General features: G+C 43.5%; 1 protein-coding gene across 4 annotated transcripts; it reads left to right on the top strand.

Annotated features, from left to right (window-relative positions):
- The first annotated feature begins 2,467 nt into the window (after positions 1-2,467).
- LOC124012516 (homeobox-containing protein 1-like) lies at positions 2,468-38,769 on the top strand. Of its 4 annotated transcripts, none has more exons than XM_046326225.1 (12): positions 2,469-2,680; positions 3,602-3,692; positions 4,073-4,514; positions 9,611-9,696; positions 16,430-16,540; positions 21,613-21,900; positions 23,177-23,333; positions 33,217-33,299; positions 33,510-33,605; positions 34,246-34,364; positions 34,893-36,853; positions 37,347-38,769. In XM_046326225.1, exons 2-11 carry the CDS (start codon positions 3,614-3,616, stop codon positions 35,037-35,039), a joined length of 1,608 nt encoding a protein of 535 aa, XP_046182181.1. In that variant the 5' UTR covers positions 2,469-2,680; positions 3,602-3,613; the 3' UTR covers positions 35,040-36,853; positions 37,347-38,769. The 4 variants fall into 4 exon arrangements, with proteins under 4 accessions (XP_046182183.1, XP_046182181.1, XP_046182184.1 ...); XM_046326226.1 differs by lacking the exon at positions 2,469-2,680 and adding an exon at positions 2,901-3,027; XM_046326227.1 differs by lacking the exon at positions 16,430-16,540 and having other exon boundaries at positions 2,468-2,680.
- The last annotated feature ends 23,450 nt before the right edge of the window (positions 38,770-62,219 follow it).

The following is a 62,219-nucleotide window of genomic DNA, read 5'->3' as shown; positions in this document are numbered from 1 at the left end:
TTATTTGCCTAGGGTGTGGCCCTTCTTTTAGCTTGCCCTATTCTTGCCATTCTGCTTCAACCTCTAATCAACAAGCTGCTGTCGCCCACAAGATTGCAGCTGACTGGATGTTTTTTGTTTGTCGCTTCATATTCGGGTGATTTCTGTATTTTGAAAGTTACATTTCTTGAAAACTTGATTGCTGACAAGCAAAACATTTTGGGACTATGTCAGTAATGGACAAATGAAACAAATACCAGAAGATCATTTTTGGGTGGACTTTTCCTTTAACCTTAACCTCTAGCCTAGCTAACCTTAGTGAGCTAGCTAACATTAGTTAGCCACCTAGCTAACCTTAGCCAGCTAGCTAACATTAGTTAGCCACCTAGCTAACATTAGAGTTAGCCACCTAACTAACAGAGTTAGCCAGCTAGCTAACATTCGAGTTAGCCACCTAGCTAGCCTTAGCCAGCTAGCCACCTAGCTAGCCTTAGCCAGCTAGCTAACATTAGAGTTAGCCACCTAGCTAACATTAGAGTTAGCCACCTAGCTAACGTTAGGCACAACAAATTGGAATTCGTAACATTTCACATTTTTCAGATTCATAACATATTGTACTTTTTTCAAAATCGTAATATATTGTATGTTTTGCTAAATTGTAACTAGTAACATATAATCTCTGCTGGCATTGTTTAGAGGTGTGACTAGACTGGTGTGCCAACCTGTTCTTATTACAGATCACTGCACCTGTACATAGCCCATCTATAATTTAGCCCAAACAACTACCTCTCCCCCTACTGTATTTATTTATTTTGCTCCTTTGCACCCCATTATTTCTATCTCTACTTTGCACTTTCTTCCACTGCAAATCTACCATTCCAGTGTTTTACTTGCTATATTGTATTTACTTCGCCACCATGGCCTTTTTTTTGCCTTTACCTCCCTTCTCACCTGATTTGCTCACATTGTATATAGACTTGTTTATACTGTATTATTGACTGTATGTTTGTTTTACTCCATGTGTAACTCTGTGTTGTTGTATCTGTTGAACTGCTTTGCTTTATTCTTGGCCAGGTCGCAATTGTAAATGAGAACTTGTTCTGTACTTGCCTACCTGGTTAAATAAAGGTGAAATAAAAACTAAAAGTCTTGTCAACCCAGAGAGCTGTCATCATCGATGGAAGTGGATGGCCCGGACACTTCCGGTTCTTCCTCTTCCCTGCTCGTATCAGCAAATGGGGGCTTGTCTTGTCTCTGTGCATGTATGTCCCTGGAGGCTTGTTTTTCTCCACACTGGCTGATGGACATTGCTGCACGCTGATATATTTCAGCAGACAATCACTTTGACTTAAAGATTTAGCCTCTTTTCTTATTAATTGAAGAAATATAAATATTCGCTTCCTGATTCTTCCAGTTTTTGTCTCTCAGACATGGTTGCAAATCTCTGTAGCTTCATTTTTAGCTTAAATGATTTCCACTTGTAGCTAGCTAACGTTAACAGGCTAGGTTAGGCCTTAATCATTTTCATCACACAAACATTAAAAACAACAACAATACAATCATTTAATTGGCAGATTACGTTGATTAATCCTGTGTGAAACCACACATCACCACAGATACCAAGGTTAGTGGGAGTGAATTTTGGGAGAAGCGAGAATGAGTTGGGAGGTGGGAACTGCAGCAATGGCTATGATCAGTAAGCTGATCAGTAAGCCAAATTCAAGGTTAGGTGACGGCCCCAAATTCAAGGTTAGGTGACGGCCCCAAATTCAAGGTTAGGTGACGGCCCCAAATTCAAGGTTAGGTGACGGCCCCAAATTCAAGGTTAGGTGACGGCCCCAAATTCAAGGTTAGGTGACGGCCCCAAATTCAAGGTTAGGCGACGGCCCCAAATTCAAGGTTAGGTGACGGCCCCAAATTCAAGGTTAGGTGACGGCCTAATCTTGTTTAATGGGAGGGCCAGCCCTGGCTGCTACTGGGGTGTGGGACAGCAGGGTAGCCTAGGCGTTAGAGACAGGTGGTTACTAGGCTACCTGCTCTAACCATTGGGCTACTAGTAACCTAAAGGTTGCAAGTTCAAATCCCTGAGCTGACAAGAAAACAAATCTGTCTTTCTGTCCCCGAACAAGGCAGTTAACCCACTGTTCCTAGGCCGTCATTGAAAATAAGAATTTGTTCTTAACTGACTTGCCTAGTTAAATGAAGGTAAAAAATAAATCTGTGATAATTTGGTTGCTCTAAATTATTTTGACCAGCAGGTGTCATCTGTTTTGGTCAAAGCCGAGAGTAGTGAACCTATTTTCGACACAATAGACTGGAAAACCTCAACGCCTGAGGAAGCTTTATTTCTCCACCACTAAATATGGAATAATACAAAATGCACCGAGACCAGGTTTACAATATACACTTTTTTTTCTCCAGCACTGAATGTTTTAATAATAAATTAGTAACATTTTTGATTTTACCTCCCAGATGAATAACTTCCGAGTTATATCATTCCGGGGCAGTGTGGTTGGGGTTAGAGGTCAGAAATTGAGACCGACTCCCTGTTTAGCGATTCGGTTTTTCTCCGCTGCAGCATCCCGGGACAATGTGACCCTGCACGGATCACCTTCATTAGCTCGTCGGAAACCATTACGAGGTTTGATCGGTCCACGACGTGCACGGTTGAGTGACCGTCAGCTTGCCACAGCAGCGGGAGGTAAGGAAGAGAGAGAAAGAGAGAGAAAGAGAGAGAGAGAGAGACAGAGAGAGAGAGAGACAGAGAGAGAGATGGGAGAGAGAGAAAGAGAGGGGAGAGAGAGAGACAGAGAGAGAGAAAGAGAGAGAGAGAGAGAGAGAGAGAGAGAGAGAGAGAGAGAGAGAGAGAGAGAGAGAGAGAGAGAGAGAGAGAGAGAGAGAGAGAGAGAGAGAGAGAGAGAGAGAGAGAGAGAGAGAGAGAGAGAGAGAGGGGGGAGGCTACGGGTTATAGCATTAACTAGCTACCGGTATCTGCATTAGTTAGAATGACATGATCTCACATCCTCAATCGATCATTTTTGGTGCAAGGTGCTCTGGTTTTTTAATGCCCTTACAGTAGATAGCTTGCTAGTTAGTCCGTGCTAGCTTCTGCTGCACGATGCATGTAATGAACTGGCTATTATCCAACGTAGCGAAAGTCAGCTAGTGGGAGCTACTTTTGGGTAGCTTGTTAATTAATGCATCCGTGTTATAGTATAGGTATTTGTAAGCTAGTGTCAACACATTTTAATAAAGCTAGAAAGCTAATCATTAGCTAGCACGGTAAGCTAACTAACTAGCCTGACTGCAGCACGCCAGTGGAAGTGATTTGACAAGTCTCATTTGGCAGATGGCTAACATATTTAGCAACAGGGCCATATTTACAGACGTATAGATGCCAGTATTCTCTCCCAACACCGTACCATGTAATCTCTCTCTCTCTCTCTCTACCTCTCTCTCTCTCTCTCTCTACCTCTCTCTACCTCTCTCTCTCTCTGTCTCTCTCTCTTTCTCTGTCTCTCTCTCTCTCTCTCTCTCTCTCTCTCTTCTCTCTTCTCTCTCTGTCTCTCTCTCTCTCTCTCTCTCTCTCTCTCTCTCTCTCTCTCTCTCTCTCCCCCGGCAGCTCCATCGAGCCATGCGACAGTGGTGCCTCCCGGCTGCGGTACCGCGACCCGAACCGATGCCCACAGGGCACCTCTCACCCCCGCTATCAGGTAGGCAAGGCAGGGCAGGCAGGCAAGGCAGGGCAGGCAGGCACTGTAAATGCCATGGGTCAATCACGCATTGTTTTGCAGCCAGTGCACAGATTCAATGCATGTACCCCCTATGTAAAATTATCTCGCTTCTCTCATTTTTGTTCCACCAGAGATTAATGTACAGTAGCCTACATATACCATTCAACATCATGGCATTAAATATATATATATATTTTAGCCCAAGTTACATTTGTTTTTCTCATGCACCAGACACGTTTTGTAAGTGAACTTAACAACCAAGTCCTGTGTATACAGTATTTCAATGTAATATTTTTATATATTAGAGACCTATGGGAAGTGTGTGTGTGGACAAGTCATGTCTGTTTTAACCCGTTTAGATGTGAGGATGGAGTGTTGTGAGGTGGAGCCACGCTATACCATCGAGCAGATCGACCTCCTTCAGCGTCTCCGTCTCTCAGGGATGACCAAGCCACAGATCATCCAGGCCTTGGAGTCCCTAGAGCGGCTAGATCCCGACCATCGGCCCCCGTACTGCAACGACACCCACGCCGCCAACCCCACAACCAACACTACCCCTACCACAGCCTCCGCCCCAGCCCCCTCCTCCTCTTCCTCCTCCTCTTCTTCCTCTCTCTCCTTGGCATCCGCCACAACGCAGACCCCTGGGCTAGACGGCGCCTCACTGTCGCCTAGCAACAGCTATGAGGCCTCTCCCCCACCACTGTACCCACATGGGGTTGGAGTTCAGAAGTCGTTTAGCTATGACATCATGGCAGAGGAGGACTGGGATCTGGAGGAGAAGGTGGAGGAGTACATGAGGTGAGGAGAGAGTGTGCGGGCTGGAAGGGACAGTAGACTGTGACGTTGAGGAGGACATGAGGGAGGGACAGTAGACTGACGTGGAGGAGTACATAAGGGAGGGACAGTAGACTGTGACGTGGAGGAGGACATGAGGAAGGGACAGTAGACTGTGATGTGGAGGAGTACATGAGGGAGGGACAGTAGACTGACGTGGAGAAGGTGGAGTACATGAGGGAGGGACAGTAGACTGTGACGTGGAGGAGGACATGAGGAAGGGACAGTAGACTGACGTGGAGGAGTACATAAGGGAGGGACAGTAGACTGTGACGTGGAGGAGTACATGAGGAAGGGACAGTAGACTGTGATGTGGAGGAGGACATGAGGAAGGGACAGTAAACTGTGACGTGGAGGAGGACATGAGGAAGGGACAGTAGACTGACTTGGAGAAGGTGTGGGAAGGGAGGTAGTAGTGAACCCTGAAGAGGATGAGGAGGGGTATTTGAGGTGAAGGTGAGGGAGGTAGTAGTGAACCCTGAAGAGGATGAGGAGGGGTATTTGAGGTGAAGGTGAGGGAGGTAGTAGTGAACCCTGTAGAGGATGAGGAGGGTTATTTGAGGTGAAGGTGAGGGGAGGTAGTAGTGAACCCTGTAGAGGATGAGGAGGGGTATTTGAGGTGAAGGTGAGGGGAGGTAGTAGTGAACCCTGAAGAGGATGAGGAGGGGTATTTGAGGTGAAGGTGAGGGGAGGTAGTAGTGAACCCTGTAGAGGATGAGGAGGGGTATTTGAGGTGAAAGTGAGGGGAGGTAGTAGTGAACCCTGTAGAGGATGAGGAGGGGTATTTGAGGTGAAGGTGAGGGGAGGTAGTAGTGAACCCTGAAGAGGATAAGGAGGGGTATTTGAGGTGAAGGTGAGGGGAGGTAGTAGAGAACCCTGAAGAGGATGAGGAGGGGTATTTGAGGTGAAGGTGAGGGGAGGTAGTAGTGAACCCTGAAGAGGATGAGGAGGGGTATTTGAGGTGAAAGTGAGGGGAGGTAGTAGTGAACCCTGAAGAGGATGAGGAGGGGTATTTGAGGTGAGGGGAGGTAGTAGTGAACCCTGAAGAGGATGAGGAGGGGTATTTGAGGTGAAGGTGAGGGGAGGTAGTAGTGAACCCTGAAGAGGATAAGGAGGGGTATTTAAGGTGAAGGTGAGGGGAGGTATTAGTGAACCCTGAAGAGGATAAGGAGGGGTATTTGAGGTGAAGGTGAGGGGAGGTAGTAGTGAACCCTGTAGAGGATGAGGAGGGGTATTTGAGGTGAAGGTGAGGGGAGGTAGTAGTGAACCCTGAAGAGGATAAGGAGGGGTATTTGAGGTGAAGGTGAGGGGAGGTAGTAGAGAACCCTGAAGAGGATGAGGAGGGGTATTTGAGGTGAAGGTGAGGGGAGGTAGTAGTGAACCCTGAAGAGGATGAGGAGGGGTATTTGAGGTGAAAGTGAGGGGAGGTAGTAGTGAACCCTGAAGAGGATGAGGAGGGGTATTTGAGGTGAGGGGAGGTAGTAGTGAACCCTGAAGAGGATGAGGAGGGGTATTTGAGGTGAAGGTGAGGGGAGGTAGTAGTGAACCCTGAAGAGGATGAGGAGGGGTATTTGAGGTGAAGGTGAGGGGAGGTAGTAGTGAACCCTGAAGAGGATAAGGAGGGGTATTTGAGGTGAAGGTGAGGGGAGGTAGTAGTGAACCCTGAAGAGGATAAGGAGGGGTATTTGAGGTGAAGGTGAGGGGAGGTAGTAGTGAACCCTGAAGAGGATGAGGAGGGGTATTTGAGGTGAAGGTAAGAAACGGCAGAGAATCTATCTGAGAGGAAACTCATCAGATAACAACAGCCAGTCTCTGGTGACGCTGGCATATTCTCCTACTGTTAGACTGACTCATTTGGGTCAGGTGTGTAGGGAGGGATGGATAAAAAGATGATTGCAGCCAGGCTTACATACAGGTCCTAAAGAAGGCAGTAGGCTTTATGACAGTCTCTGGCAGTATAGCTTCTTGTGCAAGTTTGTAGACTTTCCAGAAACCACAGTCGAATCAATGCAGAGAGAAATAAAATAGAGAATGAGTAGAGAAGTAGAACACGGAACACGTGATAATAGATGCACAATTGGCAATGATTACTTGGTTATATACAAGGGGAAGTGTCTATACAAGGGGTGCCGGCGGTGCCTGGTCTATATACAAGGGGTGCCGGCGGTGCCTGGTCTATATACAAGGGGTGCCGGCGGTGCCTGGTCTATATACAAGGGGTGCCGGCGGTGCCTGGTCTATATACAAGGGGTGCTGGCGGTGCCTGGTCTATATACAAGGGGTGCCGGCGGTGCCCAGTCTATATACAAGGGGTGCCTGGTCTAAATACAAGGGGTGCCGGGTTGTGTGTGTGTATAGGATACATTATGGATAACCAGTCAACTAATGGTGGGTCTGGAGTCATGTAAGCTCGGCCTATGGCTTCCTCTCCTCGTTTCTGGCTCTCCTTCATCAGCTTATCTGAAAACATAGGGGAGGCAGAAAACACATGGTGTAGAATGTACACTGTTTGGTTCCACATTACTGCAGATGGAGAATCTATTGAGTTGTACGGAAGTAGTGATGTCAGTTACTCTATCCACTGCTCACACCACAAACAGGAAGTGTGTTGTCTGTTCTTACTCTGTGATGTCTATTGTTGTTGTTGCAGGAAGGATGGTAACTGTTGTTGTTGTAGGGACAGGAAATGTGTTGTCTGTTCTTACTCTGTGGTGTCTATTGTTGTTGTTGCAGGAGGGACGGTAACTGTTGTTGTTGTAGGGACAGGAAGTGTGTTGTCTGTTCTTACTCTGTGGTGTCTATTGTTGTTGTTGCAGGAGGGACGGTAACTGTTGTTGTTGTAGGGACAGGAAGTGTGTTGTCTGTTCTTACTCTATGATGTCTATTGTTGGTGCAGGAAGGATGGTAACTGTTGTTGCTGTAGGGACAGGAAGTGTGTTGTCTGTTCTTACTCTATGGTGTCTATTGTTGTTGTTGCTGTAGGGACGGTAACTGTTATTGTTGTAGGGACAGGAAGTGTGTTGTCTGTTCTTACTCTATGGTGTCTATTGTTGTTGTTGCAGGAGGGACAGGAAGTGTGTTGTCTGTTCTTACACTATGGTGTCTATTGTTGTTGTTGCAGGAGGGACAGGAAGTGTGTTGTCTGTTCTTACTCTATGGTGTCTATTGTTGTTGTTGCAGGAAGGATGGTAACTGTTGTTGTTGTAGGGACAGGAAATGTGTTGTCTGTTCTTACTCTGTGATGTCTATTGTTGTTGTTGCAGGAAGGATGGTAACTGTTGTTGTTGTAGGGACAGGAAATGTGTTGTCTGTTCTTACTCTGTGGTGTCTATTGTTGTTGTTGCAGGAGGGACGGTAACTGTTGTTGTTGTAGGGACAGGAAGTGTGTTGTCTGTTCTTACTCTGTGATGTCTATTGTTGTTGTTGCAGGAAGGATGGTAACTGTTGTTGTTGTAGGGACAGGAAGTGTGTTGTCTGTTCTTACTCTATGGTGTCTATTGTTGTTGTTGCAGGAGGGACAGGAAGTGTGTTGTCTGTTCTTACTCTATGGTGTCTGTTGTTGTTGTTGCTGTAGGGACAGGAAGTGTGTTGTCTGTTCTTACTCTATGGTGTCTATTGTTGTTGTTGCTGTGGGGACGGTAACTGTTATTGTTGTAGGGACAGGAAGTGTGTTGTCTGTTCTTACTCTATGGTGTCTATTGTTGTTGTTGCAGGAGGGACAGGAAGTGTGTTGTCTGTTCTTACTCTATGGTGTCTATTGTTGTTGTTGCAGGAGGGACAGGAAGTGTGTTGTCTGTTCTTACTCTATGGTGTCTATTGTTGTTGTTGCAGGAAGGATGGTAACTGTTGTTGTTGTAGGGACAGGAAGTGTGTTGTCTGTTCTTACTCTATGGTGTCTATTGTTGTTGCAGGAGGGACAGGAAGTGTGTTGTCTGTTCTTACTCTATGGTGTCTGTTGTTGCAGGAGGGACAGGAAGTGTGTTGTCTGTTCTTACTCTATGGTGTCTGTTGTTGTTGCAGGAGGGACAGGAAGTGTGTTGTCTGTTCTTACTCTATGGTGTCTATTGTTGTTGTTGCAGGAGGGCCAGGAAGTGTGTTGTCTGTTCTTACTCTATGATGTCTATTGTTGTTGCAGGAAGGATGGTAACTGTTGTTGTTGTAGGGACAGGAAGTGTGTTGTCTGTTCTTACTCTATGGTGTCTGTTGTTGCAGGAGGGACAGGAAGTGTGTTGTCTGTTCTTACTCTATGGTGTCTGTTGTTGTTGCAGGAGGGACAGGAAGTGTGTTGTCTGTTCTTACTCTATGATGTCTATTGTTGTTGTTGCAGGAAGGATGGTAACTGTTGTTGTTGTAGGGACAGGAAGTGTGTTGTCTGTTCTTACTCTATGATGTCTATTGTTGTTGTTGCAGGAAGGATGGTAACTGTTGTTGTTGCAGGAGGGACAGGAAGTGTGTTGTCTGTTCTTACTCTATGATGTCTATTGTTGTTGTTGCAGGAGGGACGGTAACTGTTGTTGTTGTATTTGTAAGTCGCTCTGGATAAGAGCGTCTGCTAAATGACTTAAATGTAAATGTAAATGGACGGTAACTGTTGTTGTTGTAGGGACGGTAACTGTTGTTGTTGTAGGGACGGTAACTGTTGTTGTTGTAGGGACGGTAACTGTTGTTGTTGTAGGGACGGTAACTGTTGTTGTTGTAGGGACGGTAACTGTTGTTGTTGTAGGGACGGTAACTGTTGTTGTTGTAGGGACGGTAACTGTTGTTGTTGTAGGGACGGGAAGTGTGTTGTCTGTTCTTACTCTATGGTGTCTATTGTTGTTGTTGCAGGAGGGACAGGAAGTGTGTTGTCTGTTCTTACTCTATGGTGTCTGTTGTTGTTGTTGCAGGAGGGACAGGAAGTGTGTTGTCTGTTCTTACTCTATGGTGTCTTGTTGTTGTTGCAGGAGGGACAGGAAGTGTGTTGTCTGTTCTTACTCTATGGTGTCTATTGTTGTTGTTGCAGGAGGGACAGGAAGTGTGTTGTCTGTTCTTACTCTGTGGTGCCTGTTGTGTTCTTCTAGGAGGGACAGTAACCTGGTGAAGGAGGAGATTAAAACCTTCCTCAACAACCGCAGGATCTCCCAGGCCATCGTAGGACAGGTGACAGGTAAAGCAGTCATTTATTTATATATATATATATATGATCTATAGTGATCTTTCCTTCTAGGATATTTTTTTATAATGCTCTCATTTGGCTTGTAAGTAAGCATTTCACTGTAAGGTCTACTACACCTGTTGTATTCAGCATTTCACTGTAAGGTCTACTACACCTGTTGTATTCAGCATTTCACTGTAAGGTCTACTACACCTGTTGTATTCAGCATTTCACTGTAAGGTCTACTACACCTGTTGTATTCAGCATTTCACTGTAAGGTCTACTACACCTGTTGTATTCAGCATTTCACTGTAAGGTCTACTACACCTGTTGTATTCAGCATTTCACTGTAAGGTCTACTACACCTGTTGTATTCAGCATTTCACTGTAAGGTCTAACTACACCTGTTGCATTCAGCACATGTTACAAATAAGATTAGATTTGTTCCTACTCGTGCTCCTTCTCCATCTGTTTCTCCTCTCCTCCCATCATTTTCTCCCTCCCCTATCTCCTACCTTCCTCTGCTCATTATCTACCCTCCTCCTCCTCACTCCTCTCCCTAGGTATCACATTTTAGTGATCACATACACATATTTACAGATGTTATTGCAGGTGTGGTGAAATCAGTCCTTTCCTTCTCCTCACCCTAGGTATTAGAGTTAGAAGTATTCATACCCCTTGACTTATTCCACATTTTGTTGTGTTACAGCCTGAATTATTTTTAAATGATTACATGATTTTTTCATACCCATCTACACACACAATACCTCCAAAATTAAAAAGTGAAAACATGTTTTTTGACATTTTTGAAAATGTATTGTCAATTGAAATACAGTATTCAGTCCCCTGAGTCAATGCTTTGTAGAAGCACCTTTGGCAGTGATTACAGCTGTGAATGTTTTGGGGGTAAATCTCTTAAAAGCTTTCCACAACTGGATTGTGCCACATTTCCTGCTTTTATTATTTTCTAAATTCTTCTATCTCTGTCGAATTGGTTGTTGATCATAGATTTTCAATCAGATTTATGTCAAAACTGTTACTTGGCCATTCAGGAACATTCACTATATTCTTGTTAAGCAACTCCAGTGTAGATTTGGCCTTGTGTTTGAGGTTATTGTCCTGCTGAAAGGTGAATGTTTTCCTACTAGATTTTGCCTGTGCTTATCTCCATTCAGGTTTTTTTTAATCCTGAAAAACGATGACAAGCATACCCATAACATGATACAGCCACCACTATGCAAATATAGAGGTACTCAGTAATGTGTTGTATGTTTGGGGCAAACCCAATAACACTTTGTATTCCGGACATGAAGTGAGTTGCTTTGCCACATTTCTTGCAGTATTACTTTAGTGCCTTGTTGCAAACCGGATGCATGTTTTGGAAAACTTTTATTCTGTACTGGCTTCCTTCTTTTCACTCTGTCATGAGGTTATTATTGTGGAGTAACTACCATGTTGCTGATCCATTCTCAGTTTAATGGCTGTGATGAGAGAGAGAGAAAAAACATAGAAAAAAAACTATGTCACCATTGGCCTCATGGTGAAATCCCTGAGCAGTTTCCTTCCTCTCCGGCAACTGAGTTAGGAAGGTCCCCTTTATCTTTGTAGTGACTGGTTGTATTGATACACCATCCAAAGTGTGATTAATAACTTCACCATAATCAAAAGGATATTCAATGTGTGCATTTTAATTTTTAATTTTTACCCATCTACCAATAGGTGCCCTTTTTTGTTTTTTGTTTTTACCCATCTACCAATAGGTGCCCTTTTTTGTTTTGTTTTTACCCATCTACCAATTTTTTTTGTTTTGGTTTTTTTGTTTTGTTTTTATACCATCTACCAATAGGTGCCCTTTTTTGTTTTTTGTTTTTATACCATCTATCTTTTTTGTTTTGTTTTTATACCATCTACCAATAGGTGCCCTTTTTTGTTTTGTTTTTATACCATCTACCAATAGGTGCCCTTTTTTGTTTTGTTTTTATACCATCTACCAATAGGTGCCCTTTTTTGTTTTGTTTTTATACCATCTACCAATAGGTGCCCTTTTTTGTTTTGTTTTTACCCATCTACCAATTGGTGCCCTTTTTTGTTTTGTTTTTATACCATCTACCAATAGGTGCCCTTTTTTGTTTTGTTTTTACCCATCTACCAATAGGTGCCCTTTTTTGTTTTGTTTTTACCCATCTACCAATAGGTGCCCTTTTTTGTTTTGTTTTTACCCATCTACCAATAGGTGCCCTTTTTTGCGAGGCATTGAATGTCCCTTTGAGAAGTTACAGAGATGAGGTATAAAATAATAATTAGACACCATTCTTACACACATGCAACCTATGTGACTTGTTAAGCACATTTATACATCTGAATTTATGTAAATTAAATCTGAACTTATGTAAATTAATTATGTAAATTAAATTAGAGGGGGAAAAAGTGTGTTTTCTCACCCCTTTGCTGTGACACTCCAAATTGAGAGCAGGTGCACCCAATTTCTATCAATCATCCTTGATTGATCGCTACAACTTGATTGGAGTCCACCCGTGACCAATTGTTTTGGAAATGATTTAGAGCGGAACGCACCTGTCTGTATAAGGTCCCACAGTTGACAGTGCAGAATCTATACCATGAAGTACAAGGAACTGTCTGTCGATCTCTGAGAGAATTGTGATCAGACATACATCTGGGGATTAAACAATGTCGATAGTGTTGAGCGTTTTTTCTAAGACAACCAAACCATTTCTAGAGCACGGTGGTCTCCGTTATTGAGAAAAAATAAATAAAAATGGAACTTCCCTAGAGCTGTCCGTCTGACCAAACTGAGCAGCCGGGCAAGAAGGACCTTGGTCAGAGAGGTGACCAAGAACCCAGCGACCACCCTGACAGAACTACAGAGTTCCTTGGCTGAGATGGGAGAACCTGCCAGAAGGTCAACCATCTCTACAGTACTTCACCAATCTGGGCTTTATGGGGGAGTGGCTAAACAGAAGCCACTCCTGATGAAAAATGTCTGGAGTTTGCAAAAAGACAAGAGCATGAGGCAAAATATTATGTGGTCTGATGACAAAATTTTGCCTGAATGCAAAGCGCTATGTCTGGGAACCAGGCACAGCTCCTCCCCCATCTTAACACCACCCCTACCATGAAGCATGGTGGTGGCAGCGTCATGCTATGGGGATGTTTTTCAACGGCAGGGACTGGGACACTTAAAAAATATATATATATATATATTTTTAAAGATAGATAGAACAACGAGTGGAACCAAATACAGGCAAATCCACGATGAGAACCTGCTTCAGAGTGCAAACAACCTTAGACGATGGGGAGACGATTGAAGTCCCAACAGTACAATGACCCCAATCTAAAACAACGCTGGAATGTCTTCAGAACGAGAATGTGAAAGTCCTTGAGTGGTTCTGCCAAAGCCCAGGTTTGAATCCCATCGAAACATTTCTAAAACAATGTTTTCACTTTGTTATTTATTCGGGTATTGTATTGTAGATGGGTGAGATAAAAAAAAAATATATATATATATATATATATATTTTAAATTCAGGTTGTAACACAGCAAACTGTGGCTTAAGTCCAGGGGTAAGAATACTTTCTGAAAGCTCTGTATACATTGTGAAAGTATTCAGACCTCTTGATTCGTTCCACATTTAGTCGGGTTACAGCCTGACTCTAAAATGGATTCAATTGTTTTTGTCCCCTCAACATTCGACACACACTACCCGATAATGACAAAGCAAAGAAACAGGTTTTCAGAAATGTTTGCCCATTTTTATTACAGAAGCTGAAATGACATTTACATAAGTATTCAGACCCTTTACTCAGTACTTTGTTGAAGCACCTTTTGGCAGTTATTTCATAGTTTTGATATCTTCACTATTATTCCACAATGTAGAAAATAGTAACAAATATTGAAAAACCCTGGAATGATTAGGCGTGTCCAAACTTTTGACTGGTACTGTATATTTAAAACCAAATACTTTTATACTTTTACTCAAGTAGTATTTTACTGAGTGACTTAAACTTTTACTTGAGTCATTTTCTATTCAGGTATCTTTACTTTTACTCAAGTATGACAATTGAGCACTTTTTCCACCACTGTTCTTTGCTCTGTTCATCTTTTCCCTCGATCCTGACTAGTCTCCCAGTTCCTGCTGCTAAAAAAACATCCCCACAACATGATGCTGCCACCACCATGCTTCACCGTAGGGATGGTGCCAGGTTTCCTCCAGAAGTGATGCTTGGAATTCAGGTCAAATATTTCAATCTTGGTTTCATCAGACCAGAGAATCCTCTTTCTCATCCTTTTGGTGCCTTTTGGCAAACTCAAAGCGGGCTGTCGTGTCTTTTACTGAAGAGTGGCTTCCGCCTGACCACTAGCATAAATGCCATATTTGGTGGAGTACTGCAGAGAGGGTTGTCCTTCTGGAAGGTTCTCCCATCTCCACAGAGGAACTCTGGAGCTCTGTCAGAGTGACCATTGGGTTCTTGGTTACCTCCCTGACCAAGACACTTCTCCCTCAATTGCTCAGTTTGTCCGGGCGGCCAGCTCTAGGAAGAGTCTTGGTGGTTCCAAACTTCTTCCATTTAAGAATGATGGAGGCCACTGTGTTCTTGGGGACATTTCAATGCCTCAAACTATTTTGCTACCCTTCTCCAGATTTGTGCCTCGACACAATCCTGTCTCAGAGCTCTACAGACAATTCCCTCAACCTCATGACTTGTTTTTTGTTGCTCTGACATGCACTGTCAACTGTGGTACCTTTTTATATAGACAGGTGTGTGCCTTTTCCAAATCATGTCCAATCAATTGAATTTACCACAGGTGGACTCCAATCAAGTTGTAGAAACATCTCAAAGATGTTCAATGGAAACAGGATGCACCTCAATTTCGAGTCTCATAGCAAATGTTCTAATTACTTTTATGTAAGTAAGGTATTTCTGTTTTTATCTAAATTTGCTAAAGAAATCTGCAAACCTGTTTTTGCTTTGTCATTATGGGGTATTGTGTGTAGATTGAGGGGGGGTGACTTAATCCATTTTAGAATAAGGCTGTAACAAAATGTGGAAATGGTCAAGGGGTCTGAATACTTTCCCAATGCACTGTATACCCCCTCTAGGTATCAGTCAGAGCTATCACTCCTCCCTTCTCCCTGGGTATCAGTCCGAGCTATCTCTCCTCTCTTCTTCCTAGGTATCAGTCAGAGCCATCTCTTCTCCCTAGGTATCAGTCAGAGCTATCTCTTCTCCCTAGGTATCAGTCAGAGCTATCTCTTCTCCCTAGGTATCAGTCAGAGCTATCTCTCCTCTCTTCTCCCTAGGTATCAGTCAGAGCTATCACTCCTCTCTTCTCCCTAGGTATCAGTCAGAGCCATCTCCTCTCTTCTCCCTAGGTATCAGTCAGAGCTATCACTCCTCTCTTCTCCCTAGGTATCAGTCAGAGCTATCTCTCCTCTCTTCTCCCTAGGTATCAGTCAGAGCTATCACTCCTCTCTTCTCCCTAGGTATCAGTCAGAGCTATCTCTCCTCTCTTCTCCCTAGGTATCAGTCAGAGCTATCACTCCTCTCTTCTCCCTAGGTATCAGTCAGAGCTATCTCTCCTCTCTTCTCCCTAGGTATCAGTCAGAGCTATCTCTCCTCTCTTCTCCCTAGGTATCAGTCAGAGCTATCTCTCCTCTCTTCTTCCTAGGTATCAGTCAGAGCTATCTCTTCTCCCTAGGTATCAGTCAGAGCTATCTCTTCTCCCTAGGTATCAGTCAGAGCTATCTCTCTCCCTAGGTATCAGTCAGAGCTATCTCTTCTCCCTAGGTATCAGTCAGAGCTATCTCTCCTCTCTTCTCCCTAGGTATCAGTCAGAGCTATCTCTCCTCTCTTCTCCCTAGGTATCAGTCAGAGCTATCTCTCCTCTCTTCTCCCTAGGTATCAGTCAGAGCTGTCTCTTCTCCCTAGGTATCAGTCAGAGCTGTCTCTCCTCTCTTTTCCCTAGGTATCAGTCAGAGCTCTCTTCTCCCTAGGTATCTCTCCTCTCTTCTCCCTAGGTATCAGTCAGAGCTATCTCTCCTCTCTTCTCCCTGGGTATCAGTCAGAGCTATCTCTCCTCTCTTCTCCCTGGGTATCAGTCCGAGCTATCTCTCCTCTCTTCTCCCTGGGTATCAGTCAGAGCTATCTCTCCTCTCTTCTCCCTAGGTATCAGTCCGAGCCATCTCTCCTCTCTTCTCCCTAGGTATCAGTCCGAGCTATCTCTCCTCTCTTCTTCCTAGGTATCAGTCAGAGCTATCTCTTCTCCCTAGGTATCAGTCAGAGCTATCTCTTCTCCCTAGGTATCAGTCAGAGCTATCTCTTCTCCCTAGGTATCAGTCAGAGCTATCTCTTCTCCCTAGGTATCAGTCAGAGCTATCTCTTCTCCCTAGGTATCAGTCAGAGCTATCTCTCCTCTCTTCTTCCTAGGTATCAGTCAGAGCTATCTCTTCTCCCTAGGTATCAGTCAGAGCTATCTCTTCTCCCTAGGTATCAGTCAGAGCTATCTCTTCTCCCTAGGTATCAGTCAGAGCTATCTCTCCTCTCTTCTCCCTAGGTATCAGTCAGAGCTATCTCTTCTCCCTAGGTATCAGTCAGAGCTATCTCTCCTCTCTTCTCCCTAGGTATCAGTCAGAGCTATCTCTCCTCTCTTCTCCCTAGGTATCAGTCAGAGCTATCTCTTCTCCCTAGGTATCAGTCAGAGCTATCTCTCCTCTCTTTTCACTAGGTATCAGTCAGAGCTATATCTCTCAGTGGTTGCTGCAGCAGGGCTTGGAGATGAGTGACTCCAAACGCAGAGCCTTCTACCGCTGGTACCTGCTTGAGAGAAACAACCCAGGTAAGAACCAAGTGTAGGAGGCGGCTAAAGGGAGGGAGCGGTTCATGTCGTCTCCATTCTGTTAGCTGGACTGCTGCTTGTTATTGTGACCTTCCCCCTATGTCCGTCCTATGTAATCCTGCATTGTGAATCCACACACCTTTTCTGGTTCTAGAGGTCTGGAGAGTTCAGTGAAGTACTGAGAGCTATGTCTGAGAGAACGTATACAGTAGGATAAAAACACACGCCACATTTATACCTGGTCTAACGACGTGTCTGTAAACAATTGGAATGCGACAGGTGTCGCTAGTCAAAACAGCATTTAAATGACTGTCAAGTTTCCTTGTCGCACAGACATGGAAAGACATGTGAAGTGTCTGCAACTGTCGCAATGTCCGTTGTCGTGGTTCGCCGGGCTGCCATGGCAACTATACCAAATCCTCAAGATGCAGGACTTCTAAAAATGATCTGCTTTTATTTGGTGCCACTGTGACGCTAAGTTATTCAATGTCAACTTCATTACCTTGGAAAATAATTATGTTGTGGGTTTATTTTCCTGTAGTAATGATTTTACAAAGTAGCTCAAGTTACGATGTTGTCAGTTATACTCTGGTCATTATTTGAACTGGTTAGCCAGCTAGCTAGCTACCAACGCTTTCAGAAAGTATTCATACCCCTTGACTTATTCCACATTGTTGTTGTTACAGCCAGAATTCAAAATGGATTAAATATGTTTGTTTTCTCTCTCACCCATCTACACACAATACTCCATAATGACAAAGTGAAAACATCTTTGTTTTCTCTCTCACCCATCTACACACAATACTCCATAATGACAAAGTGAAAACATCTTTGTTTTTGTTTTCTCTCTCACCCATCTACACACAATACTCCATAATGACAAAGTGAAAACATCTTTGTTTTCTCTCTCACCCATCTACACACAATACTCCATAATGACAAAGTGAAAACATCTTTGTTTTCTCTCTCACCCATCTACACACAATACTCCATAATGACAAAGTGAAAACATGTTTTTTTTTTATTGATTAAACATAAAACACTATTATACTGTTTCTTGATCAGATAAGTGTTCAACGCCTTCAATCAATAAATGTTAGAATCACCAGTGATTACAGCTGTTGGTCATTCTGGGTCAGTTTCTAAGAGGTGTTGGTCATTCTGGGTCAGTTTCTAAGAGGTGTTGGTCATTCTGGGTCAGTTTCTAAGAAGTGTTGGTCATTCTGGGTGTTTCTAAGGTCATTCTGGGTCAGTTTCTAAGAGGTGTTGGTCATTCTGGGTCAGTTTCTAAGAGGTGTTGGTCATTCTGGGTCAGTTTCTAAGAGGTGTTGGTCATTCTGGGTCAGTTTCTAAGAGGTGTTGGTCATTCTGGGTCAGTTTCTAAGAGGTGGGTCGGTTTCTAAGAGGTGTTGGTCATTCTGGGTCGGTTTCTAAGAGGTGTTGGTCATTCTGGGTCGGTTTCTATGAGGTGTTGGTCATTCTGGGTCGGTTTCTAAGAGGTGTTGGTCATTCTGGGTCGGTTTCTAAGAGGTGTTGGTCATTCTGGGTCGGTTTCTAAGAGGTGTTGGTCATTCTGGGTCGGTTTCTAAGAGCTCTCCACACCTGGATTATGCAACATTTGCCCATTTTTATTATTTTCCAAATTCTTCAAACTCTGTTAAATTGGTTGTTGATCGTTGCTAGACAACCATTTTCAGGTCTTGCCATAGATTTTCAAGTAGATTTGAGTCAAAACTATAACTCGGCCACTCAGGAACATTCACTGTCTTCTTGGAAAGCAACTCCAGTGTAGATTTGGCTTTGTGTTTTAGGTTATTGTCCCGCTGAAGGGTGAATTCATCTCCCAGAGTCTGATGGAAAGCAGACTGAACCAGGTTTTCCTCCAGGCTTTTCTCTGTGCTTTGCTCCATTCCGTTAGATATTTTTTATCCTGAAAAACTCTCCAATCCTTAATGAGGCTAGGCTACCCTGAGGCGGCAGGGTAGCCTAGTGGTTAGAGCGTTGGACTAGTAACCGGAAGGTTGCAAGTTCAAACCCCCGAGCTGACAAGGTACAAATCTGTTGTTCTGCCCCTGAACAGGCAGTTAACCCACTGTTCCCAGGCCGTCATTTAAAAATAAGATTTTTTTCTTAACTGCCTGGTTAAATAAAGGTAAAATAAAAAATAAATTACAAACGTGACACGTTGTATTCAGGCCAAAAAGTTAATTGCTTTGCCACATTTTTTGCTGTATTACTTGTTTTTTTGTTTAACCTTTATTTAACCTTTAATAACCTTTATATAACCTTTATTTAACCTTTATATAACCTTTATTTAACCTTTATTTAACCTTTATTTAACCTTTATTTAACCTTTATATAACCTTTATAACCTTTATTTAACCTTTATTTAACCTTTATTTAACTAGGTCATTTAGGAGCAAATTCTTATTTACAATGACGACCTACCAAAAGGCAAAAAGGCCTCCTGTTGGGACAGGGGCCTGGGATTAAAATAAATACAATATAAATAGGACAAAACACACATCACAACGAGAGAGACGACACAACACTACATAGAGAATTTAGTGCCTTGTTGCGAACAGGAGGCATGTTTTGGAATCTTTTTTTTCTTTATGTACAGGCCTCCTCCTTTTATTCTGTCAATATTAGGTCAGCATAGTTTAGTAACTAATATGTTGATCCACCCGTTAAACTGTTTATGAAGTCACCATTGGCCTAATGCTGAAATCCCTGAGTGGTTTCCTTCCTCTCCGGCAACTGAGTTAGGAAGGACGCCTGTATCTTTGTAGTGACTCAGTGTATTGATACACCATCCAAAATATAATGAATAACTTCACCATGCTATAAGGAGTATTCAATGTCTGCTTTTTATATTTTTTTTACCCATCTACCAATCGGTGCCCTTTTTTGCGAGGCATTTGAAAACCTCCCTGGTCTTTGTGGTTTGAATCTGGGTTTGAAATGCACTGTTCGACTGAGGAACCTTACAGATAATGAGGTAGTCATTCAAAACTGATGTTAAACCCTTATTGCACACAGAGTGAGTCCGTGCAACTTATGTGACTTGTTAAGCACTTTTTTATTCTGAACTTATTTAGGCTTGCCATTACAAAGGTGTTTTAATCATTATTAACTCGAGACATTTCAGCTTTTAATTTAATTAATTTGTTAACATTTTTAAAAACATAATTCCACTTTGACATTTTACATTTACATTTAAGTCATTTAGCAGACGCTCTTATCCAGAGCGACTTACAAATTGACATAATGGGGTATTGTGTGTAGGCCAGTGATGATATCTCGATTTAATCCATGTTATATTCAGGCTGCAACACAACAAACTGTGGCTAACGTCAAGGGGCATAAATACTTTTCTGTAGCGAACTAGCTAGCAACGAACCAAAACATTGTTTGTAAAATTGATTTTTAGTGTCCTGGCTTGCTGGGTTGACATTTCCTGAATTTTTAAACAGATGGGTTTATTGGTGTTGAAATAGACTTCCGTTTGGAGCGCCGGGCTACTGTTTTGGGTTTATTCGTTGTCATAACGACGACAACAAGTTTGACGTCGGACGACAATCGAATGTTGTCGCTACGTTATTTGTCGACAGACATGTCAATAGACGACTGTAAACCAGCCTTTGCTGTAGATGTTAATCAATTATGTTAAAGTCATCTGGTTTGAAGTGAAACTCTAGTGGATGAGTGTGGTGTCTGTCCGTCCGTCTAAACCCAGGCTACAGGAACGTCACGATCCGTCCATCTAAACCCAGGCCACAGGAACGTCACGATCCGTCCATCTAAACCCAGGCTACAGGAACGTCACGATCCGTCCATCTAAACCCAGGCTACAGGAACGTCACGATCCGTCCATCTAAACCCAGGCTACAGGAACGTCACGATCCGTCCATCGAAACCCAGGCTACAGGACCGTCACGATCCGTCCATCTAAACCCAGGCTACAGGAACGTCACGATCCCTCCATCTAAACCCAGGCTACAGGAACGTCACGATCCGTCCATCTAAACCCAGGCTACAGGAACGTCACGATCCGTCCATCTAAACCCAGGCTACAGGAACGTCACGATCCGTCCATCTAAACCCAGGCTACAGGAACGTCACGATCCCTCCATCTAAACCCAGGCTACAGGAACGTCACGATCCGTCCATCTAAACCCAGGCTACAGGAACGTCACGATCCGTCCATCTAAACCCGTCCTCCATCTAACCCAGGCTACAGGAACGTCACGATCCGTCCATCTAAACCCAGGCTACAGGAACGTCACGATCCCTCCATCTAAACCCAGGCTACAGGACCGTCGTGACCTCATAAGAAGTCAACAATAAACATCCAGACAGACCAATGTACAGATGCACTAGAAGTGTTCTGAAAATGAAACTGTTTGCTCAATTCTACATCCGCAAAGACGTTGGCCTAAATATCACAATGTTTAATCTGTCACTTAAGTGCTTCACTCCTATGTCACATGACCAAAATGCATGAACATAAGCCTTCATGAACAATCTACCTACCCCTTCCTTCTTCATGCCATCCCCCTGTCCTCCTCCCTTCTTCCCCAAGCTTTGCTGATGCTGCTTCTGTGTGGTTCTCAGTCCTGATCCTGGAGAGGTAGAATTCCGGTGCTGGTTTTCATTCCTACATGGCTAACAGGCTAACCATAATAACCCCATCTAATACTAACAATGATGCTAATTCAGGATCCTAATGCTAACGTGTTGCCTTTCTCTATGCCTTTCTACCTGGTGGGCACTTCATTACTAAACTTCTGGACCTGTCTGCTATTTACCTATTCAGATCAGTAATCTCAAAGTTTCTCTTGTTAACTTAACACATTGTGGCCACAAAAATTATTGGATGAAGTCCGTAAGATTAAATTATGAATTGATATTGATAGACATACAAACAGGTGATCTAATTTTGATTGACTGTAGGACTTCTGTTAACTCTAGGCCTAAATCTTAAACCAATATTCCCCAAACTCTGTATGCCTCCTTGGATAAGTCTGTGGCCTGACCTGACCACTGGTTTGGTTTTGTCCTTAATGAAGGGCTGAGATGGAGTGAAAGCCAGCACGGCCCGGCGGGTCTGGGCCCAGGGCTCGGTGGTCTCGGCCAGGGGCTCTGTGGTCTCGGCCAGGGGTTGGGCCAGAACCTGGGCCAGAACCTGGGCTCTGGACCCGCCAGGGGAGGGGACAGAGACGTCACAGGGATGGTGGGAAACGCCGCTACGGGCGCCACGGCCGCGGCCACTGCCTCTACCACCTGGGGCAGACAGAGAGAGCTGCTGATGCACCTCCTCCCATGGTACACTGCTGCCGCACAGCAGGCACAGCCAGGTAACGGCCAGGTAACAGCCAGGTAACAGCAAGCCCCTGCCCACCCATGCCCATAACAGGCAACCACTCTTACAGGGCTCAACCCTCTCTCTCTCCTCAGTTCTGTCTGTGGCTGTTCAGGCACGAGGCAGGTGATGTTTTTACTAGTCCAGGTTTTAGCTCCAACTCTTGAGTTCTATTACCAAAGTCGAAAGTAAAAAAAACAAAAAGACACTGCAACACTGAGTGACCCCTGTCTGTCTGACACATCCTGTCATCACATAGCCTGCATGCCTGTCTGTGTCCACGTTGTGTCCCACTGTCAGTCCGAGGGATGTCATGTATCAAATAAGTCCTCATTAAAATACGACAGTCATGTGATTGAACTTCTTTCTCATAACTAATAGTTACAATGGGTTACATTCTCTTGATGTTTAAACTCACTCTCACTCCCTCTCTCACCTCCTTCCCTCACTCCCTCTCACTCCCTCTCACCTCACTCCCTCTCTCACCTCCTTCCCTCACTCCCTCTCACCTCCTTCCCTCACTCCCTCTCACCTCCTTCCCTCACTCCCTCTCACCTCCTTCCCTCACTCCCTCTCTCACCTCCTTCCCTCACTCCCTCTCTCACCTCCTTCCCTCACTCCCTCTCTCACCTCCTCCCTTCTTCCCTCTCACTCCCTCTCACCTCCTTCCCTCACTCCCTCTCTCACCTCACTCCCTCTATCACCTCCTTCCCTCACTCCCTCTCTCACCACCTTCCCTCACTCCCTCTCTCACCTCCTTCCCTCACTCCCTCTCTCACCTCCTTCCCTCACTCCCTCTCTCACCTCCTTCCCTCACTCCCTCTCTCACCTCCTTTCCTCACTCTCTCACTCCCTCTCACCTCCTTTCCTCACTCTCTCACTCCCTCTCACCTCCTTCCCTCACTCCCTCTCTCACCTACTTCCCTCACTCTCTCACTCACTCTCTCACCTCCTTCCCTCACTCTCTCACTCCCTCTCTCACCTCCTTCCCTCACTCTCTCACTCCCTCTCTCACCTCCTTCCCTCACTCTCTCACTCCCTCTCTCACTTCCTTCCCTCACTCTCTCACTCCCTCTCTCACCTCCTTCCCTCACTCCCTCTTGCTCACCTTCCTAACTCCCTCCCTTCTATTTCTCACCACCTCCCCCTCTCCTCCCTTCCCTTTCTCTCGCCTCCTCCCTTCCCTTTCTCTCGCCTCCTCCCTTCCCTTTCTCTCGCCTCCTCCCTTCCCTTTCTCTCGCCTCCTCCCCCTCTCATTACGGCCCATGTAGGTGCTACCCTGTCGATGCGCTCCCTGGTGAAGGAGGAGCCTGATTGGAGGACGGGGGTCAGCCCTGGGGAGAGGGGCGGGGTGGCGGGCGGTCCTCTGAGGCTGCGGAGGGGAAGCAGGTTCACCTGGAGGAAGGAGTGCCAGTCAATCATGGAGAGGTGAGCCAATCAAAGTGCAGTACTTTCCAGTTGACTAGCCAACTGTCTGTTTACGTAGAAAAAGCTTTATAGATACATTTGATTGATTGATTATCTATATTGACCCACACCTGGAAGACAAGCACTCTCAGAGAGCGACTGCTATTAAATCAAATAAAGTCTAGTTTGTTAGTTTGCAGTCTTTCCTGATTCAGTTTGAAGTGATTGTGTTACTGAAGCTGTGTTAGCTCCTCTGAACAACAGTGTCCTAATTCAGTTTGAAGTGATTGTGTTACTGTAGCTGTGTTGTTGGCTAGCTCCTCTGAACAACAGTGTCCTAATTCAGTTTGAAGTGATTGTGTTACTGTAGGTGTGTTGTTGGCTAGCTCCTCTGAACAACAGTGTCCTGATTCAGTTTGAAGTGATTGTGTTACTGTAGGTGTGTTGTTGGCTAGCTCCTCTGAACAACAGTGTCCTGACGAGAAAGCACATTTTTTACGCCAGGTGAAATCACACCTCGTTAGCTCATTGTTATGGATGTATTCAAATAAATGACACTAGAAAACAGCTTAAACAAATGCAGCTACTGTTATTCTGTCTGCACTGTTCTACGTGACTGAGTTAGCCTCCAAATACAACCTCCGCTGTCTTCAACCAGGATCTCATCGACCACTGCCTCATTGCCTGTATCCGCCACGGAGCCGCAGTCCAACGACCACCCCTCATCACTGTCAAACGCTCCCTAAAACACTTCTGTGAGCAGGCCTTTCTCATCGACCTGGCCCGGGTATCCTGGAAGGACATTGACCTCATCCCGTCAGTTGAGGATGCCTGGTCATTCTTTAAGAGTAACTTCCTCACCATTTTAGAGAAGCATGCTCTGTTCAAAAAATGCAGAACTAAGAACAGATACAGCCCTTGGTTCACTCCAGACCTGACTGCCATCGACCAGCACAAAAACATCCTGTGGCGGACTGCAATAGCATCGAATAGCCCCCCGTGATATGCAACTGTTCAGGGAAGTCAGGAACCAATACACGCAGTCAGTCAGGAAAGCTAAGGCCAGCTTCTTCAGGCAGAAGTTTGCATCTTGTAGCTCCAACTCCAAAAAGTTCTGGGACACTGTGAAGTCCATGGAGAACAAGAGCACCTCCTCCCAGCTGTCCACTGCACTGAGGCTAGGGAACACTGTCACCACCGACAAATCCATGATTATCGAAAACTTCAACAAGCATTTCTCAACGGCTGACCATGCCTTCTGCCTGGCTACTCCTACCTCGGCCAACAGCTCCGCCCCCCCCCCCCCGCAGCTCCTCGCCCAAGCCTCTCCAGGTTCTCCTTTACCCAAATCCAGATAGCAGATGTTCTGAAAGAGCTGCAAAACCTGGACCCGTATAAATCAGCTGGGCTTGACAATCTGGACCCTCTATTTCTGAAACTATCCGCCGCCATTGTCGCAACCCCTATTACCAGCCTGTTCAACCTCTCTTTTCTATCGTCTGAGATCCCCAAGGATTGGAAAGCTGCCGCAGTCATCCCCCTCTTCAAAGGGGGAGACACCCTGGACCCAAACTGTTACAGACATATATCCATTCTGCCCTGCCTATCTAAGGTCTTCGAAAGCCAAGTCAACAAACAGGTCACTGACCATCTCGAATCCCAACCGTACCTTCTCCGCTATGCAATCTGGTTTCCGAGCCGGTCACGGGTGCACCTCAGCCACACTCAAGGTACTAAACGACATCATAACCGCCATCGATAAAAGACAGTACTGTGCAGCCGTCTTCATCGGCAGACTCAGTAGCCTCGGTTTTTCGGATGACTGCCTTGCCTGGTTCACCAATTACTTTGCAGACAGAGTTCAGTGTGTCAAATCGGAGGGCATGCTGTCCGGTCCTCTGGCAGTCTCTATGGGGGCGCCACAGGGTTAAATTCTCGAGCCGACTCTTTTCTCTGTATATATCAATGATGTTGCTCTTGCTGCGGGCGATTCCCTGATCCACCTCTACGCAGACGACACCATTCTATATACTTTCGGCCCGTCATTGGACACTGTGCTATCTAACCTCCAAACGAGCTTCAATGCCATACAACACTCCTTCCGTGGCCTCCAACTGCTCTTATACGCTAGTAAAACCAAATGCACGCTTTTCAACCGATCGCTGCCTGCACCCGCATGCCCGACTAGCATCACCACACTGGATGGTTCCGAACTTGAATATGTGGACACCTATAAGCACCTAGGTGTCTGGCTAGACTGCAAACTCTCCTTCCAGACCCATATCAAACATCTCCAATCGAAAATCAAATCAAGAGTCGGCTTTCTATTCCGCAACAAAGCCTCCTTCACTCACGCTGCCAAGCTTACCCTAGTAAAACTGACTATCCTACCGATCCTCGACTTCGGCGATGTCATCTACAAAATTGCTTCCAACACTCTACTCAGCAAACTGGATGCAGTTTATCACAGTGCCATCCGTTTTGTCACTAAAGCACCTTATACTACCCACCACTGCGACTTGTATGCTCTAGTCGGCTGGCCCTCGCTACATATTCGTCGCCACACCCACTGGCTCCAGGTCATCTACAAGGCCATGCTAGGTAAAGCTCCGCCTTATCTCAGTTCACTGGTCACGATGGCAACACCCATCTGTAGCACGCGCTCCAGCAGGTGTATCTCACTGATCATCCCTAAAGCCAACACCTCATTCGGCCGCCTTTCGTTCCAATACTCTGCTGCCTGTGACTGGAACGAATTGCAAAAATCGCTGAAGTTGGAGACTTATCTCCCTCACCAACTTCAAACATCAGCTATCTGAGCAGCTAACCGATCGCTGCAGCTGTTCATAATCTATTGGTAAATAGCCCACCCATTTTCACCTACCTCATCCCCACAGTTTTTATTTATTTACTTTTCTGCTCTTTTGCACACCAATATCTCTACCTGTACATGATCATCTGATCATTTATCACTCCAGTGTTAATCTGCAATATTGTAATTATTCGCCTACCTCCTCATGCCTTTTGCACACATTGTATATAGACTCTCCTTTTTTTCTACTGTGTTATTGACTTGTTAATTGTTTACTCCATGTGTAACTCTGTGTTGTCTGTTCACACTGCTTTGCTTTATCTTGGCCAGGTCGCAGTTGCAAATGAGAACTTGTTCTCAACTAGCCTACCTGGTTAAATAAAGGTGAAATAAAATAAAAAATAAAATAGCCATAGTTGGTTGGCTAGCTAGCAAGGGATAAGAATGTTGCCAGCCAGTATGTCAATGGAACATTCAGAGCGAACGACTTGGTCGGGTCCATAGATACAGAACAAAAAGACTGAACGACTGGGTCTCGTCTCATAGATACAGAACAAAAAGACTGAATGACTGGGTCTCGTCTCATAGATACAGAACAAAAAGACTGAACGACTGGGTCTCGTCCATAGATACAGAACAAAAAGACTGAACGACTGGGTCTCGTCCATAGATACAGAACAAAAAGACTGAACGACTGGGTCTCGTCCATAGATACAGAACAAAAAGACTGAACGACTGGGTCGAGTCCATAGATACAGAACCAATAGACTGAACGACTGGGTCGCGTCCATAGATACAGAACAAAAAGACTGAATGACTGGGTCTCGTCCATAGATACAGAACAAAAAGACTGAATGACTGGGTCTCGTCTCATAGATACAGAACAAAAAGACTGAATGACTGGGTCTCGTCCATAGATACAGAACAAAAAGACTGAACGACTGGGTCTCGTCCATAGATACAGAACAAAAAGACTGAACGACTGGGTCTCGTCCATAGATACAGAACAAAAAGACTGAATGACTGGGTCTCGTCCATAGATACAGAACAACAAGACTGAACGACTGGGTCGCATCCATAGATACAGAACAAAAAGACTGAACCGCTGGGTCTCGTCTCATAGATACAGAAAAAAAGACTGAACGACTGGGTCGTGTCCATAGATGCAGAACAAAAAGACTGAACGACTGGGTCGAGTCCATAGATACTGAACGACTGGGTCGAGTCCATAGATACAGAACAAGACTGAACGACTGGGTCTCGTCCATAGATATAGAACCAATAGACTGAACGACTGGGTCGCGTCCATAGATGCAGAACAAAAAGACTGAACGACTGGGTCTCGTCCATAGAAACAGAACAAAAAGACTGAACGACTGGGTCGAGTCCATAGATACAGAACGACTGGGTCGCGTCCATAGATACAGAACAAAAAGACTGAACGACTGGGTCGGGTCCATAGATACAGAACGACTGGGTCGCGTCCATAGATACAGAACAAAAAGACTGAATGACTGGGTCTCGTCCATAGATACAGAACAAAAAGACTGAATGACTGGGTCTCGTCCATAGATACAGAACAAAAAGACTGAACGACTGGGTCGCGTCCATAGATACGGAACAAAAAGACTGAATGACTGGGTCTCGTCCATAGATACAGAAAAAAAGACTGAACGACTGGGTCGGGTCCATAGATGCAGAACAAAAAGACTGAACGACTGGGTCGAGTCCATAGATACTGAACGACTGGGTCTCGTCCATAGATACAGAACAAGACTGAACGACTGGGTCTCGTCCATAGATACAGAACCAATAGACTGAACGACTGGGTCGCGTCCATAGATACAGAACAAAAAGACTGAACGACTGGGTCGCGTCCATAGATACACAACAAAAAGACTGAACGACTGGGTCGCGTCCATAGATACGGAACAAAAAGACTGAATGACTGGGTCTCGTCCATAGATACAGAAAAAAAGACTGAACGACTGGGTCGGGTCCATAGATGCAGAACAAAAAGACTGAACGACTGGGTCGAGTCCATAGATACTGAACGACTGGGTCTCGTCCATAGATACAGAACAAGACTGAACGACTGGGTCTCGTCCATAGATACAGAACCAATAGACTGAACGACTGGGTCGCGTCCATAGATACAGAACAAAAAGACTGAACGACTGGGTCGCGTCCATAGATACAGAACAAAAAGACTGAACGACTGGGTCGCGTCCATAGATACAGAACAAAAAGACTGAACGACTGGGTCGCGTCCATAGATACAGAACAAAAAGACTGAACGACTGGGTCGGGTACATAGATACAGAACAAAAAGACTGAACGACTGGGTCGGGTACATAGATACAGAACGACTAGGTCGAGTCCATAGATACAGAACAAGACTGAACGACTGGGTCGGGTCCATAGATACAGAACCAATAGACTGAACGACTGGGTCGCGTCTCTGGTAACCAAACCAATAGAATGAACGACCAGCCAGCCTGGGCAGCAACCCTAGATTTGTGTCGGGCCTTTATCTTGTGGAAGGATGAAATGGTATGAATAAATTTATCAAAATATGTTTTTTGTTTTTTTAATGAAAATATGTCAATCATTATCTGAATATGTTGGTAACCCGTTGTATAAAAGTGATAATGCCCTTGAAGCCGGTGTTTGGAGGATACTGCGACCTGTAAGCTCTCGTCGGCTGGCCCTCGCTACATATTCATCACCAGGCCCACTGGCTCCAGGTCATCTATAAGTCTATGCTAGGTAAAGCTACGCCTTCTCTCAGTTCACTGGCCACGATAACAACACCCATCCGTAGCACGCGCTCCAGCAGGTGTATCTCACTGGTCATCCCCAAAGCCAACACCTCATTTGGCCGCCTTTCCTTCTAGTTCTCTGCTGCCAGTGACTGGAACGAATTGCAAAAATCGCTGAAGTTGGAGACTTTTATTTCCCTATCCAACTTTAACCATCAGCTGTCTGAGCAGCTAACCGATCGCTGCAGCTGTACATAGTCCATCTGTATATAGCCCACCCAATTTACCTACCTCATCCCCATACTGTTTTTATTTTATTTACTTTTCTGCTCTTTTGCACACCAGTATCTCTACCTGCACATGACCATCTGCTCATTTATCACTCCAGTGTTAATCTGCTAAATTGTAATTATTCTCTCCTATGGCCTATTTATTGCCCACCTCCTCATGCCTTTTGCTCACACTGTATATAGACTTTCTTTTTTCTACTGCGTCATTGACTTGTTTGTGTTATTGGCTTGTTTATTGTTTATTCCATGTGTAACTCTGTGTTGTTGCCTGTGTCACACTGCTTTGCTTTATCTTGGCCAGGTCGCAGTTGCAAATGAGAACTTGTTCTCAACTGGCCTACCTGGTTAAATAAAAATGTAAAAATGTTGGAACGTTTGCCTGTTAAATAAAGGTGAAAAAAACCTCTCAAAGAACTTCATGATGACAGAAGTGAGAAGCTACGGGGCGATAGTCATTTAGTTCAGTTAAATAAAAATGTAAAAACATTGTAACGTTTTCCGGCCCGAGACGATATATCCTCCAAACACAGGTTTCTCTGGCATTATCACTTAAATAATCTACTGTAATTTATTTAGGCAGCTGTCTTGTTTACTATAGAATGGTTGAAGTGTTTTATTATTTTAACTTGTTTTCATGTTTCGATTCACACCTTTCATGTTCATTTGGACATTTTGTTTTAAAACATTTCACATGGTTCTCATTTATTTTCCCGTGTATTTCCGGGGTTGAAAACAACAGACATCTGAAACAGTTGACGTGGGAAATAATCACATTGCTTTTACTGGCTTTGTAGGTTTTCATTTTTTGTAACACACATTTATTACATGTTAACTTTTACTTGCAAAGATATTACAAGCATTTCGCTACACTCGCATTAACATCTGCTAACCATGTGACCATTAACATCTGCTAACCATGTGACCAATAACATCTGCTAACCATGTGACCATTAACATCTGCTAACCATGTGACCAATAACATCTGCTAACCATGTGACCATTAACATCTGCTAACCATGTGACCAATAACATCTGCTAACCATGTGACCATTAACATCTGCTAACCATGTGACCATTAACATCTGCTAACCATGTGACCATTAACATCTGCTAACCATGTGACCAATAACATCTGCTAACCATGTGACCAATAACATCTGCTAACCATGTGACCATTAACATCTGCTAACCTTGTGTATGTGACAAATAACATTTTGATTTGATATTTGATGAATAAAGGTACTATTTTGTATATTTGTCATGATACAGATTTGTATCGTAGGTGAAATATTGCTTAATTGCAAATATTGCAAGACAATATTAGTCAACCATTATTCAGTGGAATGGTTAAGAAGGCTAATGGCTCAACTTCCTGGGACGAGATCAGTCTAGTGTATCAAAATATATATTTTTTTAAATAAATACTTCTCCCTTTGCAAAATAAGTGTTTTCATAAATACTCCTCTGGGAACACATTGTACACACAATGTTGTATGTGTTTTATGTCTTCTGCCCAAATTAAATTCAAGGAATACGAATCTGTGTCAACATAGATATCACAGTATTCGGACATGGGGGGGTGGGTCGTGCTGAGATTCCTGTTAATTTGTTACAAATGCATGTCGGGAGACCGATCCAGAATTGGTTTTAATCACAATTACTGCAGTAGTCAACACACTTTTTCCTGGAGAGCTATGGGGTGTCCATGCTTTTGTTCTACCCCTACACGAATTATTAGTGGTGGAGTCTATTGATGTTAGTGGTGGGTGATGTCATGACGCGATGTTTTACCATCAATGCCTTTTATGACACATCTGATTTAGAGACTGGAATCCTTTTTATAACGGATTTCTAACTGATAAAAAGCCAAGTGCATCCAAAGTACAAGAAAGATCATTTTGTCGCACTGTTTCCCCCTAAATGCGGTCGACTCTGCTTCCTGTGACGTTTCTAAGCAGAGGTCACTCTCAGTAATGAGAACACAACAGGCACGTAGACCAGCCACACCGTCACATAGCTCTATGGATTACGCAATGCCACTGCAGTGCTGCTTCTCTGTATGGGCTAGTTTACACTCCCAGTCCCGCTGAAGGGCGATACTGTAGGTTAGTGTGATGGAGGAAGTCGGAGGGGGGGGGGGGTAAGTGCTCCTGCTGTTTATTTGTGAAGGGAAGTTATTATTATTCAGACAGGGGTAAAGAGGAAGATGGAGGGTGGATTAAGTGGTGCAATAAATATTTTGTTTATTTCAAAATGAGATTTGTTTTATTTATTGCCTAGAAACGGAGAGTGTAAACAGTGCTGAATGTAATCCACCTCGTGTTCCATTAATCTACCGTACTACTTCAATGAGAGTGTCTGATTGGTTAGCAATGCAGTCAGGGATCTTTTTAAGCACTTACAGATTTGTAACCTATTCAAATTGCACATTTAAAAATTTAAAAAATGTTTTGCAAGATGTAACATCATAGGAAATAGATGATGGAGTACACCGTTTTTAGGGACCCGTTTTAGCTCGTGAGCACTACTTTCAGAACTACTGGCTGAAACAATACAAAACTACTGGATGAAACGGTACAAACCTACTGGCTGAAACGATACAAAACTACTGGCTGAAACGATACAAAACTACTGGCTGAAACGATACAAAACTACTGGCTGAAACGATACAAAACTACTGGCTGAAACGATACAAACCTACTGGCTGAAACGATACAAACCTACTGGCTGAAACGATACAAACCTACTGGCTGAAACGATACAAACCTACTGGCTGAAACGATACAAAACTACTGGCTGAAACGATACAAACCTACTGGATGAAAAAACTACTGGCTGAAACGATACAAACCTACTGGCTGAAACGATACAAACCTACTGGCTGAAACGATACAAACCTACTGGCTGAAACGATACAAACCTACTGGCTGAAACGATACAAACCTACTGGATGAAACGATACAAACCTACTGGCTGAAACGATACAAACCTACTGGATGAAACGATACAAACCTACTGGCTGAAACGATACAAACCTACTGGATGAAACGATACAAACCTACTGGCTGAAACGATACAAACCTACTGGCTGAAACGATACAAAACTACTGGCTGAAACGATACAAACCTACTGGCTGAAACGATACAAAACTACTGGCTGAAACGATACAAAACTACTGGCTGAAACGATACAAAACTACTGGCTGAAACAATACAAAACTACTGGCTGAAACAATAAACTACTGGCTGAAACAATACAAAACTACTGGCTGAAACAATACAAAACTACTGGCTGAAATGATAAACTACTGGCTGAAACAATAAACTACTGGCTGAAACGGTGCAAAACTACTGGCTGAAACGATACAGAACTACTGGCTGAAACGATACAGAACTACTGGCTGAAACGATACAATCCTCTGGAGCATCACTTTAATAGCAGTGGGTGAGGCTAATCTAGCTGGATGTTTTCTCCTTCCTTCCTCCATTTCAAGTGATTCTCCAGTAGCTTTGTAGTGTTTTGTCCAGTAGCTTTGTAGCGTTTCGGGCCAGTAGCTTTGTAGCGTTTCGGGCCAGTAGCTTTGTAGCGTTTCGGGCCAGTAGCTTTGTAGCGTTTCGGGCCAGTAGCTTTGTAGCGTTTCGGGCCAGTAGCTTTGTAGCGTTTTCGGGCCAGTAGCTTTGTAGCGTTTTCGGGCCAGTAGCTTTGTAGCGTTTTCGGGCCAGTAGCTTTGTAGCGTTTTCGGGCCAGTAGCTTTGTAGCGTTTTCGGCCAGTAGCTTTGTAGCGTTTTTCGGCCAGTAGCTTTGTAGCGTTTTTCGGCCAGTAGCTTTGTAGCGTTTTTCGGCCAGTAGCTTTGTAGCGTTTTTCGGCCAGTAGCTTTGTAGGGTTTTCGGCCAGTAGCGTTTTCGGCCAGTAGCTTTGTAGCGTTTTCGGCCAGTAGCTTTGTAGCGTTTTCGTCCAGTAGTAGCTTCTGATTGGTTAATGCCATGGGTGGGGGGTTGTCTAACACTTTTCTTATTGGCTGGTTGTTGTGTCTGTCAGTTTCTTCATGGAGAACCAGTACCCTGATGAAGCGAAGAGAGAGGAGATCGCTAACGCCTGCAACTCAGTCATCCAGAAACCTGGTCAGTTTGGTTCAAGCAGAGTCCATCCACACAACCTGTAACCCAATGTCTTCATTCTTAACCCAATTATCATGAATTCATATCTACCTTTTTCTTATGTCCCTTTTTAAACAACTTGTTATTTTAATACCAATTAAGTCCTATGTTCAAAAAGGCTCACCAAATTTCACCTATTCACTTGTCCATCTCTCCTCTGTCAATATTACCCAGGATGCAAGCTGTCCGAGTTTGAGCGTGTCACGGCTCTGAAAGTGTACAACTGGTTCGCCAACCGCAGGAAGGAGATGAAGAGACGGGCTAATATAGGTGAGAATCTCTGATACCAAAACACCCCCTATCCCTAACACCCAGGCACACTCGGGTAGACCTGAAACCAATGGATAGGTATCGGCACTATGATAAGAGTTCAACGTTAGCCATTGTTAGGCTAGCTGGAATATCTATTTTCAGATGTAGGAGATGCAGCTGCTGGTAGAGGGGCGTGCACGCAGCTGCTGGTAGAGGGGCGTGCACGCAGCTGCTGGTAGAGGGGCGTGCACGCAGCTGCTGGTAGAGGGGCGTGCACGCAGCTGCTGGTAGAGGGGCGTGCACGCAGCTGCTGGTAGAGGGACGTGCACGCAGCTGCTGGTAGAGGGACGTGCACGCAGCTGCTGGTAGAGGGGCGTGCACGCAGCTGCTGGTAGAGGGGCGTGCACGCAGCTGCTGGTAGAGGGGCGTGCACGCAGCTGCTGGTAGAGGGGCGTGCACGCAGCTGCTGGTAGAGGGGCGTGCACGCAGCTGCTGGTAGAGGGGCGTGCACGCAGCTGCTGGTAGAGGGGCGTGCACGCAGCTGCTGGTAGAGGGGCCACACGTAGCTTGACACTAGTGGATAAAGGACAGCATTTCTCTTTCCCTGTTTGTACCCTTTTTGTCTGCTTTCTTTCTCCTCCTTCCTTCTCCCCGTCAGAGGCAGCCATCTTGGAGAGTCATGGTATCGAGGTTCCAAGCCCGAGCTGTCAATCCAACGGGGAGGAGTTGGAACCACAGGACTTCACAGAGCAAGTGAATCAACGATTCATAGAGCAGGTAAGTCAGTGAATCAACGATTCATAGAGCAGGTGAATCAATGATTCATAGAGCAGGTGAATCAATGATTCATAGAGCAGGTGAGTCAGTGAATCAACAATTCAGTCAGGGATTTTAATACCAAACCACTTATCATTGAACTTGTACAATAAACTGCAACATGATGGCCAAATTATTTTGTCTATCCACACCAGACATAGAGGTTAAGATACCAAAATCAACTGTGAACCAAATATATTCATTTGGGGACAGGTCAAAACACCATTTGAAACATTCATGGACATTTAGCTAGCTTGCATTACAGCCACCGACTGGACTGGTGGACCTCAGTTCATCTTTCAATCACCCACGTGGGTATATGCTCCTAAAAACCAATGAGGAGATGGGAGAGGCGGGACTTGTAGTGCAAGCGTGTGAGCTGTTTGGATGAAATGATTGAGTAACATGTATGTTTACATTTTATTTTGCGGGACACGTAACGCCTGGTCAGCGTGAGACCAATAATATCTCATCTTTTTCCTTTTCCAGGAAGAGATATCTTCCGGGAAGGACCTTGATCTACAAGACACCTCCTCATTGGCTGCCGTCGAGGTCCTTCCCCCTCCAAGCCCCACCTCTCAGGTTCTGGAACAGAAAGCTGACGAATCGAAGAGAGAGACAGTGGACGAGGAGTGACCAATGGGAGAGCGTGGATTTGAATATATAACGGCATATAAAAAATATATATATTAATAATAGATGCTCTGAATGTCTTCAGGGGTTATGACAAGTCAGTGCGTTAATTGTTGAAAAGGGTGCTATAGCTCTTGGTGCCTCTAGTGGTAGGGAGGCCACTGTGTCTATACAGTAATCATGCTTTATAGTAATGTCAATATTTATCTCTATCTCTCCATGTAGTGCATTCCAAGACGGTCTTAAACGAAAGAAGACTCCTTATAAAGAATTAGGGGTCTAAGTGGTTAAAATCCTCTAGAAGCTCAACAGCCTTCTAACGTTTTCTTTGCTACTTACTTTTTAATTATTATTATATTTTTTAAAGGTTTTGACGAGTGGTTGCGTAATAATGGACTGGAGTGGGAACTGAATGTTTAGAACCTGCAGGTCAGGTGTGTTTTGATGATGAGGTGAAGACGTGTGCGTTTGGTCGAGGCGAGTTGAACTTTTGGTTGTGACGATAAGTGTAATATCAGCCTTCTCTGCTAGCTTGAATGTCTTTGACCCGATCTTAGTAAACTTGTTAGACTTTGGGATCAATCAATCAAGTAGTCCGGGTCAGTGTTAAGAGTCCAACCCTGAGGGACACATGGAATCTCAGGTAAACCCAAAGATGGTGGGTGATGACGAATCATCACGTTTCTCTCTCTCTCTCTAATGAGCTTCGTTCAAAAGGAATGTTTCATATCATATGTTGACTGTTTCTGCGACAACAACAAAAAGCATCCGTCTTCTGTCTTCGTTGTAATGTCAGCAAGCCAAACTAACACGGAGTTTCATTTATTACGCTTCCTGATGGTCGTCTTTCCTCAACAAATGTTGATTTGATCAAATGAACATTTTTATTATGCATAAGTAGCTAAACTAATAGTAATGAGTTACTCATGTCCCTTTTTCTCGTATCGACATGAACCACTAGTCCGCCGAACCCATCGAGAAGCTACTCAAAAGTCTAGTCTGGTTTGGGTTTTAAAAAAATAAAGAGATCTTCTAGGCCACATATTATTATTATTATTATTATTAAAGTTGTTAATCATGACTTGTAAAATGTATCTGTGTTATAAACAGCACCTTCTTCTAGAATAAGCTCATTATATATATGTACTGAGTGACTGAAAGCCGCCTTTCCTTGCTCATTCCTTTTAGTTCAGATAGTTCCAAGAAGAAGAACTTAATGTGCTTTCATGTACATTGGATGTCAGCTGTGTGCTCCTGCTCATAACTTGTTTTGTTTTGTTATTGCTAGCTGATAATGTCACAAGCATGACTATGAATGAACATGAAAGACTCTGGTTTTAAAGTTAAATGGCCAGTGTTTGGGGAGCACTTTATTTCACATATGGATTCTACAGTTCTCCCCTAGCCCAAGGTCTTGCTGGTTGTCATTATACTCACGGGGCTGAATCGTAACTTTTGATACACATACCGAGCTCTGTGACCTCTGCCTAAATCATGCATTGAAGTCAATGGGGGAGGGATATGCCTGAATATGCAAGTAAAGTGCACAGACCGACCCCAAGTCCAGGGCTCACTTAGAAGTAAAAAGTCCCATTGAGACTTCCCTGGTTAAATGAAGGATAAATGAATAAAAAGTTAGGATTCAGCCCTAAGATCAGGGGTGTCAAACTCATTCCATGGAGGACCGAGTGCAGCGTTTCCCAAACTTGGTCCTTGGAACTCCAAGGGGTGCGTGTGTTGCTTTTTGCTCAGACGCTACACAGCTGATTCAAATGATCTTTAGTAGGGGAGTTCCTTACTAAGACCTAGACAACCAGGTGAGCAGAGTTCCTTACTGAGACCTAGACAACCAGGTGAGGGGAGTTCCTTACTGAGACCTAGACAACCAGGTGAGTTTAGTTCCTTACTAAGACCTAGACAACCAGGTGAGGAGAGTTCCTTACTGAGACCTAGACAACCAGGTGAAGTTAGTTCCTTACTAAGACCTAGACAACCAGGTGAGGAGAGTTCCTTACTAAGACCTAGACAACCAGGTGAGGAGAGTTCCTTACTAAGACCTAGACAACCAGGTGAGAGGAGTTTCCTTACTAAAACCTAGACAACCAGGTGAGGGGAGTTCCTTACTAAGACCTAGACAACCAGGTGAGCAGAGTTCCTTACTAAGACCGAGACAACCAGGTGAGGAGAGTTCCTTACTAAGACCTAGACAACCAGGTGAGGAAAGTTCCTTACTGAGACAACCAGGTGAGGGGAGTTCCTTACTAAGACCTAGACAACCAGGTGAGGGGAGTTCCTTACTGAGACAAACAGGTGAGGGGAGTTCCTTACTAAGACCTAGACAACCAGGTGAGGGGAGTTCCTTACTAATCAGTGATCTTAATTCCTCAATCAAGTACAAGGTAGGAGCGGTTAAAAACGCCGCCACTCGGCCCTCCGTGGAATCAGTTTGACACCTGTGCCCTACCTAGATGGTCATGAAATGCACCAAGCCGCGTTCCCGCGGGTCGACCCACCCTATTTGGGGCCACCACCATTTTCACCTCCTAATGACAAAGCTATGCCACGTTAGAGACGAGCGGTGAGGTAGACCTGCTCATATAGGAACCAGTAAACATACAGCTTATGTTACCTAATCCCCCCCCCCTTATGGCACATACCACTGTTTAGGTCAGCTCGTTAGCTTGGTATAGCCAATTGTAGTGCTTTCAGGGGGTTAGCCCCAACCCGGGATTCAAGCACAGGTCCAACGACTGTCAACCCAATACCGTTACGCCAAGAGATGGTAAAACGGTTGAAGAGGTCGCTAAGCGTTGCTACAATATCCATAGTAACTCTAGCCGAGTAGCTGACCTCATATCTACAGTAACTCTAGCCAAGTAGCTGACCTCCAATATCTACAGTAACTCTAGCCAAGTAGCTGACCTCAATATCTACAGTAACTCTAGCCAAGTAGCTGACCTCAATATCTACAGTAACTCTAGCCAAGTAGCTGACCTCCAATATCTACAGTTACTCTAGCCAAGTAGCTGACCTCAATATCTACAGTAACTCTAGCCAAGTAGCTGACCTCAATATCTACAGTAACTCTAGCCAAGTAGCTGACCTCCAATATCTACAGTAACTCTAGTCAAGTAGCTGACCTCAAATCGGGGTTTGTGTCATGACAGTAGGCTGTTAAGTCAGTGGTCGTACACATGACTAGTTATGACTGTCTATAAGACCTGTTATTGTTATGATAGCGCTATGTAGACCGGATTATAAGAGGGTTGGTGTTCGGGTTTGCACAATTCCAATAACTTTTCCTGTGTTTTCCAGAAATCCTGGTTGGAAATATGAGGTATAATCGGGCAATCCTCCCAACTGGGATTTCAGGGAAAGTAAATCATACTGCTAACCCAGTCCAACTGAGTAGGATGGGGTTGAAGTTGACTAGAGAATGATCTGAAGTCAGTTTGGTCTTCCTCCCTAATGGTTAAGGTTTTGACTTGTCTCTAGGCGGACGAGTTGCCTCCCACATTAACAGTGTTGCCCCAGGTCTGGGATTTCCGAGACTTACAGTTTTGTTTGATAGAGAGGAATCTGATCCTAGATCTGTGGTTAAGGGCAACTTCTACCTCAGGCTCTCAGTACAGACAGACAGGACCCCTAAAGCTGCATGCTGTCGCAGACTAAAGCACTTCTTCCCTCTGCTTTTACCTGACAAAAATAAATAAAACATATATATATAAACTAACTTTTTAGTCTTGTTTGGTTTCATCAGACTGACCTTGTTATGTGACCATTTTATATGAAGTACCATGTGTATATCAGTACAGTATAATTCCTGTGTCGGTATACATTGTTACCATAGTTACCATTATTATATCATTAGGTGTCAAACTCATTCTTTGGAGAGCAGAGTGTCTTCCGGTTTGAACTCGTCATTTGTACTCGATTGATCACTTACTGTCACTGATTAGTTAGGACAGTTTCCCAAACTCGGTCCTCGGGAACCCCAGGAGCCGCATGGTTTTTTGTTTGTTGCTCTAACAGCTGATTCAAATGATCAAAGCTTGATGATTGGTTGATTATTTGAATCAGCTGTGTAGTAAAAAGGCAACAAACAAAAAAATGAGTTGGACAACCCTGGTCTAGACTCTAGGGAATGAGTTGGAGTTCTAGAAACCCCTGGTCTAGGCTTTGAATTGAGGTTCTAGGGAATGAACAACCCTGGTCTTCTAGTCTTAAGAACAACCCTGGTCTAGACTCTAGGGAATGAGTTGGACAACCCTGGTCTAGGCTCTAGGGAATGAGTTGGACAACCCTGGTCTAGACTCTAGGGAATGAATTGGACAACCCTGGTCTAGACTCTAGGGAGACTATTGCCTTGCTAAGCCAAGTCAGACACTCATTGCGTTTGTTTCCTGAGCTCTGTCTGACTCCTTGTGATATGTTGTCTGGTTTCAGGCAGGCTGCAGTAAAGGGCCCTGTTACAAAACTTCAACAGCAGGAATCCTTCAATTCTGGAGCGGGAGAGATTGGCTTTTGCCAAAGTGTTGTCATATCAGATATTTAGACAAAATGACTTAATAGACAGTGAATGACTATCTAGTATTATATTTCAGACATGATGAGGTCATTGCATCCTTGGTCACCTGCAGTATTTCCTTTTGAGGAACAGGTGAACCCATGATGTGACTACATGATGTCATCTGTTGATGCATGGAGGAACAGGTGAACCCATGATGTCATCTGTGTTGTTGCATGGAGGAACAGGTGAACCCATGATGTGACTACATGATGTCATCTGTTGATGCATGGAGGAACAGGTGAACCCATGATGTGACTACATGATGTCATCTGTTGATGCATGGAGGAACAGGTGAACCCATGAAGTCATCTGTGTGATGCATGGAGGAACAGGTGAACCCATGATGTGACTACATGATGTCATCTGTTGATGCATGGAGGAACAGGTGAACCCATGATGTGACTACATGATGTCATCTGTTGATGCATGGAGGAACAGGTGAACCCATGATGTCATCTGTGTTGATGCATGGAGGAACAGGTGAACCCATGATGTCATCTGTGTTGATGCATGGAGGAACAGGTGAACCCATGATGTCATCTGTGTTGATGCATGGAGGAACAGGTGAACCCATGATGTCATCTGTGTTGATGCATGGAGGAACAGGTGAACCCATGAAGTCATCTGTGTTGATGCATGGAGGAACAGGTGAACCCATGAAGTCATCTGTTGATGCATGGAGGAACAGGTGAACCCATGATGTCATCTGTGTTGATGCATGGAGGAACAGGTGAACCCATGATGTCATCTGTTGATGCATGGAGGAACAGGTGAACCCATGAAGTCATGTGTGTCGATGCATGGAGGAACAGGTGAACCCATGAAGTCATCTGTGTTGATGCATGGAGGAACAGGTGAACCCATGATGTCATCTGTTGATGCATGGAGGAACAGGTGAACCCATGAAGTCATCTGTTGATGCATGGAGGAACAGGTGAACCCATGAAGTCATCTGTGTTGATGCATGGAGGAACAGGTGAACCCATGATGTCATCTGTGTTGATGCATGGAGGAACAGGTGAACCCATGATGTCATCTGTTGATGCATGGAGGAACAGGTGAACCCATGAAGTCATGTGTGTCGATGCATGGAGGAACAGGTGAACCCATGAAGTCATCTGTGTTGATGCATGGAGGAACAGGTGAACCCATGATGTGACTACATGATGTCATCTGTTGATGCATAGAGGAACAGGTGAACCCATGAAGTCATCTGTTGATGCATGGAGGAACAGGTGAACCCATGATGTGACTACATGATGTCATCTGTGTGATGCATGGAGGAACAGGTGAACCCATGATGTCATCTGTGTTGTTGCATAGAGGAACAGGTGTACCCATGACGTGACTACAGTCGTGGCTAAAAGTTTTGAAAATGACAATAAAATATACAATTTCAAAAAGTCTGCTGCCTCAGTTTGTATGATGGAAATGTGCATATACTCCAGAATGTTATGAAGAGTGATCAGTTGAATTGCAATTAATAGCAAAGTCCCTCATCCTCAAAATAAAAACAGTATTGGCTAGTTGTGTATTTTACTTACATTACAGATTCGTATTGAATTTGGGCAAAAGATATACAACAATATGTAAAATATGTTCCCAGGGGATTATTTATTTAAAAAAAAACATTTTGATACACGAGACCCATCTTGTCCCAGGAAGTTGAGGCATTCGCCTTCTTACCCATTCCACTGCACAAGACAGCTGCCTAAATAAATTACAGTAGATTATTTAAGTGATAATGCCAGAGAAGCCTGTGTTTGGAGGATATATCTCGGGCCAGCAAACGTGCCAATATATCCTCTAAACACCGGCTTCAAGGTCATTATCATTTTTATACAACGGGTTACCAACATATTCAGATAATGATTGACATATTTTCATTAAAAAAAGCTAATTTTGATGAATTTATTCATACCATGTCATCCTTCCACAAGATAAAGTCCCGACACAAATCTAGAGTTGCTGCCCAGGCTGGCTGGTCGTTCATTCTATTGGTTTGGTTACCAGAGACGCGACCCAGTCGTTCAGTGTTTTTGTTCTGTATATATGGATGCGACCCAGTCGTTCAGTCTTTTTGTTCTGTATCTATGGACGTGACCCAGTCGTTCAGTCTTTTTGTTCTGTATCTATGTACGCGACCCAGACGTTCAGTCTTTTTGTTCTGTATCTATGTACGCGACCCAGACGTTCAGTCTTTTTGTTCTGTATCTATGTACGCGACCCAGACGTTCGCTCTGACTGTTCTGTATCTATGGATGTGACCCAGTCGTTCAGTCTTTTTGTTCTGTATCTATGGATGCGACCCAGTCGTTCAGTCTTTTTGTTCTGTATCTATGGATGCGACCCAGTCGTTCAGTCTTTTTGTTCTGTATCTATGTACGCGACCCAGTCGTTCGCTCTGACTGTTCTGTATCTATGGATGTGACCCAGTCGTTCAGTCTTTTTGTTCTGTATCTATGTACGCGACCCAGTCGTTCGCTCTGACTGTTCTGTATCTATGGAGGTGACCCAGTCGTTCGCGCTGACTGTTCTATTGACATACTGGCTGGCAACGTTTCAATCCCTTGCTTGCCAACTACGTCTAATGTACAGTCACGTCAAAAAGTGTAGCCAGAATAATGGGGAGTTGTGAGTAGATTGATGAAGGGGGAAAAAACCTAATCCATTTTAGAATAAGAATAATAATAATAATAATAATGTAACAAAATGTGTAAAGATTCAAGGGGTTGGAATGCTTTCTTATACCGTGGAAATCAATAGAAATATAAATCAATTCAATTGTCCCGAATTTATACAGTTGAAGTTGAAAGTTTACATACACTTAGGTTCAAGTCATTAAAATTGGTTTTTCAACCACTCCACAAATGTTCTTGTTAACAAACTATAGTTTTGTCAAGTCTGTGAGGACATCTACTATGTTCATGACACGAGTCATTTTTCCAACAATTGTTTGCAGACAGATTATTTCACTGATAACTCACTGTATCACAATTCCAGTGGGTCAGAAGTTTACATACACTAAGTTGACTGGGCCTTTTAAACAGCTTGGAAAATTCCAGAAAATGTCATGGCTTTAGAAGCTTTTGATAGGCTAATTGACGTAAGTTGGGTCAATTGGAGGTGTACTTGTGGATGTATTTCAAGGCCTAACTTCAAACTCAGTGGCTCTTTGCTTGACATCATGGGAAAATCAAAAGAAATCAGCCAAGACCTCAGAAATTTTTTCCAAACGCCTGAAGGTACCACATTCATCTGTACAAACAATAGTACGCAAGTATAAACACCATGGGACCACGCAGCTGACATACCGCTCAGGAAGGAGACTCATTCTGTCTCCTAGAGATGAACGTACTTTGTTGCGAAAAGTAATAAAATGAATCCTGTATCGACATAAAAAAAAAGTGCAAATCAATCGCAGAACATCCGCAAAGGACCTTGTGAAGATGCTGAAGGAAACAGGTACAAAAGTATCTATATCCACGTTAAAACAAGTCCTATATCGACGTAACCTGAAAGGCCACACAGCAAGGAAGAAGCCACTGCTCCAAAACCGCCATAAAAAAGCCAGACTACGGTTTGCAACTGCACATGGGGACAAAGAGCATACTTTTTGGATAAATGTCCTCTGGTCTGATGAAACAAAATAGAACTGTTTGGCCATAATGACCATAACCACCCACCACACACCACCACATGGTGGGTGGTGATGGTCATTATGGCCAAACAGTTCTATTTTGTTTCATCAGACCACTGATGTGCCTTCACTCCTGTTAGGCTCCTAATGTTCCTCACCTTAACAGAAAGGTTGTAGAGCCCCCTCCATCTAAAACCCACCATACTCTCCTCCCTACATAGCCCCTGCCACTGATGTGCCTTCACTCCTGTTAGGCTCCTAATGTTCCTAACCTTAACAGAAAGGTTGTAGAGGGCTTTACCTCCCACCCCTTCAAACTCCCCAAGGCTCAGAGTGTTAAAATCTAACAAGTCCTACAGACCCCCTTGTCAGTCTCCAGTCGTCACCTGCAGTGGCAGAAACATTGGTGGCCCTTACCGGCTCAGACAGTGCCTCCTGGATGTCCTCCAGGAATGAGAGATGTTATTCCTGTTTGTTGTGCCAGGACTTCCAGGGTTTTCCACCCTTCCTCTCCCAGCAGTCTCAGGTCACCCAGCCTTTGTAAACCCCCTGCCATCAGTTTCCTCTGCATGGTGGCCGACTGAACCGATCTCAAAGGGATGTCTGGGTTGTGGGAAATAGGCTCCACCCCCCCTTCTCATATTTTTTTTGATTTTTTTTTTTTACCAGGCAAGTCAGTTAAGAACAAATTCTTATTTTCAATGACGGCCTAGGAACAGTGGGTTAACTGCTTGTCAGCTCGGGGGTTTGAACTTGCAACCTTCCGGTTACTAGACCAACGCTCTAACCACTAGGCTACCCTGCCACCCCATGGGCCTTAGCAGCTGCCAAGTCTTCAGCACTGCAGAGTAAAAAAGCTGAGAGCTGCTGTACTCAGCCTCTCCAGCTTCATGAGAAACAGCTGCCGGTCCAACTCTAATCTGCCAGCTCTCCTCAGCAGCGCGCATGCTGGCTCCCTCCAGCCAACATCAGTATGGTAGCCACCCTGCTCTCCAGTTCCACCAGGCCCTGTCCTCCTTCATGAATGGTCATGTACAACACTGCCGCCCTCAGCCAGTGATGACCCAATCAGAAAATGTCCACCAGCTTGCATTGCAGGTCTGCGAGCGGACCGGCTGGGGGTTGATGACAAGCCAGTTTATGCCACCAGGTTGTTGATTATCGGCACCCTCCCTCTATATGACACTTGGGACAGGAGCCACCTCCACCTGGCCAGTCTTGACACCACTGCCTGTGACAGCCCCTCCCAGTTCTTCCTGACCCACCCCTCTGAGCACAGGTACACCCCCAACACTTTAAGCCCTTCACAACCCCCTGGATGCAGAGGAGGGGCACTATCCCCCCATGCCCCATATAACAGAGATTTGCTCTTTCCCCAGTTTACCTTAGCTGACGAAGCTCCCTCGTACACCTTCAAACTGGTCTCTAGTGCCTGCATATCCTGACCATCGCTGACCATCACAGAAACGTCATATGCTGACACTGCTATGCCTGTCACCACACCCATTCCTGTCCAGCACACTCCCTGCAGTCTCCTACTTAGCAGTCTCAAAAAAGGCTCAATGGCTAGTGTATATAACTGCCCAGATAGAGGGCATCCTTGTCTAATGCCCCGTCTCACCCAGACTGGCCTACTGAGCCCCCCTCCCACCTTGACCATACATGACGCCCCAGCATACTACAGCTTCACACAGGCCAAAATCCTTTCTCCAAACCCAAACACAGACATCACATTAAACAGATACTCATGGTCCACTCTATCAAAAGCCTTCTCCTGATCTGAAAAGACCGGTCTAAAGTTCACATTAGAACCACTCGACAAGTCCAACATGTCCCTGATTAAGAACAAGTTGTCCGTGATTGAGTACACAATATGTTTGTCTGTTATGTACTATTGATTCCAGGTGGGAGTTCAGTCTGTTAGAGAGGACTTTGGCAAATATCTTGTAGTCCGCACAGAGCAATGCCACAGACCTCCAGTTCTTAAGTTCACACAAGTCCCCTTTTTTGGGCAACAAACCTGTTCTACTAACACACTGAAGCCTCAGGACTAGAACATCCAATCAATCAATCAGGATAAACCAAATTACAACACATTCAAAACAAAACTACATTGCTTTTTGGGAAACACAAACACAAAGCAAAATGCAGTGCTATCTGGCCCTAAATCGACAGTACACCGTGGCTAACTATTTGACCATGGTTACTGATCAAAACCTTAGAAAAACCTTGACAAAGTACAGGCTCAGTGAGCACAGCCTTGCCATTGAGAAGGGTAGACACAGGAAAACCTGGCTCCCTGTAGAGGAAAGGCTCTGCAACCACTGCACAACAGCAGAACCTGGCTCCCTGTAGAGAAAAGGCTCTGCAACCACTGCACAACAGTAGAACCTGAGACAGAGCTGCATTTCCTGACAAAATGTTTAAAAAAATATAAAACAACTAGAGTGTCATTTCCCAAAATGCAAAACCCTTATTCAAGGTTTCAAAGACCTCTCTGATGAGAGTAGGCTACCTGTCCTATTGGGGGAGGACATAGAGAACTGTGGGTAGGCAGCGCACTACATTGGTGCCTGCCTTAAGATGAGGGACAGTGTCTGACAGACCAATCAACCTGTACTTGTCCTCTTTGCTTATTGTTATTGGTCAATGTACAGTTGTTTTGACCCTTGGTTATTGTTGTTACTGTTGTCCTGTTGACAATTTTGATTCTTATTATTTTAATATTGTAAATATCCAAAGTAAGCTTTGTCAATATGTACATTATTCCATCATGCCAATAAAGAGAATTGGAGACGGAGAGAGAACTGCTGATAACTCAGAGATGGTGAATATTTTTCTTGGGGAACGAACAGGAAAATGGCTTCTATGCCTAATTATACATTCCCATTAATCATTTCTTGTGATATTCAGAGTTGTGATAAATTACATTTGGGTGCATTAATAGAAAACCAGACACTCTCCTTTTTCTTCTCTCTCATTTTTCTCTTTTCTCTCTCTCTCTCTCTCTCTCTCTCTCTCTCTCTCTCTCTCTCTCTCTCTCTCTCTCTATCTACCCCTCTCTCTCTTTCTATCTACCCCTCTCTCTCTCTCTATCTACCCCTCTCTCTCTCTCTATCTACCTCTCTCTCTCTCTCTTTATGTATCTCTCTCTATCTCTCTCTCTCTCTCTCTTTATGTATCTCTCTATACCTCTCTGTCTCTCTCTCTCTCTCTCTCTCTATCTACCCCTCTCTCTCTTGCTATCTACCTCTCTCTCTCTCTCTCTCTCTCTCTCGCTATCTATCTCTCTCTCTCTCTCTCTCTCTCTCTACCTACCCCTCTCTCTCTCTCTCTCTCTCTCTACCTACTCTCTCTCTCTCTCTCTACCTACCTACTCTCTCTCTCTTATGTATCTCTCTATATCTCTCTCTCTCTCTCTTTATGTATCTCTCTATATACTGTATATCTCTCTCTCTCTCTTTATCTCTCTCTCTATCTCTCTATCTCTCTGTCTCTCTCTCGCTATCTATCTCTCTTTATCTCTCTCTATATACTGTATATCCCCTCTCTCTCTTTATCTCTCTCTCTCTCTCTCTATCTCTCTATCTACCTCTCTCTCTCTCTATACTGTATATCCTCTCTCTTTATCTCTCTCTATATACTGTATATCCTCTCTCTTTATCTCTCTCTATATACTGTATATCCTCTCTCTTTATCTCTCTCTATATACTGTATATCCTCTCTCTTTATCTCTCTCTATATACTGTATATCCTCTCTCTCTCTCTCTCTCTCTCTCTCTCTCTCTCTCTCTCTCTCTCTCTCTCTCTCTCTCTCTCTCTCTATTTTTTTATGTCGGCGTGTCATCAACGATGAGGCACAGCATAGATCTTTATCACACACCAAAGGCAGACACACCATGATCAAAGAGAAACCTGAAAAGCAGCTCATCCAGAGGGTATTAATTTTCCCTCTTCCTGTTTAAAACGGAAGCTACACTAGCGGTCAAATGATTTAGAACACCTACTCATTCAAGGGTTTTTCTTTATGTGTACTATTCTCTACATTATGGAATCATGTAGTAACCAAAAAAGTGTTAAACAAATCAAAATACATTTTAGCTTCTTTAAAGTAGCCACCCTTGATGACAGCATTGCACACTCTTGGCATTCTCTCAACCAGCTTCATGAGGAATGGTTTTCAAATAGCAACCCTTTGCCTTGATGACCCTACTTTTGACCAGATCCCATTAAAATGGAAACACTCTCAGGATATACTGTCCTCGTCCATACAGCCAGCTGGGTTCTCAGCACATCGCGCAGACAGGAATAAAGAACTCTCCAGGAAGAAGAAAGGCACCACTACTCATGATGTGATTGTGATAACATACAGAAACTCAAGTCCTTTTGTTCACCCAACCTAGAATACCTCACAATCAAATGTCGAGCGTATTACCTCCCAATATAATTATCTTCGGTTATTGTCACAGCCATGTATATTCCCCATCGAGCCGATACCACGATGGCCCTCAAGGGACTACCCTGGGCTTTATGCAAACTGGAAGCCATATATCCTGAGGCAACATTTATTGTAGCTGGGGATTTTTAACAAAGCAAATTTGAGGAAAACACTATCTATGTTCTACCAACACATTGACTGTGGTACTCGCTCTGGAAAAACATTGGACCACTGCTACTCAACTCTTCGAAATGCCTATAAGGCCCTCCCCTGCCCTCCCTTCGGCAAATCAGATCACGACTCCATTTTGCTCCTCCCTTCCTATAGGCAGAAACTCAAACAAGACGTACCTGTACTAAGGACTATTCAACGCTGGTCTAACCAATCGGAATCCATGTTTCAAGATTATTATTGATCACGCGGACTAGGATATGTTCCGGGTAGCCTGAGAATAATATCAATAAATACATGGATACGGTGACTGAGTTCATCCGGAAGTGTCATCATGGGTTCATCCGGGAGATGGTTTACCCACTGTGACTATTATAACCTGCCCTAACAGAAACTGTGGATAGATGCAAAACTGAAAGCGCGAACCACCACATTTAACCATGGCAAGGTGAGTGGGAATATAGTCGACAACAAACACTGTAGTTACCGGCAAAACGTCAGTACAGACAAAGAGTCGCAATTTGATGAAACAGACATGAGACGTATGTGACAGCACCTACAGACAATCATGGATTATAAAAGGAAAACCTGCCTCGTCGCGGACACCGACGTCTTCCTTCCGGACAAGCTAAACACCTTCTTTGCCCGCTTTGAGGATAACACTGTGCCACCGACGCGGCCCGCTACCAAGGACTGTGGGTTCTCGTTCTCCGTGGCAAACATCAATAAGACATTTTAAACATGTTAACCTTAGCAGGGCTGCCGTACCAGACGGAATCCCTAGCCGCGGCCTCAGAGCATGCGCAGACAAGCTGACTGGTGTGTTTACGGACATATTCAATCCTTCCCTATCCCAGTCTGCTGTCTCCACATGCTTCAAGATGGCCACCATTCCTGTACCCAAGAATGCAAAGGTAACTTAACTAAATCACTATCGCCCTGTAGCATTCACTTCTGTCATCATGAAGTTCTTTGAGAGGCTAAGTTTTTTTTCACCTTTATTTAACCAGGTAGGCAAGTTGAGAACAAGTTCTCATTTACAATTGTGACCTGGCCAAGATAAAGCAAAGCAGTTCGACACATACAACGACACAGAGTTACACATGGAGTAAAACAAACATACAGTCAATAATATAGTAGAAAAATAAGTCTATATACAATGTGAGCAAATGAGGTGAGATAAGGGAGGTAAAGGCTAAAAAAAGGCCACGGTGGTGAAGTAAATACGATATAGCAAGTAAAACACTGGAATGGTAGATTTGACAGTAGATGAGTGTGTTAAGTAGAAATACTAGGGTGCAAAGGAGCAAAATAAATAAATACATACAGTAGGGGATGAGGTAGTTGTTTGGGCTATTTATAGATGGGCTATGTACAGGTGCAGTGATCTGTGAGCTGCTCTGACAGCTGGTGCTTAAAGCTAGTGAGGGAGATAAGCGTTTCCCGTTTCAGAGATTTTTGTAATTCGTTCCAGTCATTGGCAGCAGAGAACTGGAAGGAGAGGCGGCCGAAGAAAGAATTGGTTTTGGGGGTGACCAGAGAGATATACCTGCTGGAGCGTGTGCTACAGGTGGGAGATGCTATGGTGACCAGTGAGCTGAGATAACGGGGGACTTTACCTAGCAGGGTCTTGTAGATCACATGGAGCCAGTGGGTTTGGCGACAAGTATGAAGCGAGGGCCAGCCAATGAGAGCGTACAGGTCGCAATGGCGGGTAGTATATGGAGCTTTGGTGACAAAACGGGTGGCACTGTAATAGACTGCATCCAATTTGTTGAGTAGGGTATTGGAGGCTATTTTGTAAATGACATCGCTGAAGTCGAGGATTGGTAGGATGGTCAGTTTTACAAGGGTATGTTTGGCAGCATGAGTGAAGGATGCTTTGTTGCGAAATAGGAAGCCAATTCTAGATTTAACTTTGGATTGGAGATGTTTGATGTGGGTCTGGAAGGAGAGTTTACAGTCTAACCAGACACCTAGATATTTTGTAGTTGTCCACGTATTCTAAGTCAGAGCCGTCCAGAGTAGTGATGTTGAACATGCGGGCAGGTGCAGGCAGCGATTGGTTGAAGAGCATGCATTTAGTTTTACTTAATTTATTTAAGAGCAGTTGGAGGCCATGGAAGGAGAGTTGTATGGCATTGAAGCTTGCCTGGAGGGTTGACGACCTCAAGCGCCGGAGAGGGAGTGTACATGACAGTATTGATGTGAGTTGTTAGTTACCACTGCACTGTTGGAGCTGGGAACACAAGCATTTCGCTACACCCGCTCCTGACCAATTCTGCCACTTTGCTATTCCTTTTTGCTGATCTTGACTTTTTTGAACAAGCAAAAACTCAAACAGAAAGTGGTCTGATGAAGAGGATGGTAAGCTACAGGACTGTTTCGCACAGACTGAAATATGTTCCAGGATTCATCCGATGGCATTGAGGAAGCAGTCACCGGCTTCATTAATAAGTGCATCCTCACAGTGACCGTACGTACATATCCCAACCAGAAGCCATGGATTACAGGTAACATCCGTACTGTTCCAAAGGCTAGAGGAAGCAGTCACCGGCTTCATTAATAAGTGCATCCTCACAGTGACCGTACGTACATATCCCAACCAGAAGCCATGGATTACAGGTAACATCCGTACTGTTCCAAAGGCTAGAGGAATCAGTCACCGGCTTCATTAATAAGTGCATCCTCACAGTGACCGTACGTACATATCCCAACCAGAAGCCATGGATTACAGGTAACATCCGTACTGTTCCAAAGGCTAGAGGAATCAGTCACCGGCTTCATTAATAAGTGCATCCTCACAGTGACCGTACGTACATATCCCAACCAGAAGCCATGGATTACAGGTAACATCCGTACTGTTCCAAAGGCTAGAGGAATCAGTCACCGGCTTCATTAATAAGTGCATCCTCACAGTGACCGTACGTACATATCCCAACCAGAAGCCATGGATTACAGGTAACATCCGCACTGTTCCAAAGGCTAGAGCTACAAGTAAGCAACACTGAACCACACATGAGAGCAAAATCTGTTCCGGAGGACTGTGTGATCACGCTCTCCGTAGCCAATGTTAGTAAGACCATTAAACATGTTAACATTCACAAGGCTTTAGTGCCCATACGGATTACCAGAACACATACTCAGAACATGCGCTGACCAGATGGCAAGTGTCTTCACTGAGATTTTCATACTGTCCCTGACCCAGTCTGTAATACCTACATGCTTCAATCAGATCCCCATATTCGCTGTGCTCAAGAACAGCAAGGTAACATGTCTAAATGACTATCGAAAGTAATTAAATAACTTTACGAGAACATGTTTCAATGACACTTTTAATAACACTACTATCTTAGTTTGGGTTAACTGTTTTGAACTCCTAACACAGATAAACTGTCATGTTTTGTCTTATATTGTCTTGTCATTTTTGCTTTTCCTTCTGTTCGTTTTCCCCCTGCTGGTCTTTTTAGGTTCGTTCCCCTTTTTCTCTCTCCCTCCCTCTCTCTCTTCTCTCTATCGTTCCGTTCCTGCTCCCAGCTGTTCCTATTCCCCTAATCAATCATTTAGTCTTCCCACACCTGTTCCCTATCTTTTCCCCTGATTAGAGTCCCTATTTCTCCCCTTGTTTTCCGTTTCTGCCCTGTCGGATCCTTGTATATTGTTCACCGTGCTGTGTCTTTGTATCGCCCTGTCGTGTCGTGTTTCCCTCAGATGCTGCGTGGTGAGCAGGTGTCTGAGTCTGCTACGGTCAAGTGCCTTCCCGAGGCAACCTGCAGTTTATTATCGAGTCTCCAGTCAGTTCTCATGATTACGAGTGAAATAGTTTTTTATGCTTTATTTACCGCTCCGATTTGTCTAGGAGTATTGCTATTTCCTTAAACTGGATTAAAGACTCTGTTTTCGCCAAGTCGCTTTTGGGTCCTCATTCACCTGCATAACAGAAGGATCCGACCAAAGAATGGACCCAGCGACTACAGACGCTCGTAACACTGCCGTCGAGATCCAAGGAGCCATGCTCGGCAGACACGAGCAGGAATTGTCTGCTGCTCGTCATGCCATGGAGAACCTAGCCGCTCAGGTTTCCGACTTCTCTGGACAGTTCCAGAGTCTTCGTCTCGTGCCACCTGTTACTTCCTGGTCTGCCGAGCCTCCGGAACCTAGGGTTAATAACCCACCTTGCTACTCCGGGCAGCCCAAGGAGTGCCGCTCCTTTCTCACCCAGTGTGATATTGTGTTCTCTCTCCAACCCAACACATACTCTAGAGAGAGAGCTCGGGTTGCTTACGTCATTTCACTCCTTACTGGCCGGGCTCGAGAGTGGGGCACAGCTATCTGGGAGGCAAGGGCTGATTGTTCAAACAATTACCAGAACTTTAGAGAGGAGATGATTCGGGTTTTTGACCGTTCAGTTTTTGGTATCCATAACGGATTACTCTATAGAGTTTCGCACTCTTGCTGCCTCTAGTGACTGGAACGAGCCGGCGCTGCTCGCTCGTTTTCTGGAGGGACTCCACGCAGTGGTTAAAGATGAGATTCTCTCCCGGGAGGTTCCTTCCAGTGTGGACTCTTTGATTGCTCTCGCCATCCGCATAGAACGACGGGTAGATCTTCGTCACCAAGCTTGTGGAAGAGAGCTCGCGTCAACGGTGTTTCCCTGCTCCGCATCGCAACCATCTCCCTCCTCTGGCTCAGAGACTGAGCCCATGCAGCTGGGAGGTATTCGCATCTCGACTAAGGAGAGGGAACGGAGGATCACCAACCGCCTGTGCCTCTATTGCGGATTTGATGGACATTTTGTCAATTCATGTCCAGTAAAGCCAGAGCTCATCAGTAAGCGGAGGGCTACTGGTGAGCGCTACTACTCAGGTCTCTCCATCTAGATCCTGTACTACTATGTCGGTCCATCTACGCTGGACCGGTTCGGGTGCTACATGCAGTGCCTTGATAGACTCTGGGGCTGAGGGTTGTTTCATGGACGAAGCATGGGCTCGGAAACATGACATTCCTTTCAGACAGTTAGACAAGCCTACGCCCATGTTCGCCTTAGATGGTAGTCATCTTCCCAGTATCAGATTTGAGACACTACCTTTAACCCTCACAGTATCTGGTAACCACAGTGAGACTATTTCTTTTTTGATTTTTCGTTCACCTTTTACACCTGTTGTTTTGGGTCATCCCTGGCTAGTATGTCATAATCCTTCTATTAATTGGTCTAGTAATTCTATCCTATCCTGGAACGTTTCTTGTCATGTGAAGTGTTTAATGTCTGCCATCCCTCCCATTTCTTCTGTCCCCACTTCTCAGGAGGAACCTGGCGATTTGACAGGAGTGCCGGAGGAATATCATGATCTGCGCACGGTCTTCAGTCGGTCCCGAGCCAACTCCCTTCCTCCTCACCGGTCGTATGATTGTAGTATTGATCTCCTTCCGGGGACCACTCCTCCTCGGGGTAGACTATACTCTCTGTCGGCTCCCGAACGTAAGGCTCTCGAGGATTATTTGTCTGTGTCTCTTGACGCCGGTACCATAGTGCCTTCTTCCTCTCCGGCCGGGGCGGGGTTTTTTTTTTGTTAAGAAGAAGGACGGTACTCTGCGCCCCTGCGTGGATTATCGAGGGCTGAATGACATAACGGTTAAGAATCGTTATCCGCTTCCCCTTATGTCATCAGCCTTCGAGATTCTGCAGGGAGCCAGGTGCTTTACTAAGTCGGACCTTCGTAACGCTTACCATCTCGTGCGCATCAGAGAGGGGGACGAGTGGAAGACGGCGTTTAACACTCCGTTAGGGCATTTTGAGTACCGGGTTCTGCCGTTTGGTCTCGCCAATGCGCCAGCTGTTTTTCAGGCATTAGTTAATGATGTTCTGAGAGACATGCTGAACATCTTTGTTTTTGTCTACCTTGACGATATCCTGATTTTTTCACCGTCACTCGAGATTCATGTTCAGCACGTTCGACGTGTTCTCCAGCACCTTTTAGAGAATTGTCTCTACGTGAAGGCTGAGAAGTGCTCTTTTCATGTCTCCTCCGTTACTTTTCTCGGTTCCGTTATTTCCGCTGAAGGCATTCAGATGGATTCCGCTAAGGTCCAAGCTGTCAGTGAGTGGCCCGTTCCAAGGTCACGTGTCGAGTTGCAGCGCTTTCTAGGTTTCGCTAATTTCTATCGGCGTTTCATTCGTAATTTCGGTCAAGTTGCTGCCCCTCTCACAGCTCTTACTTCTGTCAAGACGTGTTTTAAGTGGTCCGGTTCCGCCCAGGGAGCTTTTGATCTTCTAAAAGAACGTTTTACGTCCGCTCCTATCCTCGTTACTCCTGACGTCACTAGACAATTCATTGTCGAGGTTGACGCTTCAGAGGTAGGCGTGGGAGCCATTCTATCCCAGCGCTTCCGGTCTGACGATAAGGTTCATCCTTGCGCTTATTTTTCTCATCGCCTGTCGCCATCTGAACGCAACTATGATGTGGGTAACCGCGAACTGCTCGCCATCCGCTTAGCCCTAGGCGAATGGCGACAGTGGTTGGAGGGGGCGACCGTTCCTTTTGTCGTTTGGACAGACCATAAGAACCTTGAGTACATCCGTTCTGCCAAACGACTTAATGCTCGTCAAGCTCGTTGGGCGTTATTTTTCGCTCGTTTCGAGTTTGTGATTTCTTACCGTCCGGGTAGCAAGAACACCAAGCCTGATGCCTTATCCCGTCTTTTTAGTTCTTCTGTGGCTTCTACTGATCCCGAGGGGATTCTTCCTTATGGGCGTGTTGTCGGGTTGACAGTCTGGGGAATTGAAAGACAGGTTAAGCAAGCACTCACGCACACTGCGTCGCCGCGCGCTTGTCCTAGTAACCTTCTTTTCGTTCCTGTTTCCACTCGTCTGGCTGTTCTTCAGTGGGCTCACTCTGCCTAGTTAGCTGGTCATCCCGGTGTTCGAGGCACTCTTGCTTCTATTCGCCAGCGCTTTTGGTGGCCGACTCAGGAGCGTGACACGCGCCGTTTCGTGGCTGCTTGTTCGGACTGCGCGCAGACTAAGTCAGGTAACTCTCCTCCTGCCGGTCGTCTCAGACCGCTCCCCATTCCTTCTCGACCATGGTCTCACATCGCCCTAGACTTCATTACCGGTCTGCCTTTGTCTGCGGGGAAGACTGTGATTCTTACGGTTGTCGATAGGTTCTCTAAGGCGGCACATTTCATTCCTCTCGCTAAACTTCCTTCCGCTAAGGAGACGGCACAAATCATCATCGAGAATGTGTTCAGAATTCATGGCCTCCCGTTAGACGCCGTTTCAGACAGAGGTCCGCAATTCACGTCACAGTTTTGGAGGGAGTTCTGTCGTTTGATTGGTGCGTCCGTCAGTCTCTCTTCTGGGTTTCATCCCCAGTCTAACGGTCAAGCAGAGAGGGCCAATCAGACGATTGGTCGCATACTACGCAGCCTTTCTTTCAGAAACCCTGCGTCTTGGGCAGAACAGCTCCCCTGGGCAGAATACGCTCACAACTCGCTTCCTTCGTCTGCTACCGGGTTATCTCCATTTCAGAGTAGTCTGGGTTACCAGCCTCCTCTGTTCTCATCCCAGCTTGCCGAGTCCAGCGTTCCCTCCGCTCAAGCGTTTGTCCAACGTTGTGAGCGCACCTGGAGGAGGGTGAGGTCTGCACTTTGCCGTTACAGGGCACAGACTGTGAGAGCCGCCAATAAACGTAGGATTAAGAGTCCAAGGTATTGTTGCGGCCAGAGAGTGTGGCTTTCCACTCGCAACCTTCCTCTTACGACAGCTTCTCGTAAGTTGACTCCGCGGTTCATTGGTCCGTTCCGTGTCTCCCAGGTCGTCAATCCTGTCGCTGTGCGACTGCTTCTTCCGCGACATCTTCGTCGCGTCCATCCTGTCTTCCATGTCTCCTGTGTCAAGCCCTTTCTTCGCACCCCCGTTCGTCTTCCCTCCCCCCCTCCCATCCTTGTCGAGAGCGCACCTATTTACAAGGTACGTAGGATCATGGACATGCGTTCTCGGGGACGGGGTCACCAATACTTAGTGGATTGGGAGGGTTACGGTCCTGAGGAGAGGAGTTGGGTTCCGTCTCGGGACGTGCTGGACCGTTCACTGATTGATGATTTCCTCCGTTGCCGCCAGGATTCCTCCTCGAGTGCGCCAGGAGGCGCTCGGTGAGTGGGGGGGTAATGTCATGTTTTGTCTTATATTGTCTTGTCATTTTTGCTTTTCCTTCTGTTCGTTTTCCCCCTGCTGGTCTTTTTAGGTTCGTTCCCCTTTTTCTCTCTCCCTCCCTCTCTCTCTTCTCTCTATCGTTCCGTTCCTGCTCCCAGCTGTTCCTATTCCCCTAATCAATCATTTAGTCTTCCCACACCTGTTCCCTATCTTTTCCCCTGATTAGAGTCCCTATTTCTCCCCTTGTTTTCCGTTTCTGCCCTGTCGGATCCTTGTATATTGTTCACCGTGCTGTGTCTTTGTATCGCCCTGTCGTGTCGTGTTTCCCTCAGATGCTGCGTGGTGAGCAGGTGTCTGAGTCTGCTACGGTCAAGTGCCTTCCCGAGGCAACCTACAGTTTATGATCGAGTCTCCAGTCTGTTCTTGTCATTACGAGTGAAATTGTTTTTTATGCTTTATTTACCGCTCCGATTTGTCTAGGAGTATTGCTATTTCCTTAAACTGGATTAAAGACTCTGTTTTCGCCAAGTCGCTTTTGGGTCCTCATTCACCTGCATAACATAAACACATGGAAATTAATTTGCTTAGGCACAGTTAAGTTCCCGCTCAGTCAAAACTGTTCGCTGCTCTGGCCCCCCAATGGTGGAACAAACTCCCTCACGACGCCAGGACAGCGGAGTCAATCACCACCTTCCGGAGACACCTGAAACCCCACCTCTTTAAGGAATACCTAGGATAGGATAAGTAATCCTTCTCACCCCCCCCCCTTTAAGATTTAGATGCACTATTGTAAAGTGACTGTTCTACTGGATGTCATAAGGTGAATGCACCAATTTGTAAGTCGCTCTGGATAAGAGCGTCTGCTAAATGACTTAAATGTAAATGTAAATGTACTAATCTTGCAAAACTATTTTGTTTGTACACCGTAAGCTAAACATTCCCTTTCGTTCACAGAACGTTTTAGAAAGCTTTCGATTTGGATGAGGACGTTGGGCTTGGTTCCCAGAATCATCCTGGGAAACCAGGAAAAACGTACATTCCCTCATCTTACAAGGAACCAAATGTACTAGCTGGGACACACATATACACGCCAATACACACATCATAATCAGAGGAAACAAAGCATCCTAGATCTGGGTGAGCCCCGGTTGAAAAGACGAGAGTGCATGCGATAAGCCCTCAGGGTGGCTGTCCCAGTTTCTAATACTGCAGCAGATTCATCATACACACACACACACACACACACACACACACACACACACACACACACACACACACACACACACACACACACACACACACACACACACACACACACACACACACACACACACACACACACACACACACACACACACACACATCATACCAGAGAAGGAGGAATATGATAATTCATGGAATGAAATGATCGTATCGCGTTGAAGATGACTGATCATGGATTACCGGCAACCGCTGAAGAAGAACATTAATTTACTAGTGTCACTGCCAACACTGGCTACATATACCGGCTACAATACGTGTTTCATTCAGAACTCGTGGTCTGGTGTTTTCATACTCTACTTTCCTAGACTCATGGTCTGGTGATTTCATACTCTACTTTCCTAGACTCATGGTCTGGTGATTTGATATTCTACTTTCCTAGACTCATGGTCTGGTGATTTCATACTCTACTTTCCTAGACTCATGGTCTGGTGATTTCATATTCTGCTTTCCTAGACTCATGGTCTGGTGATTTCATACTCTACTTTCCTAGACTCATGGTCTGGTGATTTCATACTCTACTTTCCTAGACTCATGGTCTGGTGATTTCATACTCTACTTTCCTAGACTCATGGTCTGGTGATTTCATACTCTACTTTCCTAGACTCATGGTCTGGTGATTTCATACTCTACTTTCCTAGACTCATGGTCTGGTGATTTCATACTCTACTTTCCTAGACTCATGGTCTGGTGATTTCATATTCTGCTTTCCTAGACTCATGGTCTGGTGATTTCATACTCTACTTTCCTAGACTCATGGTCTGGTGATTTCATACTCTACTTTCCTAGACTCATGGTCTGGTGATTTCATACTCTACTTTCCTAGACTCATGGTCTGGTGATTTCATACTCTACTTTCCTAGACTCATGGTCTGGTGATTTCATATTCTGCTTTCCCCACTTATTCACTCTATCACTTATTCACATATTCACTCTATCACTCTCACTTATTCACTATTTAACTTATTCACTTGTTCACTCTATCACTTATTCACTCTATCAATTATTCATTCTATCAATTATTCACTATATCACTGTTAGGAATTTTATGAATAATGACTAAACAATATCTACATTTTAAATAGAACTATAACTGATTAATAATATTAATTCATAAGGAAGGGATTGTGGAGCATGAAACAGGGGGTAATTAAATTAAATAAATACCATTCCAGCCAGGTTGGAGAGGACTGGAATTGTGGGTTTTTAAGTAAGCAAAAAGGGTCATTAACCTATGGTTGAACCGACTCAACTTAGCTCTGGGATGTTTAGATAAGGTAGATAGTGTTTCCTGGGTTTTCCATGATCTGGAACTGTCTTCTAAATAGTGATGTATGAAGGTGAAGATTCCAGAAGTTAATCTAGATAAGTGTGTGTCTGGAGTGAGCGAGCGAGAGGGTTGGAATAAACTATTGAACCTGTTCTGTCCTGGTCGATAGGGGGAAGGACATTTTATAACCTATGACGTCATATTTTATATATAAACTGTTGTTCGTGGTTTCATGGCAGCGCGCTCCGAGAATAAATACTATTATCTAATTTTGATTAGACTGGTCTCTGTCTATTTTATGCAAATAGGAATCTTACAAATTCTTATACAATAGACTGAGTGATTTAATTAATGTACAATTATAGGAATTATGAAATTCCAATGACAATCACTTATTAACTCATTCACTCAATCACTTATTCACTTATTCACTATATCACTTATTCACTATATAACTTATTCACTATATCACTTATTCACTATACCACTATATCACTTATTCACTATATAACTTATTGACTATATAACTTATTCACTATATCACTTATTCACTATATCACTTATTCACTATACCACTATATCACTTATTCACTATATCACTTATTCACTATATCACTTATTCACTATATAACTTATTAACTATATAACTTATTAACTATATCACTTATTCACTATATAACTTATTCACTATATCACTTATTCACTTATTCACTATATAACTTATTCACTATATCACTTAATCACGATATAACTTATTCACTTATTTACTATATCACTTATTCACTTATAACTTATTCTATATCACTTATTCACTATATAACTTATTCACTATATAACTTATTCACTATATCACTTATTCACTATATCACTTATTCACTATATAACTTATTCACTATATCACTTATTCACTATATCACTTATTCACTATATAACTTATTCACTATACCACTCACTTATTCACTATATAACTTATTCACTATATAACTTATTCACTATACCACTTATTCACTTATTCACTATATAACTTATTCACTATATCACTTAATCACGATATAACTTATTCACTTATTCACTATATAACTTATTAACTTATTCACTATATCACTTATTCACTATATAACTTATTCACTATATAACTTATTCACTATATAACTTATTCACTATATCACTTATTCACGATATAACTTATTCACTTATTCACGATATAACTTATTCACTATATAACTTATTCACTATATAACTTATTCACTATATAACTTATTCACGATATAACTTATTCACTTATTCACGATATAACTTATTCACTATATAACTTATTCACTATATAACTTATTCACTATATCACTTATTCACTATATAACTTATTCACTTATTCACGATATAACTTATTCACTTATTCACTATATAACTTATTCACTATATAACTTATTCACTATATCACTTATTCACTATATCACTTATTCACTATATCACTTATTTACTATATCACTTATTCACTATATCACTTATTTACTATATCACTTATTCACTATACCACTTATTCACTATATCACTTATTCACTATACCACTTAATCACGATATAACTTATTCACTTATTCACTATACCACTTATTCACGATATAACTTATTCACTATATAACTTATTCACTATATCACTTATTCACTATATCACTTATTCACTATATAACTTATTAACTTATTCACTATATCACTTATTCACTATATAACTTATTCACTATATAACTTATTCACTATATAACTTATTCACTATATCACTTATTCACGATATAACTTATTCACTTATTCACGATATAACTTATTCACGATATAACTTATTCACTATATAACTTATTCACTATATCACTTATTCACTATATAACTTATTTCACTATTCACTTATAACTTATTCACTTATTCACTATATAACTTATTCACTATATCACTTATTCACTATATAACTTATTCACTTATTCACGATATAACTTATTCACTTATTCACTATATAACTTATTCACTATATAACTTATTCACTATATCACTTATTCACTATATCACTTATTCACTATATCACTTATTTACTATATCACTTATTCACTATATCACTTATTTACTATATAACTTATTCACTATATAACATTCACTTATTCACTATATCACTTATTCACTATATAACTTATTAATTATTCACTATATAACTTATTCACTTATTCACTATACCACTTATTCACGATATAACTTATTCACTATATAACTTATTCACTATATCACTTATTCACTATATCACTTATTCACTATATCACTTATTCACTATATCACTTATTCACTTATTCACTATATAACTTATTCACTATATCACTTATTCACTATATCACTTATTCACTATATCACTTAATCACGATATAACTTATTCACTTATTCACTATATAACTTATTCACTATATCACTTATTCACTATATCACTTATTCACTATATCACTTATTCACTATATCACTTATTCACTTATTCACTATATAACTTATTCACTTATTCACTATATCACTTATTCACTTATTCACTATATAACTTATTCACTATATAACTTATTCACTATATCACTTATTCACTATATAACTTATTAACTTATTCACTATTCACTATATTAACTTATTCACTATATAACTTATTAACTTATTCACTATATAACTTATTCACTTATTCACTATATAACTTATTAACTTATTCACTATATAACTTATTCACTATATCACTTATTCACTATATAACTTATTCACTATATAACTTATTCACTATTCACTATTCATATTCATTAACTATTCACTATATTCACTTATTCACTATATAACTTATTCACTATATAACTTATTCACTTATTCACTATATAACTTATTCACTATATAACTTCATTATAACTTATTCACTTATTCACTATATAACTTATTCACTTATTCACTATATCACTTATTCACTTATTCACTATATAACTTATTCACTTATTCACTATATAACTTATTAACTTATTCACTATATACTTATTCTTATTCACTATATAACTTATTCACGATATAACTTATTCACTATATAACTTATTCACTATATCACTTATTCACTATATCACTTATTCACTATATAACTTATTCACTATATCACTTATTCACTATATCACTTATTCACTATATCACTTATTCACTTATTCACTATATAACTTATTCACTATATCACTTATTCACTATATCACTTATTCACTATATCACTTAATCACGATATAACTTATTCACTTATTCACTATATAACTTATTCACTATATCACTTATTCACTATATCACTTATTCACTATATCACTTATTCACTATATAACTTATTCACTTATTCACTATATCACTTATTCACTTATTCACTATATCACTTATTCACTTATTCACTATATAACTTATTCACTATATAACTTATTCACTATATCACTTATTCACTATATAACTTATTAACTTATTCACTATATAACTTATTAACTTATTCACTATATAACTTATTAACTTATTCACTATATAACTTATTAACTTATTCACTATATAACTTATTAACTTATTCACTATATAACTTATTCACTATATAACTTATTCACTATATAACTTATTAACTTATTCACTATATAACTTATTCACTTATTCACTATATAACTTATT

Source organism: Oncorhynchus gorbuscha, linkage group LG24 (genome assembly GCF_021184085.1).
Source record: "Oncorhynchus gorbuscha isolate QuinsamMale2020 ecotype Even-year linkage group LG24, OgorEven_v1.0, whole genome shotgun sequence".
Lineage (NCBI taxonomy): Eukaryota > Metazoa > Chordata > Actinopteri > Salmoniformes > Salmonidae > Oncorhynchus > Oncorhynchus gorbuscha.
This window is presented reverse-complemented; position numbering and strand designations above follow the sequence as displayed.

What these genes read in the sequence shown, in the direction of transcription:
- LOC124012516 (XM_046326225.1), top strand. Translation starts at nt 3,614, where the DNA reads ATGCGACAGTGGTGCCTCCCGGCTGCGGTACCGCGACCCGAACCGATG. An exon ending in AAGGTGGAGGAGTACATGAG is followed by an intron (nt 4,515 to 9,610) that starts GTGAGGAGAGAG and finishes GTGTTCTTCTAG; the next exon opens with GAGGGACAGTAACCTGGTGA. An exon ending in TGCCAGTCAATCATGGAGAG is followed by an intron (nt 23,334 to 33,216) that starts GTGAGCCAATCA and finishes TGTGTCTGTCAG; the next exon opens with TTTCTTCATGGAGAACCAGT.